Genomic DNA, 72,089 nt, shown 5'->3' with positions numbered 1-72,089 from the left:
TGCTCAAACACAGCATCGGATCTTTATACAGTCCTCCTTGCAGGGCTTACTTAAGGCTTACCCAAGTCTACATTTTTACCTGTTCAGGGGGGCTGTTTGTTTCCTGTTTCATGTGGTGGTACAGGTCCAATCTTTTGTTGAAATTGTAAAATAATTTAAAAAGAATGTAAGTCATAAAAAAAAATCTGCACATACAAAAAGTGAATTAAAAGTGTAATATTTTTTTAAAAAATGTATCTTAACCCGTTATGTTATAGGACCTCAATACACCACTAGTATAGGTTTGTGTGTATGTCAGTTTATATGCAGCATTATGTACAGTGCTATGGATTATGTTAGCACTTCATATATGTTATTATAACATATATAACAAAATAAAAAATGTAAACATGAGAATATTAAAGTTTTAAAATGCATCACAAATCCAGCTGCAGAATTCTGAATAAAGAATGGTACCAGCACTCAGACTTTGTAAAATGTGGAATAACCCAGTGGTTTATATAAAAATCTAGCAACATTTTGGGGGCATGTACCTTCGTTGGGTCAGAAGTAAATATTTTTGGATTATAGATATGCAAATGGCTTAGAGTATCTCCCAAAATGTAAGGACACCATGCAGATCAGCTGCACTTGCACAACTGGGATGGCCTGACTCACAGTCCACGCACCCAAGTTTTTTTAGGCTTGATAAGGTGCTAGACTCACTTTTGTTAACAATCTACACTGTATAGCCTCTGTAAAATGTTTTGTAGTATGGATTAAGTCAAATGGTCTGTTTTGTTACTACAGAAAAAAAAGGAAATCATTTTTGAAAAATTGGATTATTTGGATAAAATGGAGTTTATGGGAGATGGCCTTTCTGTAGTTCAGAGCTTTCTGGATAATGGGTTTTCAGATAATGGATCCCATACCTGTATAACGAAGACAAAATCACAAAAAATAAGGATCAAGCAGCTCTTGCCATATGCCATGAGATAGTGTTTAGCAAATTTGAAATAAAGTAGTGGGGCATTGTTTTAAGCTACAATTATTCCAAATGCCAGTGATCTATCTATCTTTTAAAATATGCTGCCAATTTAAGGATGATAAAGCCAAGTCATTGGCAACACTAATATAGAAATTAGAGCGGCTGAGCTCCTTACCTGATTAGGTTGTTTTCCATTTTGCAAGATTTCCATAAGATTTTGTAAATTTGGAGTGTGGGTGCCATGTTTGATTTGTGTTAAACCTGGAATTTTAAGCTGCAGTTGTCTTTGCAAGACTCCGGTGCCTAGAGCATTCAGTATGCCACCCTGTGAAAAATTGATGAATTCAAAAATATCAGTGTTGTACTTAAAACCTAAATAGTGTGTTTGGAGTTGTCCTTAATTGAAAAGGATCTAGGGTTTTTTGTAGATAACAAGCTGTCTAATTCCAGGCATTGTCATTCTGTGGCCGCTAAAGCAAATAAAGTTCTGTCTTACATAAAAATGGCATTAACTCAAGGGGCGAAAACAAAAATTTGCCTCTTTAAAGGTGCCTGGTAAGGCCTCGTCTGGAGTAAGCAGCGCAATTTTGGGCGCCAATCCTTAGGAGAGAGATGAATGAGCTGGCGAGGGTGCAGAGAGGTGCAATTAAAGTGGTTATAGGGATTAAAGATTTAAATTATAAGGTTGGGCTTGTTTCCTCTGCAAAAAAGGCACTTGCAAGGGGACATGATTAGCAGCTGCAGGGTCTGTTGTATGGCACCACTTTTCCTGTTTTTCAGTTGCCTATGGAGGTGGGGGTGGGTCAGTGAACTGGGTGGGGAGGGGGTGGGCAGGGGCCCATTGAAGGATTTTAACACTTTATAGTGGCCAATTAAACTAGGACTTCTAAAATAACCTGTGTCCATTATTTATAGATGGGGTGAGGACTTGCAGTACACAAAAGGAAAACTTACCCATTTGTTAATTAGCCAGTATTTTGCAAAATGTGTTACAACAAAAGCTTTGTGATTAAAATGCACTAAAGATCAAGTAAAAGTAAATGTGTTTCTTCCTGTAATACTTTACTAAAAACATACAGTACGTCATTGCTGTTGCTTGCAGAAAGGAGCTGCTGCACACCAAGCTAAAAAGCAAACACAATATTAGGGGAATAAAGCACTAATAAAACTATGTATATAAATGAGGAAATCATTATTCACTTAGTGGACGTGCAAAGGTTGCAGCAACCAGAAAGCTCCAAATAACATAAAGGCCGACTCCCATAGACTCCATTTTATCCAAATAATCCAATTTTTTCCCCCTATTTCTCTGTAATAATAAAACAGTACCTTGTACTTGATCCATACTAAGATATAATTAATCCTTATTGGAAGCAAAACCAGCCGATTTGGTTTAATTAATGTTTAAATAATTTTTTTTTTTTTTTTTTAAAGGTTAATTTTTATTGAATTTTAACAACATAAAATCAGAAAGAAGAAAAGCAAGTAAGAAGAAAAGAAGGGAAAAGTGGGGAGAAGAGGTATGGCTGAAAAAGCAACTATCAATGGTTGGTCAAGGTGGCTGGCGAGTCGAGCCAAGGGTTCCAAATATTCTCAAACTTCTTTGGGCATCCTCGTGCCAAGTACGTAAGCTTGTACAGTTCCAGTTGCGAATTAACCAGTCCAATCCATCTACTCAGAGATGGTGGCGATGGGCCCATCCAGTGCAGGGCAATGACTTTCTTTGCGTAAAAGAAGAGCAACCGCATCAGGCATCTAGTGTTTACTCTGGGTATCACGGAGTCAAGGAGACCCAGAAGACATGTAGCAGGGTTAAGTATCTGGGGAAGGTCCAGTTCGGTAGCCATGAAGCTCAAAATTGCCTTCCAATATCGGAGTATAACTGGGCAATCCCACATTAGATGTATGAAATTAGCTACAGGAGCACCACATCTCGGACAGCTGGGTGAAGCTACTTTTCCCATAGTAAATAGTTTCTGAGGGGTGAGGTACGTTTGATGAACTATCTTAAACTGTATAAGCCTGTCTCTTACACTTACTAAAGGGATATATAGATTGTCTATAATTTCTTCCCAATCATCCGGGTCGACATGAACCCCACTACTCTCCCACTTATACTTCACTCTGGGTCGGGGATCATATCTATTAGAGATTAAGTGCCTATATGCATTGGATAGAAGCTTGACCTTAGCGGGTTGAGATATCAATTTTTCCATCCCTGCGTATTGCAGGAGGAGAGGAGGGGTTGGGAATTGCGTGGAGCAAAGATGACTGATCTGGTTATAACGGAATTCGGACAAATCAGGCAGAGAGAGGACCTGGCGAAATTCAGGCAGGGTGCGAAGAGTTCCATCAGCGTATACTTGTGACAGCCGCTTTAGGCCAAATTTAGACCATGTTCCCACCTCTGTGAATGTGGCTAAGTGTGGATAATTACTATTACCCCACAAAGGTGAATCTGGAGAAAGACTGGTATCTGCTTTAGTGAGTTGCACAATTGCATCCCAGGCTCTCTTAGTGGCATCCATTACAGGTAACAAAGGGCCAAGATCCTTTCGAGTCCTATATAAAGCATTGTGCAGGCTTTCCACAGAAGTGAGATAGAGTGCCTCTATTATGGATGCCGGGTTATCAGCGTCAAACACCTTCCAACCGGCTGCATGTGAGGCCTGGGAGGCAAGATAGTATAGCTCATAATTGGGAGAGGACAGACCCAACTGATCATGAGGAGCATTAAGAATGGCTCTGGACAGAGTGGGTGTTTTATTCCCCCAAATAAATTCAGATTGCGTTCGGTCTAGATCATGTAAGGCTTTCTTGGGTATGTGGCAGGGGGTATTACTCAGTATATAGAGAAATTTAGGAAGATAAATCATTTTGCATATATTTATTCTGCCAATTAGCGTGAGAGGGAGTTTGGTCCAGTGTGCAAGTGTGTCCTTGAATTTACGGAGTAAGGAGTGTAAATTATGCTGCAAAAATAATGTTGGATCTTTGTGCACCATTATCCCTAGGTACTTAAAATTATCCGCTACTTTTAGGTTACAGTTTGCGGCCATCTCTGTTGGAAGCTGTCCGTCAAGGGGAAACAGTATGGACTTGTCCCAATTAATTTGAAGGCCTGAAAATATACCAAATCGTTTGACAATCCCAAGTACAGAGGCGAGTGATTCATGTGGGTCTGCTAAGTATAGGAGCGTATCATCTGCATACAATGAGATCTTCTCCTCTATTGTTTTGTAGATGAATCCCCGTACCCCCCGAGACTGCCGAATTGCTATGGCCATGGGTTCAATTGCCAATGCAAATATGAGCGGAGAGAGAGGGCACCCTTGACGAGTACCTCTGGACAGGCGAAATGGTACGGAAGTAATGCCATTAACCCGGATGGATGCCTTTGGTTCACTGTACATCAGCCGAAGCCACTTTGTAAAGGAAGGGCCAAAACCCATTCTAGTCACTACCTCCCATAAGTAAGGCCACTCCACCGAATCAAATGCCTTAGCCGTGTCCAATGAAACCACCAGCCTGGAACCCATATTTTCGTGTTTCAGTTGTAAATTAAGGAACAGTCTTCTCAGGTTAAAGCTAGTTGATTTAGAAGGCATAAAGCCGGTCTGATCAGGTTCCACCACCGTAGAGACAACTTTGACAAGACGTTTAGCTAAAATTTTTGCAAGAATTTTAATTTCCATATTGAGTAACGAGATTGGCCTATAAGAGGAGCACAGTGAGGGGTCCTTCCCTGGTTTGGGGATGACCACAATTGTCGCATCCGAGAACGTTTTAGGGAGAGAGAAATTTTCAAAGGCATACATCAGGGTTTCATGCAATTTGGGGACTATCTCGTGTAAATGAATACGGTACCATTCTATAACAAAGCCATCCGGGCCCGGGGATTTGCCGGATGGGAAGGATAGTATGGCTTCGGCAATCTCAAGAGGGGAAATCGGGGAATCCATGTACTTTGCTTGCTGAGGTGAGATATTCGGAATGGGAATCCCATTAAGATACTCGTGGAGGTCAGCGTTAGAGTAGTGCGCAGTAGAGGTGTAAAGAGAGGAGTAAAACTTACTGAATTCTAAGGCTATCTCAGACGGAGAGGTCAACACGTCCCCTGTTGAGGAGAGTATCCTGGGGACAGCAGAAGTACCATTAGGAGGATTGGCCAGGAAAGCTAGGGGCTTGCCATTTTTATCACCATATGCAAACGTAGTGCTGGTGGCGTGTAGAAGTTGCTTTTTAGTCAGCTCTATCCTATGCAAACTGAGGTGCCTAAGAGCAGCAGTAAATCCCCCATGCGTCTGTGGCGTGGGATTGGCAATATATTCCGTTTCAGATTGGGTAACTGCCATTTCTAGGTGGTGTAGGGTTTCTTTAGAGGTGTTTCTAGCCCTGGTCACTGCAGCCATTAGGGTACCTCGGGAGACCGCCTTAAAAGCCTCCCAAGTAGTCGAGGGATCCGCAGAGCCATAATTCACACTCCAATATTGTGCGACAGAATCAGCAGATTCCCCGACCACACTAGGGACCTTCAACCAGTATGGGCTCAGCCGCCAAGTTCTATGTGCGGGGTCGGAGAGGAGGTCTAACGAAAGAAGCAAAGGGGCATGATCTGAAATTCCCCGTGGCAAATATCCAACCTCTCGGACTTTAGGGAGGAGATCTGAAGAAACCAGTGCAAGATCTATTCGAGATAATGACTGATAGGTAGTAGAATAGCAGGAGAATTGTCTGCGCTCAGGATACTTCCAGCGCCACACATCCACCAAATTATAGGCCCGGGCCCAATCAGCAAGTTTAGAGGTAGTCACTGTAGGAGCGGACAGCCTATCCAACAGAGGGTTACAACAATTGTTAAAGTCACCCATGATACACACCGGGGCGGGGGGCAGTTGCAGCAGTGCTTGATACAGGTCATGAAGTATTGTTTCTGCGAAGGGGGGAGGGATGTAAATGTTAACTATGAGGATGGGAAATCCAGCTATAGCACACGCCAAAATTTGATATCTGCCTGATCTGTCCGAACGCACCTCCATAAGGACAAATGGGAAGCCTTTCCTAACCAAGACCGAGGTGCCCCTAGCATATGTGGAATATGTAGTATGATGAATATACGCAACCCACGGTTTCCGGAGAGCCAAGACCCGACTCCCAACTAAGTGGGTCTCCTGAAGCAAGAGAATGTGGGGGGTATAAGACTTAAGATAATTGAAAACTAATGCCCGCTTTACCTTATCGTTAAGGCCCCGAACATTCCAAGATATCAACTTAACAGCTGCCATTTGGTGTTGTGTAAAAGAGATGGGTACTCACACTAAGATGAATATAATTCAGGTTTCCGGACACCCTGCGACACATCAGCCCGCCATATACATACATTGTTATCCAGCCAGGGAGGGAAAGAGAAGAAGGAAAGAAAGACTGAAAAGAGGCAGAAAAGACATAGTTAAAACAACATACATAAAAATAAAACCCCCACCCAACTGCCCCCCACCCTGCCCAACCCTCACAGTCTGGTGGGCTTAGTATCCCAAACATAATAACAACTGGGGAGTTTGGTTGCCCTCAACAAGCTCGTTCCAAATCTTGTTGTGGCCAAAGAGCATCCGTGGTGATAGGTCAACGGTTCACAGGAGAATGAAGTAACCAATCTTCAGAACTAAAAGCGAACATGCAGTCCCAAGAAAAATATAACACGTTGTGTATACGAAGCATAAGACGCCCAGTGCACAGTAAAGTTTAAGGCAGGCGTTAGTGACTAAGGAGAATTGATGGTAACACCTACACAAGTCCAGGAGTTCCAGAGAAGGCACCGTGTCTGCCACTGAAATAGTCTCAGGACTGTAATGCACCCGTCCACATGGCACTGCCGAGACATACAGAGGTATTAAAACTAACAAGCAACATGAGATGGATACTTGCACTGAGAGGTACATCTCGCAATAGTGAGTACAACGAAAATTCTGAGTATCCGCTTTCCCTCTTCTACTAGCAGTGGAAGGATATTGAAACCATTAATAACAGGTCAACAAACTGTCAAATAAGAGGCACAGTAAAGAACAATCATGGCCTGGGACCTCGGCTGGACCGTGCTTCAATCCAGCTCAATGCCTCTTCAGGAGTGGTGAAAAAGTGAGATTTATTTGCGTCAACGACCTTGAGTTTAGCCGGGTATAACATGGCATAAACCAACTTCAAGTCACGTAGCTGCCGTTTTACGCCGGTAAAGGTGCTGCGCTGCTTCTGCAGAGAAGTAGAGTAATCAGGATACAATGATATATTGGCTCCTTCATGGACAAGCTGGCCCTTTGCTCTTGCTTCGGAGAGAGCCGCATCCCTATCCCGAAAGTGAAGCAATCTTATAAGAAAGGAGCGCGGGGGAGCACCCGGGGGTCTAGGACGACCTGGGACGCGATGTGCCCGTTCCACCGTATAGTGTGTGGTAAAGGGTGCATTAGGCAGAAGTTGCTTAAGCCAGCTTTCAGCAAAATCAGTAGGTGAGTTGCCCTCTGCGCCCTCCGGAAGCCCCACCACCCGCACATTGTTGCGGCGTTGACGATTTTCGTAGTCATCTAAGAGAGAGGCCTGCTGCTTTAGCTGCTGCTGCAATTCAGTGAGTTGTGCTGGAACTGGTGTACACATATCTTCCAGATCACTAACCCTAGCTTCCACAGCTGCCGTTCGCTCTCTCACAGCCTGCAAATCCACTTTAATCAGAGAAAGGTCAATTTTCACCTCCTCAATGTGTGTGGTGAGCGTGGTTTGGCAAGTCGCTATCGCAGCAAGAATAGGTGCAAATGCCGTCTCCGAGGTATCCTCGGTTGGTACTGAAGAAGGGGAGGAGGGCGCAGTGCCATCTTGGCCAGACCGCCTCACAAACTGGTCCATCTTCTGTGACGTGTCACCAGGCTTCTTTGGCGCTCTGCTACTACGCATAATAAGCGTGAAGAGGAAAGTTCAGCACGAGGGGAAGTACAGATCGTTAGTAGAGTAGTACAATATCAGGATCAATAACACCACGGAGCTCACAAAAGCATATCCTGTTAATTCAGCATGGAGACAGTAAAGCCAACAGTTCTGTCACATCAGCGCCATGTAAAAGTGGTACATTTAACTTGCAGCAGTAGAAATCCACTACTTTGTAGTATAGAGAGAGCAATAGGGATGACAGAAACGGCCTGTAGCTATGGCACACTTTATTCCCCAGCCACACCACTCAGGCACCAAGGGTAGCAATACAATGTCCCAGAGGAGCATATGGGGTACCTCAGCTGTGGGGTCTAGATGGTACTGCCAGCACTCGAGAGCAGTACAGGATCCAGCAATATGCAGCACCAATTCACTATGGCGACCTGCGCTCTCAGTAATGGCTGCGCAGCTCCTCGTGGCACATGCGTTCCAGCTTGGAACGCTTCAACAGCGCGACTGTGAGAGGCACTATCGGCTCCAGGGAACAGGCAATGGAACCGCACGGCTCATCGGATTAGCCGCAGCTCAGTCAGCCTACCGTCGGCGCCTTGTGCACGTTACAGCGCCTTGGATGGACGGCGCGATGTGAAGGGAGCAGAGGCGCACCTCCAGACTGTGCGCAACTACAGGCCGCAAGGAACACTGGCCCTGATCAGCAAGGCGGCTCCGTTGGTGGCTGAGAACCGGATTCAACCTCCTGTTGCAGCGGGTAGCTTCCCAAGGCGTGAGTACAGAGGCAGATGTTAGCAGGAGCTTTTTAGCTATAGAAACGGGGCAAAATCGTGTGTGGAAGCCACAGAGCTCTAATGGAACACGTCTGCTCCGCTGGATAGCTAGCCACGCCCCCGTTTAAATAATTTTTTAGTAGACTTTAGGAATGAAGTTCCAAATTACAGAAAGATACATTATCTGGAAAACTCCAGGTCCCGAGCATTCTGGATAACAGGTCCCATACCTGTATTATCAACTGCATGTATTTTTAAAATTAAAAACACAACTGTCCTGTCAGCATATTAACTTGTGCAGTGTTATGTGTAGACAAGAAGCATTTTGCTTTATATCGTGTTAGAGCTCAGTGCTGCTGCTGTGTTCTAGCACCACTCTGAACTGTTGATCTTGATACAAATAGGATGTTGTTGCATGTTTAAGGAATGGTATTTTTTTGCCAAGCAAACTCTTTCTGCTGCTCAGTAAAAGTAACACAGAAGTGAGAAATGTACTTTATATACCTTTGATTTAATTTTATTTACTGCATCACAACCTGCCCCTTTCAGGTTTCTAACATCACAATATAAAGGAAATATTTCACTTATGCTTTGCATATAGAGATGAAACAATAGAGATGGCAGTGACAGAAACAGCTGTATGAACAATGGAGTATAAAGGGCCTAGTGAGGTTCACAATTTCAGCGTATTTTCAGTGTTTTTTTTAATAATAAATAAGGGTCATCCAATCATGGATTCTAGTTTGGGCAGACTTTTTTTAAAACATGGGAAAATTCGGATTGTGATAAATAACCTCCATAGTCATATATTGGCTATGACTCACTGTAAAATACTTATATTGAAAGCTCTCCCCAATCTCGCCAGAGCAGAGGAAGCAGCTGCCCATAGCCTAGACAATGTACGGTAATAGAGTTAGCTGTCTTTCAGTTAGCGGTCAATCAAAAACTGAATCTAATGCCTGCTTGAAGAGAGACAGATTGTTGAGAGGGGAATAATAAAGATTATCTTCATTATTTCAGAAATGACACTGAATTTATAATAGATTATATTTTGAAAATTACTTATCTCCGTCAATTTATATTTTCATAGTCCCCTTCAAAACATATTATAGTCTTCGGGGCAGTAACTTTAGCCATCAAATGAATTAATGGTTAACTATCAAATTCTATTGCAGGCGTAACTGAATCTAAGCAATTAAGCTTGTAACATTGTGAGAGAAGCTGCTATCCAATAAATGACAAACATATCATGTGTGCCTTCAAATTTTATAATATTTATGAAACCATATCACACTATTATGCCTGGTGAATCCAGGACATTACAAGTAACTGATATACTACAAAAGCAAGAATGAAAGCTCTCTTTCAAAATTAGTAATCCCTAAAATGAGGAGAAGGGAGTATGCTGATGTTAAACACTCCTTCATTATTGCTGATCTGATAACCTCATATTTAGCTTGCTGGAATTCCCCATCCCCAGTGATTTAGGCAAATATATGCTACCGTGTGTGACTAATTAATCCCAGAGCTAATTTGGCTCAATGTTTCTTTAGCGTCAGAAACAAACTTTTGCTATGTTTGTCTTCTGTCCGGAAAATGTCTCCGAACATTTCTCGGAAATTTGGTATAGTTACTGTTAATGATTTTCCCTGGTTGGCAACAAGACCACAGAGATTGCCCTACAGTGAGTCTGTCACCACAATGGGCAGAGGGACATTTTTAGGAACTGATTAACCATTTCAAATGTTATACCATTGTTTCTTTAACAAATGAGATTAAAGGGGCATATTTTTTTAAACAATATGTTGCATGGCTCTTCCTTCTGAACACTTTGATGTACAAAAAATTGCTTGAGTAGCAAGTTACATAGTAGATGAGGATCAGTGGAGTAAGTAAATTTTTTCCCAGTCCCGCCCCCCCAGCAGAATGTGTGAGCCACAGTTTTGCATGTATTGTGGGTCACCTGTGGTCCCCCCTACAGAGGAAGCAGACTCCGCACCCCCATGGCTGTGGAGTCTGCTTCTTCTGTAGTTACTACTGCCATTGATGAGGATGAAAAAGACACCTATCCATTATTTAACATTTTCGCCTGACTAAACTTGAGTTGATTTACGGTTCTTGCAAATGGGTATCTTCTTTTTATGCAATATCAATAGAATAAAGGGTTGCATTTAGAACTGACAAACATGCCCTTGACTGAACTACTGTATGTTATGCCTTGCCTGCTCTTCCAAGTTTTACCCAATTGTGCCTACTGCACATGGGAACCCTGGAGCTATTGCAACCTCTGAATCAGGTGGTAATTCCAGGGTTCCTACCACTTTCAGAAAAAACCCGGTGGGCCCTACCGGCCCAAATCTGCTTCCCATGGCCACTCCCTTACCTCCATCCTACTGTACTTCAATTGCGAAAAGCAGTGAAAAAAGGTATAGCTGGCAAGAGTGGAGGGTTGGGGCTGGGGCAGGGGCAGGGGCCATGAATGTGGTGGAGGGGGGTCCAGGGGAATGTGGGCCCTGATTCCCCCCAGTCCAATGCATGTTCCCACAACAACCTGCATCAATAGCCCCAGCACAGCTGTGCCAAAAAAACAACAGTGAGGAAGAGAAGGGGGTATGCACAGTAATAGCATCAGGGTTCAGCCAAAACTTAAGGAACAGATTTCTTCAGTTAAGTAAGGGTTTGAATCCATATGGATGTGCATGTAAGTGTTTGTTTGAATCATCGAGTGACTATTCTTAGGATTCCACATGACCCTCTATAGTCACAAGTTACCAGAAAATACACACTGAAAAACTAGAACACAACCGCGGAGTACCTGACTACATGGGATGGAGCTATATATAAATTCTAGACTGAGGGTGGCCTTCCAGCCTATATTTATATCTGTGCTAGACAGACTCTGCCTCTGTATTTTTGGGTTTTGGTTTGGCCTTCTCCCGGGGTACACACATAAAGTCATTCATCCAGCTGTATTCTGTATATTATAAATATTTTTATTTAGAGTGGCAAAGTAGGCAGCAATTTTAACTCTTACATCAAATTAAATGCCACCTGCATGCTGTATCTGTAATAAATACAGGTACAAATATTGCATCTGTAATCCAGAATGCTCAGGACATGCTCATACCTGCACATGATTATGTTATGCTGCTAAATAGTCTGTATGGGTGTTAAAATCTGCATAAATACAAGTAATGAACCTGCTATCCAGAATGTGTTTCTGTATAAGGGATCATTCTGTATTATGGACCACCATTTTTAGTCTACTGAAAAATCATTTAAACATTATATAAACACAATAGGATTGTTTTTCCTTTGGTAAAGATTAATTATATCTTATCTGGGATCACGCAAAAGGTACTGTTTTATTATTACTGAGAAAAAGGAAATCATTTTTAAAAATGGGAAGTTTTTGATTAAAACTGAGTCTATTAAGGCAGATGCCTTCCCTTAATTCTGAAATTTCTGAACGGGCTTTTTGAATAACGGATCCTGTCAGTGTGTGTGTCTAGTGGCATAACTATAGAAGAAGCAGCCCCAAGGTCGTGAGAGACCCAGGGAACAGGGGGGACCCAGAACAAGGGGTCTGCTTCCTCCATAGCATAAAATCCCCCCTCTCCACCACTATTTTTATTTAAATTTCAGAATGATCACCCATTCGAGCATACGACGTGGAAGGAGGATTGCGGTGAGGGAGCAGCTCCAGGTGTGCCAGAACCCTCTTAAGGTCGGCTGGGCATGCTCGCATTAGGCTGATATGTGCGTGTGTCTGTGCATACACTTATTAATTAAGTACAATTTTATCTGTCAAGTTATACAACAATATATAAAGTGAAAGTTAGCAGTTAAAAAACACACACAATATCCAAATGCAAATTGCTTTACAATCACACAGTTTACAACATACTAACATTTCATTTTAAGGTAATCTTCCCATTTTTATTTACAGTAAGTACTTTTATTAGTAAATAGCCCTACACGTTTTGCATAAACTGAGAATGTTTTAGAGCATTGTATACTTTTGAAAACTTTTATACTATAGTTACAAATTGAAACGGCACATAGTTCTCATTATATTTCCTTGAGCAAGTCCAAATAAGGGGAAGTCTTATAATTAAAAAAGCAAATGCATTCTAGGGCCAAATCAATAATTCAGGTGATAGACATACATATAGGGTTGTCAACTTTGGTGTTTGAAGTGCGGGTCAGTGATGGGTAATCTGTAATTTCCTAATTTGGAAATCAGGATAGGCAATTTTCACCTATTCACCTGCAATTTACAACATGCTTTTTCTCTTGATGATATGAGAGAGTGTGCTGGGAATTATAGTCCAGCAATATTTTGGTGGAGCAAAACTCATATGGAAGGTCTTTTTTTTTTTTGCCGAGGGCAACATAAACACACATTCATAACATAACATTCATGGACAATTGGAGTACATTTATACATGTTTTGTCTACTTCTTTACATTTTTTCTATTACTTATTTAGTTTATGGTTCAGCAGAATTGTAGCAACTTATTCAGGATTCATATCTGACCTTATCCAGTCCATAAATACAGTTGTACGAGGGTCATATTTTCTATATAGGCCCAAGGATATGTGCCTAGAGGTGCAGACTTTGGGTGCATTTATATAGAAAAAAAATCTGCAACTTTTTAAAAAGAAAAATCACTTTCTGTCCACCACTGCACAGTTACAGCTAATGCAGAGCTAGAGAGGGGGGAGACCCCTGTCCTAGGCAAGTGGCACATGTTCAGACATTCCTTTCCATGCACCAGTATGGTATGGGAGCCATGGTAGTCCCCGAGTGGTTCACAAACAGTGGAAATCATTTGCTCAGTTTCTTTGCAGGAAAGTCCTTTAATTTATTCTTCCCTTCTTTACCTTATGCAACAGGCATTATGGCTGTGACTGTTTGTAAAAAAAACGCACATGCTGGGGCCCATTTACTTAGCTCGAGTGAAGGAATAGAGAAAAAAAAATTCGAATTTCGAATGTTTTTTTTGGCTACTTTGACCATCGAATGCACTACTTTGACCTTCGACTACGACTTTGTATCGAAAAATTCGAACTAAAAATCGTTCGACTATTCGACCATTCGATAGTCAGTTACTGTCTCTTTAGGAAAAAACTTCGACCCCCTAGTTCACCACCTAAAAGCTACCAAAGTCAATGTTAGCCTATGGGGAAGGTCCCCATAGGCTTTCTAAGTATTTTTTGGTCGAACAAAAATCGTTCGATCGATGGATTAAAATCCTTAGAATCGAGCGATTCGAAGGATTTAATCGTTCGATCGAACGATTTTACGTTTGATCTTTCCATCGAACGAATAGTGCTAAATCCTTCGACTTCGATATTCGAAGGATTTAACTTCGACAGTCGAATATCGAGGGTTAATTAACCCTCGATATTCGACCTTAAGTAAATTTGCCCCACTGTGTCATGTAATTAGTTATTTACTTATTTATTTTAGTTTGACCCTGCTTGATCACTTTATTATAAAGAATCAACATACAGGTCAGAGCTAATGGTCCAGTTGGGAATAATAAAACTAATAATAAGATTCTCATGGATGCCAGAATGAGGACAATCAGATTGAACATGGACTGATGGGCTGTGTGGTCTCAGCCTTTGTATTTACACATATATTGCAAATTTTTATTTTTATAAGCTTTGTTGTTAGTCTCATGAGAAGTAAACATTCAGTTCTGTTTTTGGCACTGGAAATGGTACCATGAGTGCATCTGTAATGAACCGCCAGCACATACATGCATTGCTGTCCCTCCATTGTGCTACTTTAAATACAATCTAACTATACATCACATAGCACAAGACCATTCATCTGGAGCTTCTATAAGCCTGCACTATCATCTGAATGTCCTCTTGCATCGTATAGGTAATAGCTATATACAAACTCCTGTCTGCACTTAAACCAACTATAATTATACGATCCGTCCTGTGGTTGCTGTAGTTAGGGAACATGCAGAAATAACAGCTGTGGTGTAGAGACAAACAGCTAATGCACCAAATAAGGACATCCTTCCACCCAGCTGGGCACAACTGTATTGTTTCTAGCTATCTAGGAGCATTGGTTAAAAAAGTGCAGTATTTTATACAGGTAGTCTAATTAATAAAATTGACTAAGCCGTAAGCTATATTAAAATAAATGAACTATCTCACCCTTCCATCTCTTTGTATAAATATTATGGCACTTTATAGTGCCATAATATTCTAGGGTCAAATCTAGAAAATCCAGCTGAAGGGCCACAGGCTTGCAATTTTACTTAAATGCAGCCAGTTCAGCCCTGCACCTTTCACTTTTTACACGTCCATAACTATTCAAATGACGTTGTAACACTGCTTTATAAATTCATGTTAATAGCTTCTGTGTATTAATGAGTGCAGCAAAAAAACATATTTAACTGTATTTGTATGGTACAATAAATGGAGAAGACCTAAATGGTAGGGAACCTGTTATCCAGAATGCTTCAGACTTGGGGTATTCCAGATAAGGGGTCTTTCTGTAAATTTGGATCTTCATATCTTATGCCTACTAAAAATCATTTAAACATCAATTTAGCTCAACAGGGTTGTTCTGCCACCAAACAAAACTTAATTTATGTATATATTAGATGGGATCAAGTACAAGATATTGTTTTAATAATACACAGAAATAAATAAATATTTTCTAAAAAAAATGTGAATTATTTATTACAATGGAGTCTATGTAAGATAGCCCTCCTGTAATTCAGAGCTTTCTGGATAATGGGTTTATGGATAATTGGTCCAATTCCAAGTCACAAACTTAGAGTGAATGTTTCTTTGTTGTTACAGATGCATTATTAAACTCTGCTCCATTTATACAGAAAACAACTTTATTTTACAACAACCCTACATAACTTCTAGTACAGGAATGGGATCCCTTATCAGGAAAGTCATTTCCCAGAAAGTTTAGAATTACGGGAATTCTAATTCCTATTTTATTTTTTAAAAGTGATTTCTCTGTAATAATAGTGTAAGACGTAGCCGCAAGAGCTTACACTTAAAATGCAGGAATCAGTGGAAAATTAGATTTATTAGCAGGGCAAACTTGTACTCTCATACCGACAAGCTTTAAGTCACAGTTTCCATACAACTTTTCAGGCAGACTCACTGACAGGCTTGCAGAACTTTGTCTAACTGAAGACCCTAATACTTCTTACTAGGAGACCCTCACTCTACCTGATCCTGTCCAGCCAATGTCCAGAAGAAGAAGAAACCCACCCTGGATGTGTCCTCCCCTTAAATATCCTGTGCACTCTATCCCCCTCTAGTAGATGGGGTGTGCATTACAACTAAATTTACATTACCGTAAGACTATTTTTAACACATTACAGTTACACCTATTCCCGTTATTTTTTTGTTAACCACATACACTTGCCATTAACAAATTCACTCCACATCACTCTCACACAAACAATTTACAATGACATTTTCAGCTATTACTAGGTTTACCCCCTTACAACAGTACCTTGTACCTGATCTTACCTAAGCTTTCTAAATCCATATTTGTGGCAAAGCATGCTATTGGGGTTATTTAAAGTTTAAATGATATTTAGCAAAATTTGATTTCAAATTGATTTCAAATTATAGAAAGATCCCTTATCCAGAAAATTTCAGGTTCCAAGCATTCCGGATAATGGATCTTATAGCACTGTACTTTTTAGGTTGGTTAACAAATTTTTAAATGTGTCGCCTTTAATGTGCATCTGTTATAAAGAAGGGTAGACAATAGGGGTCATTTACCAAGACCAAGGGGAGAAGTGCAAGGCATTAGTTTTAGTGAAGCAACTTTTAATGGCTGGTTAACTCAGGTGGAAGCTACAAAGGGACTAGAATATGTGAATGTAGAGATCCAAAACTGGATGGAGTTGAATGAACTGCGAAAAAAGACATGTTTTCCGCAGTGAAGCATTCATTCCAAGTTGGAGGGCGCTGTATAGTCCAGTGCCTAGGTTGGTGCCTAAATACATCACTGCTTCTACCGCAACTGTCTGATTTACCAAAATGTATATAACTGCAAGTGTGCATCATCACAAATTGGGGCGTAATTGCACTAAATATTTTGAAACACTGTCTAGCCTTATTTATGGTGTTCACTCACACCGGTTCTAGTGTTGGTGTGTGAGTGACATCTGCTCCCAGTTCTTTAGGCTCAGGTGTGCTGTGTCTATTGACGCAGTTCACTGAGGGAACCATGGAGATACTGCCTGGTCAGGAGGTGGTGGTAGTTCAATACAGCACCCTATTCATGACGGAAGGCAGGAAGAATTGAGCGGTATAGAGTGCAATTATACAGAAGAGTAATAAGTGCCCTTTAAAGTAGTCATTATACAACTGCCCAACTAAGCCAGTGTAGGTGGGTCATAATGACTGATGGTTTAGACAAGTTTTATTTTAAATGCAAACTGTAAAAATGTATTCTAGTGCCAGCATGGGCGTAACTGCAGAGGAAGCAGACCCTGCAGGGGGGCCCAGGAGGTATAGGGGCCCCATGAGGCCCAAATAATGCTCAATTTCAATTAGTAAAACAGGATAACCTCTGGATATGTTGGGGGCCCTAAAATTAATTTGCTGTGGGGCCCAATAACATCTAGTTACGCCAGTTCAATTTTCACATCAATCTTAAATTAGGCCAACAGGGTAAATAGATAACAAAATGTTTGTCCTTCTACTTCGCTCAAGCACAACAGGCAACATAAAATAAATTTAGCTACTGTATGTGATATGTTATCTGGAATGCCTGGAATAGTCTTTATGAAACACTTGATTACCATACCTTGAGGCTATAAGCAACCAAATGTTCCATAAACTCAAAATGATTATTTTGCACCAATATGCAGCATACTTACCATCACGTACAAGGTACTGGTTTATTATTACAGAAAAAAGTGAAGCATTAAAAAGTTAGGCGTTTAACTTTAATACACCCCATATGTGTAATGTTATATTAGAGTTGCCATCTGGAATTTTTTTGTCTTTCTCCCTAATAATAACATTGGCATCAATGATTATTTATTGGTCAGGCCAGTAAAACACTGGCCGGGTGGCAACCATTTGATGGCACATAAGCTTCATGCAGGAGAGAATTTTTTATCACAAAATTGACCTGCGTGGAGGGAAATCGCTCAGTGAAATCTAGCACAGTCTTAAAATAAAGCCCAGGCTGGGTATCTAATTAAATGAAAGCTGGTATAGTTATTTAGAAACCACAAGCACTTTATAGCGGAAATTCACCCCTTAGTCCAGAGGAAATGTGGGTGTATTATAATAACTGAGGCACCTTGTGATGTCATAGCTGCTGTATAGCAGATGATTGGACAAAAGCTATCTGTTACACTGTTTATATTCCAAATTTACAAGGAAAGCTCTAAATTATGATCACAGGAAAATAAATTACTCCATGTCTAGTATTGTCTAGATGAAGGTTACCTGGAGCAAGCATTACTGGAATTTAAGCCATATTTACAGGTAATATTTAATTTCATAAATATATGATGTAAAACACTTTTTGAGAAACTGTATCACTGCATTATTGTACTGCAACCAAATTATAAATGCGGTAAAAAGTAATTTATAATAACTCCAAGCACCTCCAAAAAGATTTTAAAATAAGACCCTAGTTATTTTCCATTGTGCAATACAGTAACTGAGTTTTATTGTTAACTGTGATTGTTCTTAAAAACATAATACTTCATATGATGAGGAAAGGCTGAGAATTGTTGTTCCAATGATTTTAATTCTAATTGCCTGACCCACGTGTACACTGGCAGGATCCACGGGATTAGCATTAAAGTTAATGGAGGTAAAATGTATAATGAAAACTGTATTCTAATGTTACTTGTGATATCACTGTGCTAAACACTAGAGTTCCAGTCCAGTTCCAGCCGGTTTCTTATGCTAGACAGGGAATAAAAATGTTGAAAAATAGAACTTTTTTTCCTATTTTTAACCATGTTATTCACAGTGTACCATTGAAGATCACCAGCTGTTTTACAGTTAGCCAGGCCACACTGCCTTCTTCACTACTTCAGGAAACTTTGCATACACAGTTGTCTCTCTCACAGGCCCCTTGGCACTCTAACAATTTTTCTCATAAAGTCAGGCTTCACAGGCCCCTTAATTGTCAGTCAGCATACCTCCCAACTGTCCCGTTTTGAGCAGGACAGTCCCGATTTTGACACCTCAACCCACAGTCCCTAATTATTGCTGAAATGTCCCTCTTTGTTCTCCTGCACTGAACAGCACAAAAATATATGTTTTTAACTTAAAGGGATTCTGTCATGATTTTTATGATGTCGTTTTTAATTCTACACTGTTTATACTGCAAATAATTCACTCTACAATATAAAATGTAATTCCTGAATTAGCAAATGTATTTTTTTTAGTTGTACTATTGGTGTCTAGGCAGCAGTAGTAAAGAGTGACTGAAGTTTATAGTAAAGAGTAACTGAAGTTTATCAGAGCACTAGTCACATGACTGGGAGCAGCTGGGAAACTGACAATATGTCTAGCCCTATTTCAGATTTCAAAATTAAATATCAAAAAATCTGTTTGTTCTTTTGAGAAATAAATGCAGAATTCTGCTGGAGCAGCACAATTATTCTGATGTGTTTTGAAAAAAAAATTTTCCCATGGCAATATGCCTTTAATTAGTGTTTGTCAGAATGCCCAGAATACTCAGGTGCACGTTGATATTTTTGTAACAATTTAAGATAAGCAACGAATCAATTGTAACAATTTAAGATAAGCAGATCGCTTGGGGAAACTGTGACTTGCAGCTTAAAGGGTTAAACGGCAATAAATCTTCATTAGAAAAAGTATAATAACACATAAAAACCACAGATATGAGTTCAAACTTTTATAACCTGTCAAATTTTGTAAAACGAACATGGTAATTAGAAGGGTTTCACCACAAAAATGCGTGTGGTCAAAAAATGTTGCCACGCTATGCACCCAAAACTTTTTTGTCCTTCTTTCTATTTCCAAAATGTTGGGAGGTATGAGTCAGGCTCCCTCAGAGTACAACGCATTCCAGCTAGGCCTGTATGTACAGGATGTGGATAAACATGTGACAGAGTTTACAGTAAGGAGTTTCACAGTTTTTGAATAAATCTACAGTAGTAAAGCATCCATATTAATAAGCAGCCCTAACTTAAGGCAAGGTCAATAGTAAAAGCTACGCCATTCATCACCATGGGTGTAATATTTCATGCACCCGAATATACAGTTATATTTATTTATTTTTAAAGGATAAAGCTGACATTCACTGCAAGTCTGCCTAGTCCAGGGTTATTAAAGGGCACTTGTTGCCCAAAAATATTTTCCCCCACCAAAGTTGCAGGCTAATAGAGCCTGCACTCCGGAATGGGGTAACAGTGTTTTTTTTTTATATATATATGTTTATTGTATAGTCATTCCTTTAAACCAATTAATTTAATTTTCTGGTGTTACTGTTCCTTTAAAAAAAACAAAAAAAAACAAACTATGGTTACCCCCAACTGGAGTGCAGGCTCTATTAGCCCCACACCTTTGGTGGGGGAAAATATTTTAGATCAACACGTACCCTTTAAATTATTGGATTTTCAAATAGAGTTTAATGAAGCCACTCTTCCTATGTCCAGCATATTTTTAAGAGGCACATTTGGAGAAACACACACATTAACCAACCAACATGAGACCTGTGGGCAGGATGCTTCCCTCCAAGTTATTTTTATGACCATAGACTGCAAAGACTTACTTTATGACATCACAATGGAAGAAAGTGGACATTGTTTTTTTGGGCATATAAGGCATCATGTACCTAGGGAAAAATCCCATGGTTGTACTTTTTTTTTGTGTTTGGACTGGATCATTTGCTACAGTTTGTGGATTAAGTTAGGAATATGTTGGATACAATTATGATGTATATTAGAAGCTTATAGTCAAGTATAATGAATGGGGTAGAGATTCCAGTTTAAAATAATGTATTTCTATTAACCCCCTAATATTTTTCAGGCATACATTCATTATCAGTAATCAACATTTGTACAGGGCTAACTTAAAAGGGTTGTTCACCTTTGAATTGACTTTTAGTATGATGTAGAGAGTAATATTCTGAGACAATTTGCAATTGGTTTTCATTTTATATTATTTGTGGTTTTTGAATAATTTAGCTTTTTTATCAGCAGCAATCCAGTTTGCAGTTGCAGTAATCTGGTTGCTAGGGTTCAAATTACCCTAGCAACCGTGCATTGATTTGAACGAAAGATTGGAATACGAATATGAGAGACCTGGATAGAAAGATGAGCAATAAAAAGTAGCAATAACAATACATTTATAGCCTTACAGAACATTTGTTTTTAGATGGAGTCAGTGACCCCCATTTTAAAGCTTGAAAGAGTCAGAAGAAAAAGGCAAATAATTAAAAAACTATAAAAAATAAATAATGAAGACCATTTGAAAAGTTGCTTAGAATTGGCCATCTTAGAATTGGCCATTCTATAACAAACTAAAATGTATCTTCAAGGTGAACCACCCCTTTAAAGAAGTGGTTCCTTTTTAAGTAAATTTTTAGCAATTTGTAAGCAGTTTTTTTTGTAATTTATTTTTATAGTTTTTTTTAAATGATTTGACTTCTTCTTCTTGACCCTTTCCAGCTTTCAAAAGGGGGTCAATGATCCCATCTAAAATACAAATGCTCTGTAAGGTTACACATGTATTGCTAGGGCTACATTTTATTACTCATCTTTCTATTCTGGCCCTCTCCTATTTATATTCCCATCTCCTATTCAAATCAATGCATAGTTGCTAGGGTAATTCAGACCCTGGCAGATTAGATCAGATTACTCGAATTGCAAACTGGAGAACTGCTGAATAAAAATGATGTACAGTACAGCTTTCCAATTGATTTATGCCATTACAGTAACCCTAAATAAAGGTAATAAGCAAAATATATTCCATATACTTTTTCATGAAGGGGAGTTATTTTTGTATTTAACATATGATAAAACAAACAGCTTTAGAAGAGAATACCATTTTAACCACAAATTGCAGTATAAATACAAATTAACAGGCTTCAGCAAAGAGTCTAAAATACAGTAAAAGACAATTTCCCTGAAATCATAACAACTAGGTTCTACTTTTAAATGTCCTTTAGGTTTAAAATGGTGATCATAGACTGCTCTCTCAAATAAACCCTGTAATTTTTATGGAATTACTGAGAACAAAGGACTATTATTCTGTAACTGAATAGCATATATATATATGTAAGATTAGTAGGTTTATATAGTTACACTATATTGGTGATAGTAAGTACAGTATTTTAGGTTTGGGTTTGAGTTCTAACCATCCAAGTGTGCCTGGCAATAAAACACTTAAATCAGCTTCAGAATGCTATCTCTTTATTATGGACGTTTATATAAAAAGTAAGGTGATAGTGCCTGTTAGTGACTGTATCATTGGCTGCGCAGGGAGCCCCTTAGGAGCAGAGAATTCGATCTTCCACTACAGTAACTAAATAAACAGGTATAGGATATATTATATGGAGTGCTTGGGGCCTGGGGCTTTGCAGATAAGGGATCTTTCTGTACTATTTTGCATAAGCATATCTTAAGTCTGCTAAATATAATTTAAACATTAAATAAACCAAATAGGGTCGTTTTACCTCCAATATGGATTCATGCAACTTAGTTACCATCAAGTACAAGGTACAGGTATGAGATCCATTATCTGGAAATCCCTTATCCAGAATGATCCAAATTAAAGAAAGGTCATGCCCCATAGACTCTATTATAATCAAATAATCCAAATGTTTAAAATGATTTCCTATTTCTCTGTAACAGTACCTTGTCAACAGTATCAACTTAAGATATAATTAATCCTTAAAAATGTAGATTTGATTATAATTAAGTCTATGGGAGATGGCCTTTCTGTAATTCAGAGCTTTCTGGATAATAGGTTTCCAGATAACGAATTCTATTCTGTACCTTGTACTTGATGGTAACTAAGCTGCATATTGGAATCAAAAGCAGCCTATTGGGTTTATCTAATGTTTACATTAATTTCGAGTAGACTTAAAGTAGACTTAAAATATAAAGATCCAAATTACGGAAAGATCCCTTATCCAGAAAACCCCTGGTCCCAAGTATTCTGGATAACTGGTCCCACACCTGTGCCGTATTATTATTACTACAGAGAAAATGTAATTATTTTACAAAATGACACTTGTTTGTTTTCAATGGACAGTAGGAGATGCCTTCCTGTAATTTTGAGCTTTCTGGACAAGTTTTTGGACAATGGATCCTTTATATGTAGTATGAAGAGGCCTGTGCACCCTCTTAGTGTGAGGAATATGTCTAGATGTAGAGGTTGTATTAACAAACTGGTGGTGACTTAAATACATAAGAATACAGAAAGGGTTTTAGGGTTTCAGTGTAGTTCATGAAACACGATTTACAATAGTGATCTTAGATGCCTTTTCAATTTATTTTGCCTTTAAACTGCAATCTCTTATTATCTTTCATTTTGCACAGTGTAAACTATATTTTACATTATTATTAATAATAATACAATTTTCTTACATTTCTTAAGCCAAGAGCATGCAAATGTTATCCATCCATAGGCTCCATAGGATACCTGGGAGTTCAATACAATTATAATAAAAAGGTGATGCCCAACGCTGTGAACATTTTTCAAAACACTTGTAATGTTATTTCTTCTTTCATACTGATTCTGATTTTGAAACTTGCTGCGAATATGGTGGGTAACTGTAGTTTTATTTTGCCATTACAGATACTGAAAGAGACCATGAAGACTGTATTTATTTGCATCTGCCTCTCAAGCCTTGTCTGGGCTTTTCCTGTAAGTTTTCTAGTTGGGCATTAATTCTATTGAGGACTGTTAACATATATCTATGATTTGCATAATCTTACAGATAAAACAGCATATGCGTTAGTTGCTAATATGTGAAACATTGCAAATAGCAGGCACTGACTAGTGACTTTGTTTAAGGGACAATCATGAATAAATCTTAGTTTCTAGGTAATTATATTTGAAACAATCCATCTCTTGCTAAAGACCTGTAGAACACTGCAAAGATTATGTGCAATTGGTCATAATAATTGAACCCCAACAGAAAATATAATTCTAAGCAACTTTCCAATATGCATTTATTAAAATTGTCAGTGCTTTTAAAGATATTTGTAAAAACATTTGCTATTGAAAGCAGCATTCCCAGGGCAGGGCTGTCCAGGAGCCCTAGGCAACCGAGGAGGCCACTGCACTCACCCGACAGCACATGTGCCTTAGCAAAAGGAGGGAGGGGAGAGTGACAGAGGGGAGAGCAAAAGAGGGCTTCGAACATGAACTAGGGGTAGGCAGAAGACATTTTAACAGGTACCTGCCCAGCACCCCCTTATTGTTGTGCCTTAGGCAGGTGCTTCTTCTGCCTACCCCTATTTCCGGTCCTGCTTCTTCCTTCTAGTATTTTATCTAGATCCCTCTGCACAATGAGTCAGTGAAGAAAAAAGAGCTGCAAAAAAAAAATTGGCTATTGTGATATCATTGGCATATTATTAACTATAAATGTTATATTTTTTTTAAACAGATTCACAAGTCTCAGTCAGAAAGCTCAGAAACTGTTGAGGTAAATCCAGACTGTGCTAATGTTGCTGAATTGTATAATGAAGCCCTTTTGTGTTCCTGCTATACCCAAACAATGCAAAATGCTTTAAGCTCAGAGTATAATATAAATTGTGAAATTCTGTTATTTTTTGCTTCTTAATTAAATACCATATGATTATCATATTTTTACATGGTGCATACATTATGCTCCGTTATAGCAGCTACTGACGGTGAAAAATATGCTGTCTTAAAAGGGTTGTCCACCTTTAAATTAACTTATAGTATTGTAAAAGTTGTACTGGGTGATATTCCGAGTGGTTTTAACACAGTAGTATCCCAACTGTAATTATTAGCCTTTGTATTAAGGGGCACTTTCTATGAAAAATTACATTTTGTATATGTCCAAAAACCCTTCATCAACAGAGTTTTATTACATGCGTGCCACCTCCACTAGACTTTGGGAGAGTGAATCATTATACTATAATACAGTAATAAGAATTTATTGTATTGTTACTTCACAACCACTGTTTTGTATTAGAATGAATAGTGCATTATAATACTATAATACTAAAATGTTCAAGCAATAGCAATACATTTAGTATGATATAAAAATAGAGTGATATTTTGAGACAAAGTGCATTTTTTATTATTTGTGGTTTTTGAGTTAATTAGCTTTTTATTTAGCAGCTCATTCCATTTGCAGTTCGCAGTTTTAGCAATCTGGTTAGTAGGGTCCCAATTACCCAGCAAACATGCATTGATTTGAATAAGAGACTGGGATAAGAGTAGAAGAGGGCCTGAAAAGAAAGCTGAATAATACAAAGTAACAATAGCAATACACGTGTACCCTTTCAGAGCATTTGTTTTTAGATTGACCCCATTTGAAAGAGAAGGCAAACAATTAAAAGATGTAAAAAAAAAAAGAAAAAATGAAGGCCAGTCAAAAACTTGCTTAGAATTAACCATTCTATAACATACTAAAAGATAATTAAAAAGGTGAACCACCCCTTTAAGGCTTCCTACCAGAAATTAAGTTTTACTTCCTGTAAGCTTCCATAGAAAATTGTTATTTTGTACTGTATCCACTGAAGAGTTCATTTGGTGTAATAAAATATTTTAATGCATGACTTTTTTTTCTGTCACTTTGTAGACAGACAGTAGATCATCAGAATCCAGCATCCAGAGCTCTGAACACAGGGTAAATTATACATCAGGTCTTCATGTAGCATTTTACATTTGTCCTTCCTTTTAAATATTAATCGGTTTGTTGTTAGGTCCTACTACTTAACTGCAATTTCCTATTTTTAAATAGTATTATTCAAGGAAAGGACTTACCCCCCAATATAAGGAAGAAGATATTAGCGGGACTGATGACGAAGCCACTGTTGACCACGATTCCACCGCTGTTTCAGCTGCAGTTGATAGTGAAGGCCACGTGGACGAGGACTCAGAGGGAGATGAACAGGTAAATGTATCCCAATACAATTACAAGACCAAACAGGTAAACTCATTATTTATATGCTGGACATTTTTATTCAGCAATTTATAAGATTAATACAAAACAAAATGAAGATTTTTATTGGTGTAAGTTACTTAAAACTTGTGCATTAAAAGATTACATAACATTATGGGTCATTTATGTTCTCCAGCGCAGTAAGCAAAGTGCAGTTTTCAGCAGCATTTTTTTTCTTACAATGCAGCTGTTTTCCCAGAATGTTGGTGTTATTGCGGTTGTAATGATATATAGAGTGATATGATGCAATTGCGTAAATTTCGCCAAAATTAACATAACTGCACATGCACTTTGTCATAAAATGGATGCAAATTCTGTTTGGTGCTATTTCCTGTGTTTGGCATATGAGAGCCATCTGCAACTGTTATTTTAGATGCAAGTGAGCTGCACCCATTGCCACAGGGTGTGAAGGGAACCCTGGAGCTACTACCAGTTTCAGAGGTTGTGGTAGCTTCACGGTTCCCCTGCATCAATAGAAGCAGCAGCAGCACTTGATTCTCAATGGGAGGCAGGAAGAACTGAAAAGTGCAGAGCACAACTATAACGAAGTGCAAAAAGTACATTTTGATGCAAGTATCTTTAATAAATGGTACAACTGACTGGGGGACTGCAACTGTGCAATCGGAAATTACCCCTATTATAATTTATTTTAAGAATTATAGATATTTCATGAATTCTACTTTTCATATACATCAGAACTTTACAATTCTTTTACAATACTTTACGACTCTCTTGGTCCAACACCACCTTCAATTATTGCCAGATGAAGTCTACTGACAAATATAAGTTCAGCTGTCACATTCTCTAAAATCTGACCATATTTGCCTATAAAGCCAGCTTCTGTCTGTGTTTCATACAAAAGCTCTGGATAATCAATGTAGTTAGGATTTTGTCATAGCCTGCCCTTCCACCTCTAAGCTGTCAGTCACTTGCTATGTATCACTGTCTTTAAAATGTTCCTGGCAGTTTAGGTTAGTAGAAGGACATTGCTATGATGTGACCTAATGAGATGTTACTCCGCCACACAGAAAAATAATTTTAAGGCCCCCCCTAAACTTTCAGAATGGGACATCTATTATGATAATGCTTATAATCAGTGCCCCACTGAGTGCTCTAAACTACCAAGGGTCATGATCAACCATCGGGTCTACTTTCTCTATAATTATCCCCCCCCCATTTAAGCACTAAAGAATCACTATTCTTATTTTGTTCATATTGCAATAGGAACATGTCTATAGTATTAGCCCTACAATTTCAGTATATTCTGACTATGGAGCTGTTGTTTACATTTTAGGCTTTAACTGATCAGTATAGCATTTGCCTAACCATGATCTGTTGATACTCTACAATAAACTGTAAAGAGAAATAATACAGTACTTTGCTGTGGTAATACTTTAGTTTTGGTTCAAAAGACAAACTATTTGTAATGCATGCAAACGTCCCAAATTGATGAATAAGTACAATAAGCAGTGGATACTTTAATAAGCACTACATTTGCATTGCAGCACTTATAACACTGGTGTTAACTAAAGTAAAATGTGTAATGATAATCGGTTTTCTTAGAAACCATATATTTGTTTTTACATTTTTAAATTAATTCCCAATATTTTTGTTAGATTTTCTTTTGGAGCATAAATACAGCAGTGGATATTTTTATACAATTAACTTAATAGTCTATAAATAAACAGGGTTTTTCATTTTAACTATTTTAATGTTTGCCTTTACACAGGTAACAGAACAGCTTACTCTGGGAACAGATGATACCAGTGATACCACTGAGAGTAAAGACAAAACCCAGACTGAATGGGAAAAAAGTGAAACAGACAGAACACCCTATGTCAGAGAAGATACGTCAGAAAGTGAAGATAAAACTGAGAATGGCAGTGGCTATCATTCAGAAAATGGCGCAAGTCTAGATACCATTGATTTATCTATGAGTTCTGATAACAAAGATAGCGAGGATGATGATGATTATAATGATTATGATGCTCCAAACATATCAAGTGCCCACAACAGTGATGAAATTATTGAAAAACAAAATGAATTCAATGATGACTATGATGATGATGTAAGTGTCAAGAGTGGGGAAAGTAGACCAGGCAAAGACAATTCCAACTGTGGTGATAACAGTAAAGAAAACAGTAAAATTAATGAAGCTCAACAAATTAGCCAAGAGCACAGCTATGAATATGATATTGAAGAGATGCAAAATGATGATTCAAATCCATTGCTGCACAGCACCGGTGATTCTAGCATAAATCATGACCTAACTTTGAGTACGTCAAAAGAAAAGAAGGATGTCAGTTGGAAGAAAAAATCAGGAAAAGGCATAAATAAAAAGCAGTCTAAAGGATTTTCCAAGAATAAAGTCCAACACAATTCAGATAATAAAGATGTGAGAAAGCTTGGTAGAAAATCTGTAGAGGACCAGTTGAATTCTGAAGGCACACCTAGTTTAGAAAACAGAGATTCCACACTACAAGGAAGTATGGTTAAATTCCATAACAAATTTGAAAATACGAGTATTTCAGTTGAAGATACTCACTCAGAGGAAGATATCATCCCACAAAACAAGGATGCAAGTCACTCAAAAGAGGAAATCGACCGCAAGTCAAAAGAGGTGATCAGTCATTCAAAGGTGGATGATACACAATCAAAGGAAGATGTCTCTCAATCTCACGAGGATGCAAGTCACTCAGAAGAACATGTAAGCCTATCAAAAGAGTTAGAAACTCAATCTAAGGAGAGTAGCAGCACATCAAAAGAGATCCAAGAGCCAGACACTAAATCCAAGGAGCGTAAGAGCACATCAAAAGGGTTACTGCAACCACAGAAAGATGTGAACCTATCAAATGAGCATTTAAATCACTCAGATGAGCATAGCTTGTCAAAAGAGCATGTTTCACAATCTAAAGAGATCAGTGAGTCAAAAGAGGACATTACACACTCAGTAGAGGATGTCACTGAGTCTGAAGAAGACACCACTACATCAGAAGAACATATAGTTCATTCAGAGAAAGAGGTTACTCACTCATCAGAAGAGGTTAGCCAGATTAAACATATTCAGAGTAACTCAAAAGAGAGTGAGAGGCTAAAAACAGATGCTAAAACACATGATAACAGTGAATCAATTGAAGATATTAGCACTGAATCAGAAGAAATTCCTGACACTAACTCTAAACAGAGTGCTAGCAACTCAGAGGAAACTGATGCCACACTAGAACAACTTCAAAGCCATGAATCAGCAGAGATGAGGTCCATTGTGCTTGGAAATGGCACAGTACATGACAGTAAATCATCAAGCAAGTCAACAGAACATTTCAGTGTTTCTAGAGAAGACACTACCAGCAATTCAGTTTATGACACCAAAGAGGATGATGACAGCAATTCTAGAGAAAGTGAAGAATCAAGTGAAGAGAGGTCTAATGATTCCAGCGAGTCTGAAGAGAATTCTAGAGAAAGTGAAGAATCAAGAGAAGAGAGGTCTAACAATTCCAGCGAGTCTGATGAGGATGTCAGAGCATCAATAAGCAATGAAATTGATAGCAGAAGATTAATGTTTGATGTGTATAAACGTAGAGCCATAGGAAATGATAATGACTGCCAAGATGGTTACTAGGACATAAAACCCCAGAGTGTAAAGCCATTATTTACTAATCAATCATTAACATCATAGGGCGTGAGACATCATATTGCAGTATTGTTCCCCCTAAATGTATCATTCATATGGCTCTATAATGATTATACATTTTTGCTAGATGTAGTTGAAAATGTAGCCTACTGACCATATGGCATAGTTTATCTATGTTATTTTATTTATTCCTATCACAATATAAAATAAGCTATTTAGTGAATGAAAAAAACAGGGTAATACCTCAAACGAATGATTATTGAAACACTTAACTGGCAATTTGTTATTTTATAACTGCATATTTCCATATAAAAAATAAGACTGTGCCTAAAAATCGATTCAGGGGACCACTTGTTATTGAGCACAAGGAATACATGGTGCTACGTTCCAGTTCATATGCATGAATTTTTAGTACTAGTTGATACCAGTATTCTGCCATTTTTTCTAGGTTCTGTGACTGTAGCAAATAAGCAATGGTTTACATTTCACAAGAGAATTATAGAATAACTTTACAATCACCCTTATTTTCAGTAGCCTGAGTCACTCACGCTAGCAGCCAGAGTATTTTAAAGTTCACCTTTGAGAGAGTAGGGCTTAATTAAAGAGGAAGGAAACCTAGTCGGCACAAAACCCCGCCCACCCTCCCATTTGTTGCCCAAGTTAGGGGCATTTGCCCAGCGGGACGGGTAGGCCAGGGGGGAGGAGGGAGGGTGGGCAACAAACGGGAGGGGGGGGTGGGGGGTTTGCGCCGACTAGGTTTCCTTCCCCTTTAAGTAAGGCTTTAGTAAGGCATATCAATGACAGAAACACAATATATATAGATAACTGAGAGTTAAAATGTGAAGTCTCCTTCATGCATTTAACCCACCTAATCTGCACTGTACATTCCAATGAGCCAGACAATGAAGATACAGTATAGTGGTGCAAAATATGAATATATGATCAAGGAACAAAAATGAAAACTGTTTTCATTTTTTCCTGCAGTTAATGCTGCACTGATGAACTGAGACCTGGAGGGGCACAAAAATTGCTGTTCAAAAACCGTATATAATGCCACAGTACAGTTAAAAATTTGTAATTGTGCTTTTTATGTAAATGTTAAAAAAAAAAGTATTCAATTGGAAAATGTCATAAAACTGAATGCTGCCCCCATTTTATCTAGCAATATACAACATGTTTTATGCCAGAAATTCATTTTTCTATTAACTTTAATAATGGAGCAATTTTTACCATTCATTTATAGAAAAACAAATGACACATCAATAGGCTAATTGTAAAGGTGAATGCCTAAAAATGTTCCCTTTTTTCAAGAATAATATCAGTACATCAGAACTACAACACCATTGTTTTGTTTTGTTTTTTTTTAATTTTATTTTAAAGGGTAATATAATAAAAGTTACAAAGTTTGCTAGAGGTCTCGTCTTCGATAACAACACTTAGGGGCAGATTTACAAAATTCGAGTGAAGAATTCGAATGTAAAAAAATTCGAATTTCGAAGTATTTTTTGGGTACTTCGACCATCGAATTGGTTAAATTCGATCGAATTCGATCGAATTCGAACGATTCGAACGATTCGAAGTAAAAATCGTTCGACTATTCGACCATTCGATAATCGAAGTACTGTCTCTTTAAAAAATACTTCGACCACCTACTTCGGTAGATAAAACCTACCGAAGTCAATGTTAGCCTATGGGGAAGGTCCCCATAGGCTTGCCTGTGATTTTTTGATCGAAGGATTTTCCTTTGATCGTTGGATTAAAATCATTCGAATCGTTCGATTCGAAGGATTTAATCGTTCGATCGAACGAAAAATCCTTCGATCGATCGATCGCAGGATTTGCGCAAAATCGTTCGATATTCGAAGTCGAACGATTTTAGTTCCCAGTCGAATATCGAGGGTTAATTAACCCTCGATATTCGACCCATAGTAAATCTGCCCCATAGAGGTATATTTATCAACGAGTGAAGTTAGAGATCGCCACAGTCCACTAGAGTGAAATTCTGCCACTCTCCATTCATTTCTATGGGATTTTTAAAAAAGTATTTATCAATTGGTGAAAGTGAAAGATCATCCTTTGATAAATACGCCTTTAAAAATCCCATATAAATGAATGGAGAGTGGCAGAGTTTTACTCTAGAGGACTGCGACTCTAACTTCACTTTTTGATAAATATACCCCATAATCACATATATACTGTCACCTGTTTGAAAGCAAATTGATTGGTTTCTGACCTTAGCAAACCATTTGGAAAAGACTGCAAATTCTCCTGTTTGTTTGATTGTTTGTGTAGTTGCCTTCTATAAATTAGGACCTTCGGCATAGCATCTAACATGAGCATCAGCTTATTACAGCAACACTGGAACTTTTTTATATACTTAGATACTTCTCTGACAATATTATTTTATGTATTCATGATGTATTGATAAATACATTTAATACAGTTGTACAATATAATTCATAAGTAGCTGGACTGCTTCAGTACAATTCATATTTATTTCTGTAATGTTACCACTGTTTGCTTTCTTCTCGTATATTATAAGTACAACCAAATGTTTTTTTAGGCAAAATTAATTTTTTAAAAAAAAATTCATATAATCTGATTTGACATGAATACATTTTAGCCTCCGTGCCACCTTGGTACCACACACCAACATGCCTTATACTTTATCACAGGGATGTCAGCCTGTATCCCTTTACCTGTAGTTAAAATACAAGATCTAGAATCCTCTGATATTATTCAGTTGAAATGCAGGTTAGCTGACTTTATTTCAACATATATTGGGCCAGATTCAAATCAATGAGAATATGTTATTTTCTGGTTCACATGTAAACACATGGGCAATATTACATTTTAAGAGAATTTTTTATATCTAATTCAGTTCCAATTTCCTTTCCATATTATTCTGGGAAGTATATGGATTTGAATTAGGAGACAAGCTTTTCTCATCTAATTGAACCTGTCCAATAATACGTGTGATGTTTAAAGTGTTATTTAGAAAGTCAGAGGAGGGTGACAGTCGTATTGCAACAATGGCATAAGAAGAGCAGTGTGAACATCCCATTCCTAAATGTAAAATTTAATATAGGGGCACATTATTCTGTAAAATACATAAATGACCACCCAACTATAATCTGATTATTGTAATTATCACATCTTGTTGGTCAGGACAGCAATATTATCATGAAGTAAAACAAATGCAACTGAACTGTATACTATTTGTAAAAAATATAAGAAACATACATCTTATTTATCAAAATACAAATTTAAATTAAAAATAAAAAACCAAACTAGAATCCACAATTGGACCTTATTTATTATTAAAAAAGCACAATTTAATCGGATAAGGGACAAACTTGATAAAATCAAGCAAAAATCTGAATCGATTTTTTTTTGGGGGCTAATTCCAAAAAAGTCTGAATTTTTCAGATTCTTGCCGGAAACTTCCAAATAGGATAGGGACCTCTCCATTGACTTATATACAACCTCGGCAGGTCTGAGATGGAGGATTTTTGGATTCAGACTTTTAGCATCCTCTGGGTATAATGAGAAATTTGAGTTTTTTAAAGTAAAAAACCTCAAATCTTTCAAGTTCCTTGCTAACTAAAATGCTAGTTCATCTTTAAACATAATATTGGATTAACAGTCTATACATGCTAAGCAAAGTCATCATTAAAGGTTAGGTGCCACTTTGTTTATTATTAATAAAAAAATGAAGGAGAAGCGTAACTAGGTACACTATGAAAAACGAAAACTTAGCTTTTGTGCTTTGTAAGGGCATACATCAATGGTGTGCATTGTAAAAAAGTAATGCAAGATTACTTGGCTTCAACAGTTTAGAACTATAAGGTTAATGCTGTTCAGTCCAACAGCACACAAATACACACCTCTGTTATACTAAATTCTTTTAAATGACAGATTTTTAGTTCAGTTTACTGTATATGCTGGTTAACAATTTTCTGTTAGAAATGCTCTATACAAAAGAAAACTGTGCTTGTATTTTATAATGTTCAGATTTTATAAATAAATAGATTTACAGAAATGTGTCTGTTTCATTCCTAATCAGCATTAGACCAATAATAAAAATCAAGGTAGCCTAAAGCCATGCTACATGCCATATAGTTTGACATGGGGCCGATTCACTAAATTCAAGTGAAAGATTCGAAGTAAAAAAACTTCGAATTTCGAAGTATTTTTTGGGCTACTTTGACCATCGAATGGGCTACTTCGACCTTCGACTACGACTTCGAATCGAAGGATTCGAAGTAAAAATCGTTCGACTATTCAACCATTCGATAGTCGAAGTACTGTCTCTTTAAAAAAAACTTCGACCCCCTAGTTCGCCATCTAAAAGCTACCGAAGTCAATGTTAGCCTATGGGGAAGGTCCCCATAGGCTTGCCTAACTTTTTTTGATCGAAGGATATTCGTTCGATCGTTGGATTTAAATCATTCGAATCGTTCGATTAATTATTAATTAACGATTAATCCTTCGATCGTACGATCGCAGTATTTGCGCTAAATCCTTCGACTTCGATATTCGAAGTCGAAGGATTTCAATTCCTAGTCGAATACCCTCGATATTCGACCCTTAGTGAATCAGCCCCGTAGATATGATTCAAACTGGAAAGATAGTAACGTAATAAATAGGTAATTATTAAGGTGCTGCTAAACTAATAAATTTGGACTTCATGTAACTCCTCTCTCTTTACTACTGATATGCAATTTAAAAAATTACAATAGAAAGCACATTTATAATTTTTATAAAGGGGTTTGAAATTTATATATATTTTTTAATTAAATCAACAAGAAAAACAGTAGGTAAAATTAATATGGGGCAGCTATAGTGAAGATTAGACACTTCCATATAAAAGAAACATGGATCTGTGGTTTGTGGGACCTTCATACATATTTATAACTCTCCCACTTTAAATCCTAGTTTTGAAACCTCTGTGGTCAGTAGTTATAATGACTGACCCCCTCAGCCTTTAAGACAGCTCTAGATCTGTACAGAAGTGTACTTATACTTACTCTGTCACCCTTTGTAATATAAGTGAGTGCTGATGAAGGGAAATGTGAGAAAAATTGTTTTTTATTCAGATTGTGTGACCCTGAAATTTGAATACAGCTTCAGTTTAGTCTCCTTTATTTGAAGTATAACCTTTTGTCAGCCTCCCTTAGTCAGGTGAAATCCTGTCTCAGTTGCTTTGCTGTAGTCCAAATAATATATGGCAATAATGTATTTTCAGCCTGAATTTCCCAATAACTGGCTGTAATAGTAGGACCCTTAGCTCACAAAAAATAGCAAAAAATAACCATAGCACATATTCAGAATTCTGCTTTACCAGATGTCTGTTTTTTAAATAAATGCACCAGTGCAACCTTATGAAAGGAGCACAACTAAGAGGGGTTTTTCCGATTTTAACATTTTACATTTTCCTGCACAATCTCATCAGTCATACTTATTATTATTATACATATTATTTTTCTAATTAACATTTTTTGTCTCTAACTGTCTTTTTCCTTTTCTTCTCACATATCATTTAAGTTCATCCTCCCCAGAAGGTTTATGTGTGTGTGTGTTCTGAAACGAATTGAACTGGATAATACACCAAAATGTAATGTTGAATGCAATACAGAAAGGCAAAGACTTTGTAAAGAATAGTAATTACATACTTGGAATCACAGTTTACAATGATTAAAATCTAAATTGGTATGGTTTAGTAATCCAACAGGATTAAAACAATGAAACTTCATTGGCTGCTATAAACTATTGCCATTACATTTGCTCTGTGAATAAACTATATATAAAAAGAAGGTACAAGGAAATTTTAGCTGTATCACTGGTATTATCTGACAGGTATGTGTGCTTTTGCTTAATTAATATTTTTGTATACATTATGCCTTTTTAGATTTTATTCAGTGGCAAAGACCTACCTAAAATCAATGTGTTATATGTGTTGCAGAAAATATGTGAACAGTGTGTAATAAGATCCATTTAATATTCTTCATTACAGAGATGCATTATGCTATAATTACTTATGCCCTCTCATGTTTGTAAACTGTGTATGCTCACAAATAGTGTAGGACTCGCGTACAAGAGGGGTCTTGATGTGGCACGTGAGCTTACATATTTTGGCCAAAGTGTGGTAATAACACATCATATTTTGTAACAATTAATTTAAAGGCAAACTGTGCAATGGCAATTTTTTCTTTCTCTTTGTGCATAAAAAGATCTTGTTTATGCAGGTGTAGATGTTATAATATATATTTCAAACATTTGTTACCTGTACATTAAAAACCCTTATGTTGCAACCTAAACTTATAAACACCTTTGAAGGGGTTGTTTACCTTTAAGTTTACTTTAAGTATGATGTAGAAAGTGATATTCAAAGAGAGTTTGCAAATGGTTTGGTTTTTGAGTTATTTAGCTTTGTATTCAGCAGCTTTCCTCTTTGCAATTTCAGCAGTCTGGTTGCTAGGGTCCAAATGACCCAAGTAACCATGCAGTGATTTGAATAAGAGATTGGAATATGAGTTCTAGAGGACCTGAATAGAAAGATGAGTAATAAAAAGCAATATGTGATAATTTGTAGCAATAATGATACATTTGTAGCTTTACATAGCATTTGTTTTTAGATGGGGTTAGCTGGAAAGAGTCAGAATAAGAAGACAAATACTGTAATTCAAAAACTCTAAGAAATGAATAATGAAAACCAATTGAAAAGATCATTACACCTGAACATTCTATAACATACTAAAATATAATTTAAAGGTGAACCAACCCTTTAATGTAGTACAGTGAAATCTCAATTTTACATCTTTTGATTTTTTTTCCCACATTTTACATTGTTTTTGGTGGTCCCAGCTATATACAATATAATGCATATAAATACATTTTCCTGATTTAAAATTTCCCTGGATTTTTCACCATTTTTTCCTGGTCCCCTGAAAAACACAAAATATTGGTTCTGCTGTACTTACCCCTTTGTAGCCCTGATGGAGTGTATTGATCTACCTCATTGAGTTAGTTGCCAACTGCCATATCTAACTATGAACACTCTATTATTCTTACAATGCATTATTCTTTTTCAGAGCTAATGGTAAAATGGTAAAATACAAATGGGTCAGGGCAGGGTCGGACTGGGCCGTCGGGTCGCCAGGAAAAAACCCGGTGTGCCCCTTGCTCTTGTGGGCCCCACCCGCCCAGTCCCCGCTTCCTGTACTTCTCTTCCTGCTGCAGGTCGCAGCAAATACACATTGCATGCGTGGCGGCTTGGCAGGGGGACCCAGCAGCAGGGGACCCAGAGGGGGGCCCTGCAAAAGTGGTTTGTCTTCGCCTCAATAGGACAAGACTTTTAGCTGGTGATCAGTAGATCTCAAGACACTATCAACAGACAGCTTGTCTATATCACCCTTCTGTTTCATGCTTTTGATTCAGATGTTTATTATGTTACGGTTACATAAGATATATATATGTTTGTTAAATAAAGTAATATACAGTAAATTTTCTAATAAATCAATATAATATTTAAGTCATATTTTCCATGGAACAGAATGATAACAATGACTTGTTATGGATGTAGATCATAATGGGACAACATCAATAAAAGTAGAGCTCACATTAGTATGGGCACTCCTTGTCTAACCCATCTGTGTGCTGCAGAGGGAGGGGTTTGCAAAATAGTTATTTAACATTTATTACTATGACTACTATGCTAATTTAATGCTCTGTGTTTTGCAGAAGTGCATTCTAAAATGAGACCCGTATTCATTTTGGGATATATATTAGGTACTACTCTTGCCATACCGGTAAGTGCAAGTGTTCAACTTTATTCATTTTATTTATTTTTATCTTACCTATGTACATTTTGTCAACTATAGCTATTTGAATGCAATTGAATGTATTTTGCTTATTTTGTTTTCATGCAAGTTTGCACACACACATACATTCTGGGGTAGATTTTTTTTTTTAAGGGTCGAATTGAAAATTAAAACTCTAAAATTCTTTAAATTCGAATTTTGAGATTTATCAAACCGTGGCCCTTTAGAAATTCTAATTCAACTATTCCCACCTAAAAACTGATAAGTTCAAGTGTAAGTCAATGGGAGAGGTCCAGGGACCAATTTGAACATGTTGCTAGCCTTCCTGACATTACATTTTTTTAGGAGAAAAAAACTCGAATCGAGTTTAGTCAAATTCAAATACAATCGAGTTTTCTGGGCTGTACTATTAGTTCGAGTTTTAGATATTCGATTTTTTTTATTAAATAACCCCCCAATCGAATTTCGAGCATATTCGAATTTATTAGAGTTAAAAATAATTTTTAAAATTTTAAAAACATTTGATAAATGTGCCTCCCGGACTTCACTGACATGTCTGGTTTTTAGTTGGCCCCATTTTTTAGAGGAAATAAGAAAGGACAATGGCAGAAAAATATAGACTAAAGAGGGTCTAAAGGTCACCTATTTTCTACTATAGTGCAAAATAAACTACTTTGTAATATATATATATATAGATAGATAGATAGATAGATAGATAGATATAGATAGATAGATAGATAGATAGATATATACACACTTATTTCCAAAAACAAGACTTGTACTTAAAAAAAATCTCTAAGGGGTTGTTCACCTTTACTTTAACTTTTAGAATGATCTAGAGGTGGTATTAAAATGCAATTTGCAATAAGTTTTCATTATTTATCATTAGTGGTTTCTGAGCTTTTTGTTCAGCAGTGCTCCAGTTTACAGTTTGATCCATGTGGTTGCTAGGGTCCGAATTACAATAGCAACCATGCATGATTTGAATAAGAGACTGGAATATGAATAGGAGCAGGCCAGAATAGAAAGATGAGTAATAAAAAGTAGCCAGAAAAATACACTTGTAGCCTTTGGGGTCAGTGACACCCATTTGTCAAAAGAAAAAAATAATTCAAAAACTATAAAAAAGAAAAACTGAAGGCCAATTGAAAAGTTTCTTAGAATTAGCTATTCTATAATATACAAAAGTTAACTTAAATGTGAACCAGCCTTTTAAAGAAGATATGTCAGATTTTTTTTTTATTCTTATCTTATCTTAAGTTCAAGGCACAGTTATTTGACTATATTTTCTTGTGCATGTTTTTTAACTCTCACTATCCTTTTATTTTTAAGATTACAAGAGATGATAGAAGTGAAAGTAGAGGTGTCAAAACAGGTAACAGGATGGAAGAGTTGAGACATTTACAGGATTCGAATGATGCCCATCTAATAAGAAATGGATCAAATCAAAATCAACAGTTTCACAGGGAAGAAATGAGTCAACATAACTCAAAGGGATTTTATCTAGAGTTCTCAGTAACTAAAGGCAAACAACCAGCGACTAACCCAAGAGCAAACATTCATATATATAGCAACACCACATCACATAATGAGGACAAGTTTGTTGGCAAGCCTCAGTCTCACAAACTTCAGAAAAATAAGACGAATAAAAAAAAAGTGGTCAAAACTTTTGAAAGTGGTTGGTTTAAAAATATATCCTGTGACCAAATGAATGATGGTCACTTAGACAAAGCCTGCAGAAAGATAATATTGCATAAAAGGAGTATTGGCTACCAAACAACTCAAGGCAACACATACCCATCTTCAGATTCAGATGCAAACACTCAGAACACTAGGAATGTAGACAATCCCTTTGATCCAAGTGAATTTAATGATCCAAATAATTTACAAGACTTTCCTTATGACTATTACACAACTGACACAGATACCAAAGCTCTTTCAAGTGAATTTAGTGATTCATCTGACTCTAATGAATCAAACCTTCCCAGTGGTTCAAAACAAGATGGTAAACATGGTGCATTTAACAGATCTGGCATTTCTAGCAGTGTCAGTGCATCAAGTGAGTCTAGTGACTCCAGTGAGTCAAGACAATCTGGAAGCAACAGTGGCTCAAAAGAAGCTAAACTGAGCAAGAACTCTAATGAACTAAGTGCATCAAATGACTCAAGTGAGCAAGACACTCTAGGCAGCATAGCTACTAATTCTACCACTAACATGAATGTATCTGCTAGCGCAAGTGAATCGGATAGCTCTGATGATATTACTGACATGAGAAGTTCAAGTGTCAGTTATTCAAGGGAATCCAGTTCTTTGAGTCAGTCAAATGAATCAGATGCCAGCACTGACTTTACTGATTACAAAAACCCAACAAAAATGAGTGACCACAATGAGGAAGAAACCATACCTAGTGTGAACTGACCAATTATCCAAATAACAAGAAGAATATGATTTATTTAGAGTAAAGTAACACCTTACCTTAACATACGGTATTAGGCTAAATGTTATCAGCATAAGATAATTGTATAAAATACTATACTGTTTTTCTTTTAACTTGCTTTAAACTCACTGGTTTAGTACATAGCTACAAAAAAAGGAGTAAATGATGATTATTCAATAGTTGATCAATGGAAACTATCTGTAAAACTAATAAATGTTTACAGAAATAAATTTACCGAAGCAATCTGGCACTGAACTTTTCAAGCTTTTTTATTACATAGATAATGAATAATCTGAATTTTAACCTTAGACGTAGGATAATCAGCATATTAACCTGAGACCAGTCTAATTGCTATAGAAAATGGACCATTGACCAAGCTCCCTAAATACAAAGGCCATTTGACAGAATATGGCACAATTTGTTAAGCTGTTAGTCTCAGTTCCCCCAAGATACCTACTTAACTTAGTAGTTACAATTGTACGTACGTTCTATTTTTTTACGGTGTGTAGTCCAGGAGAACACGGATAAATGTAGCACGTAAGAATCTGGGACTGCGGGATGAGCTGTGAAAATTGGGACTGTCCTGCGAAAATTGGAACAGTCTGGAGGTATGGAAAAACAACACCAAAGTTCCTCTATCCTGCTGCTCCCACCAGGGGAAGAACTATCGAGGGTGTAGTGGGCGCACCCGAGCCTGCGCCCCCTCAGGGCCCGCCAGATGATCATGCCGTAACGAATCTGGCATGAAAATTTCGACCAAGAAGTAATAGTTATGTTACTGACTCCTATGCTGCCTCTCTCTCTCTCTGCCTGGCTTATGTAAAAAATCTGAGATAAAGGAAGGATAAAAATATATTTTTCCAGAAATGTTGGAAACCCTAGCCCTTACATGTCTTTGTATCCGTATTTGCCCTGTGGTGGTACCTCTACTAAATGTCCTAATTGTTACCTTAATGGTAAACCACCACTTTCAACTTGAAAAAAAGATGGAAAGCAACTGAAAAAGTCTATATTTCTGGTGAAATATATAAATATATACTGCTTTAATTTTATTATAATAACATTCACAGAGGACAAACATCCATTTTTGGAAGCACCAGGGCAGAATTGTGGTGTAAAATCCAGGAAAACATGTAAAATCAGTTAAGAGCTCCTATAGTAGAGTAAAATCTATATATATATAGAGAGAGAGAGAGAGAGAGAGAGAGAGAGAGAGAGAGAGAGAGAGAGAGAGAGAGAAACTCTGCTGCATACAGCGCTGCAAAGAACTTATGGCTATGTGCTCTTTGCGACCACATCCCAAAATGTCACACCCATTTTACCAAAACATACCCCTGACATGCAGGTATAATTACTAAAGAAAATGGGAAACAACAAATATATAAACCCTAGACAGCTGTAATCACTAATTAAAATATATAAGGAATTTTAACTCCAGATGTGCCTTTCTAATTATTCTGAAAAATGGACAATCTGCATATTATCCAAGACATGCCAGTATAATTTGTGCAGAATACAGACAAATAATCAGCATAATAATCTGAGATGTGCCAGTATAATTGCTACTGAAAATAAACCTACACTTGCACAAGCTGAATACCAACACCACTATTCTTCTTTCCTGCTACTCCCACGCTGCTTGTCCAGAAATAAATATATTGAAAGCATTCCCTCACCTACACTTGCACAAGCAGAATACCAACACCAATATTCTTCTTTCCTGCTGCTCCCATGATGCTTGTCTAGAAATAAATATATTGAAAGAATTCCCTCACCTACACTTGCACAAGCACAACACCAATATTCTTCTTTCCTGCTACTCTCACGCTGCTTGTTTCTGTCACTCTGTCACTCATTCTCTGCCTTCCTTTGCCTGGCTCATATAAAAAAATCCAAGATTGCAGTGTGTCCCATAGTGGAATGCACATCCATCTTGCATTTTCTCTCAAGAAGCAGGAAGCTGAAAAGAACTGAGGACAAGTAGGACAAAGTGGGACATTTAAGCCATCACAACATCACCTGACAGATCATTCCATAACCTCACTGTCCTGACTGTGAAGAACCCCCTACTTTGCTTTAAATGAAAGTTCTTTTCTTCTAGTCTGAAGGGGTGGCCTTTGGTACGGTGATCCACTTTATGGGTAAAAAGGTCCCCTGCTATTTATCTATAATGTCCTCTAATGTACTTGTAAAGTGTAATAATGTCCCCTCGCAAGCGCCTTTTTTCCAGAGAAAACAACCCCAAACATGACAGTCTACCCTCATAATTTAAGTCTTCCACACCTCTAACCAGTTTAGTTGCACGTCTCTGCACTCTCTCCAACTCATTTATATCCCTCTTAAGGACTGGAGCCCAAAAGTGCACTGCATACTCCAGATGAGGCCTTACCAAGGACCTATAAAGAGGCATAATTATGTTTTCATCCCTTGAGTTAACGCCTTTTTTATGCTTTATTAGCCACAGAATGACACTGCCCAGAATTAGACAACTTGTTATCTACAAAAACCCCAAGATCCTTCTCTTTTAAGGAAACTCCCAACACACTGCTATGTAGTGTATAACTTGCATTTATATTATTTTTGCCAAAGTGCATAACCTTGCATTTATCAACATTGAACCTCATTTTCCAGTTTGCTGCCCAGTTTTCCAACTTAGACAAATCACTCTGCAAAGTAGCAGCATCCTGAATGGAACCTATAGTTCTGCACAATTTAGTATCATCTGCAAAAATAGAAACAGTACTTTCAATGCCCACCTCCAGGTCATTAATAAATAAGTTGAAAAGCAAGGAACCTAGTACAGAGCCCTGCGGTACTCCACTAATAACACTGGTCCAATTAGAAAATGTTCCATTTACCACCACTCTTTGTAGTCTATCTTTTAGCCAGTTCTCTATCCAGGTACAAATACTATGTTCCATCCAGGCCAACATTCCTTAATTTAACCAGTAACCTTCTGTGTAACCACTGTATCAAATGCTTTAGCAAAGTCTAAGTAAATCACATCCACTACCATCCCAGAATCAAGGTCCCTGCTTACCTTCTCAAAAAAAAGAAATTAAGTTAAGGTGACCATACACGGGCAGATAAAGCTGCCGATATCGGTCGTTTGGACCGATTTGACAGCTTATCTGCCCGTGTATGGGGGCTTCCGACGGGTCATCCCGATCGATATCTGGCCACGATATCGATCGGGAAGGTTGGATTTTTACCCGACCGACCCATACGGCCGAACGCTCGAATTACCCCCGATATAGCCACGCAGTTTAGTGGCATATCGGGGAAAGATCCGCTCGTTTGGCGATGTCGCCAAACGAGCGGATCTTTAAGTCTATGGCCACCTTTAGTCTGGCAAGATCTATTACACATAAAACCATGCTGGCAAAACTTATAGTACCTGTATTATGATTTGCTATGAAGTCCAGTATCTTATCCTTTATTAACCCTTCGAAAAGCTTTCCTATCACTGACGTCAGACTAACTGGCCGGTAATTTTGAGGCTGAGAACGGGATCCCTTTTCGAATAGCAGCACAACATTAGCAATTTGCCAGTCTCTCGGCACCATGCTAGACCTAAATGAATATAAAATAGCCGTAGTATTCTATCATGGTTAAATCTATAAGGCTGAGTCACTGTCAGCAATGATGGATAGAGTGTGCTCAATATACTGAGCTTTATATGTCAAGACAAGTTCTATTTGGTTTATGCAAAACATACGATAGGTGTACACCGCCCCTATTATTATACCTATATTATTATTACTATTATTATACCTATAAGAATACAAGTAAACTGCAAATGGTAGAACTGTCTGTAAGCTTGAGATTCCAAACATCTAAACACTGTAAAATAGAAGAGAGGAGAAAAGCAATGCTTTTTTGAAAATTATAACTTAAAATAGTTTTGGAGTGACTCTGCTATGTCTTATGTCCAGTAGCCTCATTATATGCTGGCACTGGGCACCAAACCCTTTCCAGAAACCTTAGACCTTCAATTATACTGAATTAAACAAACATACTGACATTCTAGGGGATGCCTTTTGTAAACTATGTGGCCATATTCACTGGTGACATTACTGGGTCTTACAGTGAGTACCAGCACAATGACATCACACAAGCAATCTGATTGGCTGTAAATGAACAAAGGGAGTTTATATTGCAACTACTCAAGCCAACAAATCCAAATAAATCTGTGCTTATTCATTCCTGCTTCAGAATACCACTAGGAAAAGGTAGGTGGGAAAACTACATATACTTTTCTTATGTTGTAATCATTCTGTGCTTATATGCAGAATATATTCAGGTTATATGTTATATATGTTCTTTTTCTTTATATAATGTGCAATGGGGTATCTAAATTATGTATCTGGACATTTTTAAAAGAATATTTGCTAAAAATATAAAAGAACACGAAAGTTTGCAAGCTGACAATCCTAATTTTATTTTTAAAACAAAGAAATGTAGCCAAATATCGAAGAATGAATACTGCTATTATTAGCAAGTCTTGCAAACTGATGCAATTTTATTTGCAAGAGATAAATATAATGTTTTGCTACCATTAATAAAAATTGAAAAATACCCCCCAAAAATAATAAATGTGAGAGGATACAAAAAAATTATAATATTTGATATGACTCTTAATAGCTTAAACAATCTTTTAGCTGCACAGTTTTTATACATAATATTATAACTATACATTTTACTAAAAATATACTGTATTACTATACATTCTTTTTGTTACAGTAGGTGGATATTTAAAAATGTATTGCCACTAACACCTAATAAGTATGAAATGGATGTCCTATCGGAACATGGGTAAGCATGGGTGGGACAGGCTCATGTGGTAAAGAAAAATGCTAGGAGGGTTTAATTTTAACTTAAAATATTCAGTGATTCCATTTTTAGCTTGCTCCTGTCTCATGACAAACCTACATGGAAAACTAATCAGAAACTATGTCTGTTTATTAGTTTAGTCTGCTTTGAGTACAGAAATGCTTTGTTAGAGGAGGTTAAACAATTAACAAATTGATCTTTTATACACAAGAATATGAATACATTTTCAGGACTTTCCCATAGCTACCACATTTTTTTGCACTTTGCATCTTGTTACTTCTGGGGGTACAGGCCCTTGCACCCCAGAATGCAGTACAGACTCATTTTAAAGAGACACTTGACTAGTTTTCTTGCAGATGGTCTCACTGCAGAGCCTTTATGCTCATTAAAAATATATACAATATGACAAGTACTTCCTTCCTCTGAGTGTTTGGATGGTGTAGTCAGTTTTTGTGTTCAGGAATTGGCTTGTTATACAAGTGACTGACTTAGCCAAGCTCCTCTTTCTACTTATCCTTTCTGCACTTAATCTACTAGTGACAAGTTATTCAGACTTTTGGGTTCAACCCCACTTTTGGGATCCAATATTATAAACTGGTTATATATGAATACAATGATGTAAGAAAATGAGCATTCACCATCAAATCTTAATCTCATTGGCCTGCATATTGAAAAATGGAGGGATGAATGGTACAACCTGGCTTTAATCTATGTATAGCCTTCTTATGATCTATACACTTATAGATTTAGATGAAAAGCAAATTACATTTTAACCAACCTTTAATTTCACAGTCATTCAATATTTGAATGTAATGTAATTGCTGTTGAAAGCAGTATCTGACTTTGCTATTCCATTAACTATTAAGACCATTAGAGATATAGGAGCTCATTTATTAATGCAAGTGCATAATTTTCCTTTTAATTTCCCAGAATTCAGCATTTTCCTCACAATTCTAGTATCATTGCAGCCATAAGGGAAGCTGCATCTGACCTAATTAGGCTTCATGCATTAATATGCACACAAAATTATGCTTGTAGGTTGACACCAATCTGAAGCAATTGTTCTAAACATTTTTGGAGTCAGAATTGTGTCATTTCTGGCGTTCGGCATCAAAATGAAAACTCTGTGTGATTCTTTAGGCACATGTCGGCTGTACCTATTGATGCAGTTTGCATAGCGAACCCTGGAATTATTGCTAGCTTACAGATGCAGCAGCTCCAATGTTCTCCTGCATCAATAGGTACACTTGTGCATTATTCAAAGCAGGTATTCAGCCAGATGCAACCGCAATGAATGCAACTATAGGGAAATGCAAGGAATATCATTGGATGCAAGTACCTTAAGTGCAGTGACTGCATCCAATTTTGCACGACCACAACTGCAATTAAGGTGATAAATGAGCCCTAAAGTTTTACTAACTGATCTACTCACATCATATCATATGCCAATGTATTAGTGTATATGTATATGAGGAATCTGAATCAATTACAGGATTTACAATGTACTGCACAGAAAGCTGACTATACTTAATTATTCTTAAAATGTTTTTCAGAAAAGTAAAAAAATGAGGACAGCTTTAATTTTCCTCTTTTTGTTGGGTTTGAGCAGCTCATTTTATGTAAGTAATGTTGCTGTTTTTCTTTTGAAAAGAACTAACAGAGCTCTCTTTTGGCACGATGTGTTTTTGTTTATGTATTGACAGACACACAGAAAGTACCTTATGCAATAGGTACTAATCACACTAATATCTAGGTTTATTATAGGATCTACATACCCTTTCAACGTCTGGTATACTGTATATTGCATGAAGCCACAAAGATAATTACCACTTATTATTTCTAAAAGTTAATAGTTTCCCTTCACTAAAATATTTGGTGATGTGTTTCCTTTTTTAATGTGTATAATATGAACATATTGAATTATTAAGTGCATGTTTTTAAATGGAAAACCCTACCCCATAGGGGCAAAGATATGCAAGTTACCAGGTGCCACAGGGCCATCTTACATGTAGCCAGCAAGGGGCTTAGAAGGTGAGGCATTTTCTGTCATTTACCAGAAGTCATGTTCAGCTTTCCTGGATCATGGTCATGCACAATTATGTAAAAGTTATCATTTTAATCTATGGCATATACAGCAGTTTCCTATGTCAGCACTGCTATGTATGCAGAGGATACATGGATCCCCTTGGGCTGCTGTAATTTCCAGTCCAAGGTTAACAAATATATTCTTGGGGTATGTCTGAAAGCGTTTAGTCATATTCTGTATTTGGAAATATCTGATCTTGTGGCTTATTTCAAAAGATGCCACTGAGTTGTCAGTATACAGTAAGGATTTTTCTGTCTCAAATATATACAACTCCACAGCATTATTTACAAAATGTTTTTCAGGTTGAATCCATTGCTGCATTTTCTAAAAAGTTCTGCTTTAAACCTTTCAGATTAATCGATTCCAAAGGAAATGGAAAGATGATGAAGGAAAAGGAGTGAGTATTTACGGTTGTGTCCCTTTTATGAACATGAATGTAAGACCACTTGATAAGAAAATGCATATGCTACACCTCATAAATATCATACACTGCATTAGTAGGTACTATAATACTGTTATTTAAATATGCATAAAGTAATTTTATATAGTTATATGTACTCCATATACAATTCATAAGTGTATGGAATACATTGAACTACAATGATGTTGTTATGCTAGGGAAAACAACATTTACCATTGATATGTTGTAATCTGAAGGAATAGTTCATCATATTTTGTAGTCCCAATACTTTTTTAAAGGTGTTGATCACCTTTAAATTAACTTTTAGAATGATGTAGATATTGATATTCTGGGACAACTTGCATTTGGTCTTGATTTTTTTGTGGTTTTTCAGTTATTTAGGTCTTTGTCCAGCAGTTTGGCATTTCAGCAGCAATCTGGTTGGGGGGGGGGGGGGGTATTTGCCCTAGCAATCAGGCAGTGATTTGAATGAGATACCAAAAAGCAAGGCACAATCTATCTATAAAGAATAATAATGTAGACCTATTGCAAAGTTGCTAGGAATAGTACTTTACCAATAAACTACTAAAGGTTAACTTTAAGGTGAACTACCACTTTAATATTTAAATTTAGCAAAGGTTTCTGGAAGGACAGTTACATACAAAACTTTAATAACTTTCTGGCAGTTACATACCAATATTTATACCCAAATATATACACAATGTTGTACCCTTTCAGTCAAAAGGTTCAATAAAGAGAAAAAACAACAAATTAAGTAAGTAAGTAAGTAATATTTCTTGATAGATATACACATACATATATATATTTATGTGTCACCTACCTCCCTCCCTTTTAAATTATTGTTACAAAATATGTGGGATATGTTGTTCCGCCAAACTGATATTTCACTTGCAAGTATATTGTCAGTAACTTTGTAATTCCATGTCCTCATCCCTGATCTCTTCAATCCCCTCATCCTACAATACTGGCCGGTATATAAGACCACTATATATCTAAGCTTCTGTTCCCCATTTCCATTTAAACCAATGGCAAACTTGTCTCCTCTCCATTATATCCATAAAATAAATAATTTCTAGCAATGTGATCATTTATTATTCAGCCAAGATTAGTATAAATTACTTTCAAATGTATTAGTCATTTAACTTACAATTCTCATTCATTTGAATGCTGCTGCAGTAAAACAAATTACAATCCGTTTGGGGGGGTCTAAATTGTTACCAGGGTCGGACTGGGCCCCCTCCCCAGCCCTCAGGGCAGCCCAGACCTGCTCCCATTAATTGGCAGAGCTATTGCTCCTTCCTGACCTCCTGCCTCATGAAGAAAAAACGCATTTGATTGAGGGGCCTAGTGGGGGAGGAGGGAGAGAGCGCCCCTGATGAGGCAGCCCTAGTTGGCCCAGACCCCTCAATCCAATGCTGATTATTACTGCGTACTTTAAAGGAATTATTCAACAATGAACTCTGAATTCACAGCTACCATTACTAAAATATTTATTTGAAAAGCTAGGGGAAAGACACAGGCTGTCAGGAAGAAAAATGTAGCCTAAACTGTGTGGAAAAATATGCTGTAATCATGCATGTGTGCGTTCACCAGCTAAATATAATTTGGCAGGGGAGTGCTACAATTCCATAATTACAGAGGACGACCTTACACACCTTCTGTAGTTAGAACAGCAAGACGAGAGCAGGCAGCTAGTAAATTGCTACTTGGTTCAGAAATAAAAGCCTCAATCCAAAGTTTCAATCCTTTTTTTATGAAGCAACAAACCAGTTCAACAGTATATGGTTTATTTTGTTAAAGATAGCCCTTTACTTGAACTTTTTTTAATGACTATTTTGAGAAAGAGAGGGACAAATGTGGTGAGATAACCATGCCTTGCTTACCATATGTCTTTAAGATGGTGGCACAAAAGTTATTTTCTTCTTAGGTCTTCTATTGACTGTAATGTGAACTGCCTGAAAGTTCCAGTACTTGCGGGAAAATCCACACTATTTTAGTTTATTTAAGGATTTGTTCCCACTGCAGAATTTACAGTGAAATTAGCATATACTTTTCTACCAGTAAAAATAACTTTTACTAGCAGCAGTGAATGATCTTGGACATTTTCACTATACAGGTATGGGACCTGTTATCCAGAATGCTAGGGACCTGGGGTTTCCTGGAGAATGGATCTTTCCGTAATTTAGATCTTCATACCTTAAGTCTACTAGAAAATCATGTAAACATTAAATAACCCCAATAGGCTGGTTTTGCTTCCAATAATGATTAATTGTATCCTAGTTTGGATCATGCACAAGCTACTGTCCTATTATTACAGAGGAAAAGGAAATAATTTTTTAAAAATTTGGATTATTTTGATGGAGAATTGACACAGCCTTTCTGTAATTCGGAGAGTTTTAGATAATGGGTTTCCAGATAACGGATCTGATACCCGTATTGTGAAAGGGGAGAAATTTCCATTCCAAGTGAGAAAGGCTACTTACTGTACATTTTATAAAAACATGAATGCCTACTTATTTATTTAAAGATCTGAATATAAAATGCATGTCATAAAAACATGTAACAAATCCAATTAAGAATTTCGAAAACATTGAAATCCTCATTTACGCCAAATTTTTTGTGTGTTTACAAGCAAAGTACCTAAATATTTTACAATTTGCAAAGGACAGCTCCCATTGACATCTATATGACCGCCACAGCTTTTCAATGGTATACTTTTACATAACTTTACTAATTTTTAATATTTCAGAGTTTTTCTTCACGCTACCGAAAAGGGGTTTTTGCTGGTACATTAGTAGTCAGTTAGCTAGATATTTATAAAAGAAAGTTTGATGTAGAGTGTTTAAACCCAGACAGTATGAAAATATACTTAATTTATATTAATCTTTTTTAAAATGCACATTTTTTTTCCAGATACCAAGGAATAAATATGGATACCGGGCCTTATACATGGAACCACGATTTAGACCATTCTTCAACTATGCTAAGGTAGGTACATATCTCCAACTACAAATGTATAATGAATTTATTTTTGCTCGATTAAAATAAAGACCCTTATGAATTGGGGAGGGTGTTTATCCCAATTTTGTATTTTTTGTTTTGTCTCTCAAGCTCAACTCAGGAAGGGCTTCTTTTACAAGTGGCAAATTTGCCTTGCAATGCATACTATATATTTAATACAGTATTATATTAGTACAGTGTACAGTATTATATATTGGTGGGACCACACAATTAGGGTATGTAAAACGGAGGTTTCACTGTACTGCATTTAATTTTTAATTTGCTTTCTTCCCTTCATTGTGTGTATATAATATTTATAGAACCAATGAGACCTGAAGTATATTTGAAGGGGTTGAAATAATCACACTTCCAAAAGGCAAAACATGAATTATCCCATTTAGCAGCAACAATTTTGAGAACATACTATACTAGCCATTTTTACTTCTAGGGTCCATATCTTTAAAAGGAATAATGAGTTATTTGAATTTTATTTTGTAGATGCCACAGTAAAGGGTATATTGGGCCTATTTACTGCATTTATGGTCTTAAATCAATTCTATTTAATATCTGTAATGATCTTATATAGAGATTTGAAGTTAGTCATAATATTACTGGGTTAACAATCCCTTTATTATGACTGACTAAATATATATATATATATATATATATATATATATATATATATATATATATATATATATATATATATTTCCACAGCTATTCAGTTTTGTCTTCCTATATAATCACATGATACATTCAATTAATGTTATGATTTCCCCTGAATATTTTGTGTTGAGTGCTTCTTTCTAAATCTGTTTCTGTATAGGGTGGCAGCTCTTCAGAAGAAGATAGCTCAGATGAGGTAAAGAATCTGGATTTCATATTTAATTTTTTAATCTGTTTAGCTACAGGACAACATCTATAAATCGGCCTGTTATAATTGATATATATATATATTAAAATTAGTCAGTATTTACTTGCTGTTTGAGGGAGTGATTAACTGTCACCATGAAAATTTTCCCCAGAGCAGTAACATATAGCAGCCAGCAATCAGACTTGATTAATCAAATTCAGGTTAAATAATAAAAGCAAAACCCTTTTTGTTTGCTGGGGGGTCAATGCATAATGCAAATGTATCTAGTGTTACAAAAAATAAAACACACCTTTATATGAAAAATCCGAAAAATTCGTACAATTTGAATTTTTTCAAGTTTTTTCAAGTTTTATCCCTCTCACAGGAAATTTTGGGAAAAATGTATTGAGAACTAAAGGTAAAAAACCTGCGTGGATTTGGTCGGAGTAGCTTTCAGAAAATAATGAGATGTTTTTGGATCTTGATAAATAACCCCCTAGGTGTTAATTATTAAAAATTCCCTCTAGTTACCACAGGTTGCATTCTAATGACTTCATTGTGAAGCATTGTTTACTGGAGCTGACCAGAGATTATTGTCCAAAATCATCTCCCAATGCATTATCCTTATGATAATAGATACTTGGGGAAAGATTCAGGCACTCATATGTAAATAAAAAACTTTGCTGAATAAAACTGAACTACCATATAACATTAAAATCTAATGAGTGAAAACACTCAAAAAATATAAAAAAAAACACTATTTGCTGCAGTTTATACACATCTTTTATTACTTTGTTGCCTGAATTTGTCCCATTTGCCTGGAAGGGTTACACCAGGTCTGGGGTGGTGTAACATAATAGCTAAAGGATAGCATTAGTCTGCCATAAAATAAATATCACCCCAATACATTCATCATCTCTATTTAGTATAATTAATCTTTTAAAAATATGCCCGTTAGACTTTTTGCCTTTCTTCTGTACCTACTGAATACTAATACAGGTATAGAATCTCTTATCCAGAAACCAGTTATCCAGAAAGCTGCGAATTACGGAAAGGCCATCTCCAATAGACTCCATATTATCCAAATAATCAAATTAATAATAAAATAGTACCTTGTACTTGATCCAAACTAAGATTAATCTGTATTGGTAGCTGGAAACCAGCCTACTGGGTTGATTGAATGTTTAAACGATTTTTAAGTAGAATTGGGTATAAAGATCCAAATAACGGAAATATACGTTATCCAGAAAGCCCCTGGTCCCAAAGCTGTAGATTATATATATATATATATATATATATATATATATATATATATATATTTCAAATTTTGCTGTTTTGCTATTTGCTACTTGATTTCTATTTTCTAGAGTGATTCAGATGAACAAGGCATAAATGGAAAAGCAGATTCTGAAGGAAATTGTGCAAAAACGTCTGAGGGAAAAGGGGCAACAGAAGAGGCCGATTCAGAAAATGAAGAAGAGGAAGAAGAAGAAGCTCCAGAAGTAATTTTGCATTTATGTTCTCTAACCTTAAACTTCATAGCCTATTATGTAGGCTATAGTAATAATAATCATACCGGTAATAATAATCATAATAATCTATGTAGCATATGCAAGGGTGTTTATGCAATTCATGCCCTTGGAGGAAGTAAATACAAGAACTTATCTTTGAGTCTGAGCGATGTAGCTGGAGTTATAATTTGTTTTATTGTGCTTTTTATAGTCTACCTTTATAATGGATTTAGTCAATGAGATTCTAAGTCAAGAGATCACATCAAACAAAACAAAAAGGAATCTTAAAGGGGTTATTCACATTTAAATTAACTTTTAGGATGTTGCAGAGAGTGATATTGATGCGGTCAGTGATCCCATCTGAAAGCTGGAAAGAGTCAGAAGAAGATAAACAATTCAAAAACTGTTAACCACCACCCCCCCCCCCCGAAAAAAAAACAAAGGCCAATTGGAAGGTTGCGTAGAATTAGCCATTCTATAACTTCCTAAAACTTGATCCACCCCTTTTTTTCCCACTTGAATCAACCCAAATACAGTAGGTAGTAATCCAGTTGGAATCTAAGATTAAAAAGAAAAGCATGTTTATTAAATTCCAATAAAGGCTAAAATAAACATAACCTTTAAAACCCTGCTGCAAGACGGATGGGTACCCTGCACATATGCCCTTAGTATATAGATGGGTAAAACCAGTAGTTCACTAGCTAGTACTTCACTGCACTGTATGAAAAACATTCCAGTTAGACAGTTCTATAGATTAAAAGTCCCATAAATCTGGTGTAACCCACACATCTTATGGTCAACACCATATGTCTGCGGGCATTTTTTTGCCAATTCAAGGAGCTCCCCCTAGTTGCTCCCTATAATTTTCTAGGTGGCATGCATTAAGACAGAACCCATTGTATGACTATACAGTATGCATGTTTAACAGAAACCTGTAGCTTTCTTTAGATTAAATCCAGTTCAGTTTACAGGTTGATGCTATTCATTTCCTCTCCATATATTAGTCATACATAAGTGAATAGATAGCTGAAGCAAGTATAAACAGACCAGTGGCACTTAATAAGGCAATAAGGCCCAGTGGTGCAGAGTGACTGGGCACTTGTGGGTCCTCCACCTCCCCTGGTCTTGAAGTGGTCTTACCCCACCACACCCACTGTTCCTATAATTTCCATCAGAAGTGGAAGGAAGCTGAGCTGCTTAAATATTAGTGAGGAGGAGGGCCCTAAAAGTTTCTTTGCTGGGGGCCCCCCAAAAGTTCCTCTGAAGGGGAGACAGTGTGTGTACAGTCACAGAGGCGGGCCAGGCAAGCCAGGCGCCCAAGGCAGCTCGTCCCCTCCCTTCCCCCGTCACATGCACATGTGCAGTAACGATGCTGGTGCTCATGCGCGGTAATGATGTTGGCATGCACATTAACTACGCTCGCACATGCGCAGTAACACTGCTCGCGCGCATGCGCAATAGCGTTTGGGTGCATATTGTATGCCGAATTCCAGGTGAGTCTGGTCTAGTGGTAGGCAGAAGAGATAGCTGCCCAGCGCCCCCTAATTGTTGCGCCCTAGGCAGCTGCCTCTTCTGCCTACCCCTAGTTCCGGCCAGTAAATTTTGTGTGTGTCTATATGAACAATGTACTTCTGTCTTTAATAGGTGGAAGAAAATTCAGCCAGCCAGAATGAAACAGAAACAGAGAATGACGAACTAGACACAACCACAAACAGTACCTCATTGGAGACTACACAAGCAAGCACAACTGCACCTTTCACTACAGACCATGAAATCAATGGTGGTGGGGTAACTGGACCCCCTAGAGTTAGCTATGATGAAAAAGGAGGCAATGAAGATGGAAGCAATGGTGGCATTAGCAGTACTGCAGCATATGAAACGGAAAGCATAAGTGTAGAGTATGAGCAAGGCTATGAGCATACTTACGATCATGAAAATGAAGCTGATTATGGAAGAGTAAAAGGGGATAATTATGCACAGTATGAGGATGAGTACAATTACCGAAGGCGCTACTATGATCATTATGCTCAACAATATAATTATCAGTAGATTCAACTGAAAGTTGTTTAAATGGGGTGCAAGTTGAGATTTGCCAGAGGTTAGAGGGGATTGTGGTATTATATTTCTTTTAGTTATAAAAATATTGTATTGTATATTGTTGTTAGAAACAATATAATATATATTATTTAAAATGACCTTTGAGTCTTATATATTAGGATGCTTATTTAAAAGGGGCATTTAGGCAGAGGCTGGTTATAACCTATGGAAGCAACAATATAAACAACCAGAGTCACTTTTTTGGTGGTCAAAAAATCATTGTTATGTATGAACAGCATTGATGTAGCATTTAAGTTAACCTTTATAGCTGCCTTGCCAAATACCATGCATTAAACATGGGTCAACATATCAAAGCAAATGCATTATATAAAAAGCACAATCACAAAACTGACCATGCTATTTATAAAGATGTGTAGCTGCCTTAGGAGCTTATATGCCCTGTACAGTAGTATTAGAAAGCTAATTTGCAATCAGTCTTTTATTGTTTATTTTTGTAGCTATTCAGATGCAGCTAACAGGCTTGGGATTTTCAATTGCTCTCTGGTTGGTCTGGCTTAACTACCTTAGAAACCAGGTATCATTTTGCATTTCATAATGGAAGACACTTAAGAAATGGCCTTACTTAGTAAATGAATTAGCGTAATGGACAAATAGTTTTTTGACTGATTGGAGTCAATGATCAAAAGGAACAGATACAAATTTGCACTTGCTGTCTGAAAAGAAGCAGTACTGGAAGAGTTATGATTCAAAAACTTTAAGAAATTAAAAAAAAGATAATTTGAACAGTTACATAGAACATTATACATTTGGCAAACTTCATTGCCTAGCTTTATAACTGCACATGATTTTGCATGGCATTAAATTATAAGGTGCATTCTAAGGCTACTTTTTTACACAACTTTATAAATATGCCCTTACTGCTTGCCAAGTACACAGAAAACCAGCAGCATCTTGGTGCTGCATAAATAATAATTCTTTTTTTGGAGCAAGAAAAGGTAATGAAATTATAATATTGCCCTGTAATATTATTAACCATGTAAAGTGGTGCAAGATAAATGCAATGTAACACTAATATGTCTTTCTCTATTACTGGTTATAGAGCTTTTCAAATAAGAAGAACCCTTATTTAGCAAACAGAATCTCTGTCACTAATAAAACAATTATTTGGTTTAAATGTCCAATGCTGATTGTTTCAGGAAATACAATGATATCCTTGGTGCTGGATATAAATATACTGCATATACTCTATGAGTACTGTTTATTTTTTAATCCTATGGGAAATTGTGAGGGTTTCTTTTTTCCCAAGTCTCTCAAGTGCAATGTAAAATGGAGTATTTTGAATGTTTAGCACTGCTCGCAAAAAGTAAAATCATTCGCTGATGAAAATTACATTTTACATTACATACAAGAAAAAGTTAAGGTTAACACCTGCTCTGGAGTTTTGTTAAATATTTTGTTGCAAAATATGCTTTACAATTGCAACATTTTATTACATACACTGCACTAGGTCGCAAACTTTGCAAGGAAGTAGTTGAGGCCTATAATCGTCAAAAAGGATGCAAACATCTTTGCTAACATTCGGAATGGTATTTGCAAACTTTTTTTGCGGTCCCCCAAGAAAGGTTTATACTTCAACATCTTAAGAGGCAAAAATTACTATACCTATTAGTGATGTGTGCTTCGACCACCTGACCGGAACCTGCCCGCACCAGACCCAAGCCCACGCGCCCTCTATTTATAGACCAGCATCGCCTCGTCGATGACATCACAAAAGGGGCATCGCAGAGAGCGCTCGTCTATAAAGGCGGAAGCTGGCAGAGTAAGGTTGCGGGCAGGGAGAGCAGGCAGAAGAACTCAACCTGAATATGCAAGTGGTGTGCCGAGGTTGACCAAAACCCGCCTCATGGATATCAGGCCTTGCCGTACATCACTAATGCCTATATTACTACAAATACTACATATTACTGCATACAGTATAAAATATACATTACACAAATTTATAATTTAAATGTAAAATTTGCAACTGATGATCCTTTACTTGAAGCTACTTGTCACCAACTTGGGGCAGTCACAAAAATTTTCACCTGGGGCTACATGCAAATAATGCTAAAGTACAGACACAAACCTTTCACCTTGTAAATGTGTATGTGTAATAGTATATTGTATACATGCATGAGCATCCACTTACAAGCTCTCCAACTATGTGTGAGTTTGCAGTCCTAAAGAAGAAGCCATATCCATGCCCTGCGCATCGGATCAATGGCAGTTATGGAGTTCTCTTGCACCCCACTCAGTCCTGGATTTGTGGTTAGGTGCGGGCCTAGAGCAGTAGAATTTCAAGGGCGTTATGCTGCACTGCCACATACAAATTAGTTAGGAGCATGGCAGTCTCCAGTGCTGTGTTGGACCTGGACTTTAAAGACATGCACATGCATGCACGCTCACACAGGAAGGGGATGGAGATGCAGATTAGGGATGTCGCGGACTGTTCGCCGGCGAACTTGTTCGCGCGAACATCGACTGTTCGCGCTCGCCGAATGTTCGCGAACGTCGCGCGACGTTCGCCATTTTGGGTTCGCCTTACCTGGCGCTTTTTTTTTACCTCTCATCCCAGACCAGCAGATACATGGCAGCCAATCAGGAAGCTCTCCCTCCTGGACCACCCCCACACCCCCTGGACCACTCCCCTTCCATATATAAACTGAAGCCCTGCAGCGTTTTTTCATTCTGCCTGTGTGTGCTTGGAAGAGCTAGTGTAGGGAGAGAGCTGTTAGTGATTTCACTGATTTGAGGGACAGTTGATAGTAAGTTTGCTGGCTAGTAATCTACTTGATACTGCTCTGTATTGGAGGGACAGAAGTCTGCAGGGATTTGAGGGACATTTTAGGTTAGGTAGCTTTGCTGGCTAGTAATCTACCTTCTACTGCAGTGCTCTGTATGTAGCTGCCTGCTGTGGGCACTGATCTCTTCTGATCTCATCTGCTGACTGCTGTAATAACCCAATAGTCCTTGTAAGGACTGCTTTTATTTTCTTTTTTGTTTTTTTTACTTTGCTAGTTGCTACTATAAGAGCCCAGTGCTATTAGTCTAGCAGTGTTGGGGAGTGGGACTGGTGTGCTACTGTGCTGCTCCTAGTAGTTCAGCAGCACCAACCCGAGAAATTTTTTTTTAATATACATATAATTTTTTTTTATTTTTACTTATCTTACTGTTCTTTAACGTGTACAGTGCTGTTTGCTGTTCTTCATAGTAGTGCCCACAATAGTAGTGCACTTACAGGCATTATTTGCCCAGTGTGTTCTTCAAAACAACTGCCATCTAGCTATGTGAGCTTGTTCACATTCTGTCTAAATATCAAAATAATACCGTCTCCAGAACCACCACCTATGACGTTTTCAAGCAGCAATAAAAATATTCCGTATCCACTGCTGTAGTAGTGTATACGTTGACCTTGTAGGCATTGTTGCCCCAGTGTGTTCTTCAAACAACTGCCATCTAGCTGTGTGAGCTTGTTCACATTCTGTCTAAATATCAATAAAATACCGCTCCAGAACCACCACCTGAGTGACGTTTTTCAAGCAGCAATAATATATTCCGTATCCACTGCTGTAGTAGGGGTATACGTTGACCTTGTAGGCATTGTTGCCCAGTGTATTCTTCAACAACTGCCATCTAGCTGTGTGAGCTTGTTCACATTCTGTCTAAATATCAATAATAATCCCGTCTCCAAAACACCACCTGAGTTACTTTTTTCAAGCAGCATTAATATATTCCGTACCACTGCTGTAGTATTGTATACGTTTGACCTTGTAGGCATTGTTTGCCCGTGTGTTTCAAAAACTGCCATCAGCCCGGTGACTTTTCAAATTCTTCCAAATACAAAAATAAACGTCTCCAGAACCACCCCCTGATGACGTTTTTTAAGCAAAAAATAAATTTAAAACCCCTGCTTAGAGTGGGATCACCACATTTTCCCAAGTGTATTCTTCAAACAACTGCCATCTAGCTGTGTGGCTTGTTCAAATTTTTTGTCTAAATATCAATAATAATACCGCTCCAAAAAAACCCACCTGAGTGACGTTTTTCAAGCAGCAATAATATATTCCGTATCCACTGCTGTATAGTGTATACGTTGACCTTGTAGGCATTGTTTGCCCAGTGTGTTCTTCATTTTCAAACAACTGCCATCTAGCTGTGTGAGCTTGTTCACATTCTGTCTAAATATCAATAATAATACCGTCTCCCGAACCACCACCTGAGTGACGTTTTTCAAGCAGCAATAATATATTCCGTATCCACTGCGTAGTAGTGTATACGTTGACCTTGTAGGCATTGTTTCCCAGTGTGTTCTTCAAACAACTGCCATCTAGCTGTGTGAGCTTGTTCACATTCTGTCTAAATATCAATAAATAATACCGCTCCAGAAAAAACCACCTGAGTGACGTTTTTCAAGCAGCAATAATATATTCCGTATCCACTGCTGTAGTAGTGTAATACGTTGACCTTTGCAGGCATTGTCTCTTCATTTTCAAAACAACTGCCACCTAGCTGTGTGAGCTTGTTCACATACTGTCTAAATATCAATAAACAATACCGTCTCCAGAAACACCACCTGAGTTGTTTGTTTGTTGTTTTAAAAATAATGCCAGGCAAAGGCAGGCCGCCACGCAGAGGCACTAGGGGCCGTGCTGCTATGCTATCCTGTGGCCCTAGAAATTGCCCAGTTTTAAAAAGGCAATGACCCTGAACTCCCAAAATGCTGAAGAGGTAGTTGACTGGCTTACACAGCACACCCCATCCTCTACCGTTTCTAACTTTAACCACAACATCCTCATCCTCCACTGCTATGGCCACCCCACGTAAACACTTCCTCCACCACCGGCGCCCCTTTTTTCACTGGAGTCAGAGGAGTTATTTTCACATGAGTTCTTGAACTGAGTGATGCGCAACCATTATTGGCAGAAGAAAAATGAAGGAGATGAGACATTACACCAGATTTAATTCTGGCAAGAAACACAACAGAGATGGACATAATGAGTGATAAAGGAAGGTCCCCGCTGCTGCTTCTTCTGTGAGCTGTCAGAAGAAATTGATGCATCTGAGGAGAATGATGATGAGGAGAATTGATGTTTTGTGGGTGCCCAGTAGAAGAGAGCAAGAGGAGGATATTTTCAGATGGAGAGACGGAGAGTCAGAGAGCAGGAGGAGAATAAGACTTAGAAGAAGTAGGGAGGACAGCTTGCAGGGAACAGTAGGGCAACAACATGTATCGGCACCTGTGGTCAGCCGGCCAACGCACCCGCCATTGCCACCAACGCCCGCCAACTTCTACTGTTACCCCCAGATTTGCCAGCTTCAAAAAGGTCACCCATTGGGGATTTTTTTAATGTGTGGTGCCTCTGACAAAAGTGTTGTAATTTGCAATGAGTGCAGTCAGAAACTGAGTCTTGGGAAGCCCAACAGCCACATGGGTACAACTTCTATGCGAAGGCACATGAACGGAAAAGCCACAAAGCACTTTGGAGCAACACCTCAAAGGCAACAGGCAAACTAAAAGCCACCCTCCTTCTGGTCCAGCATCTTACTGCTCTACCTCTGCTGTCCTTGACCCGTCTGAACCACCCTCCACTCCGCCTTCCACCTTTGACCACCAGTTCCATTCCCAGTCATCTGCCCCCAGCCAAGTTTCTTGGAGGGCCATGTTTGAGCTAAGAAGCCAATGCTGCGAGTCACCCCCTTGCCCGCGTCTGACAGCTGGCTTGTCTGCACTCTTAGCCCGCCAGCTTTTACCATACCAGCTGGTGGACTCTGAGGGCCTTCCGCAAATTGTAGCAATTGGGACACCGCAGTGGAAGGTACCCAGCCGAAAATTTTTTTTCAAAAAAGGGAATATCACCACCTGTACCACCATGTGCAGACCCAAAGTCACCGCATCTCTGCACTTAGTGTTGGCCAAAGGTCCATATGACTACTGACGCATGGTCCTCCAAGCTTTGGTCAGGGCAGGTTATGTCACCTACACTGCCCACTGGGTGAACTTGGTAATGGCTGGGAAGCAGGGAATGTTTTGGCTCAACAACGACAGTGGAGTTGGTGTCACCGCCACGGATTGCACGCGGTTCTGCCACCACCTCTACTCCTCCTTCCTCTCTACCTCGTCTTCTTCCTCTTCTTCCTCCTCTGCTGCTGGGGTCCTCCTCCTCCACACCTGTGCACCCCCACTCCCCCTAGGCTATTCACGTGCCAGGTACGCCGTTGTCAATGCTGGTCTTGGGATGACGTGCCTGGAAAGCAGAAACCATACCGGATCTGTACTCCTGTCATCTCTGCAGTCACAGGCCGATCGGTGGCTGACCCCACACCAAACTGAAGATCGGAAAAGTGGTGTGTGACAACGGAAGCAATCTGTTGGCAGCACTGAGACTGGGCAATTTTAAACACATGTGCCCTGCATGGCACATGATCTGAATTTAATAGTCCAATGTTTTTGTCTCGAAGTACCAGGATTCCAGGACGTTCTCAGGCAGTCCAGGAAGGTGTCGGCCCATTTCAGACGTTCCTACACAGCCATGGCACACCTTGCTGACATTCAGCAGTGGTACAACATGCCAGTCAGGCGTTTGATTTGCGACAGCCAGACTCGCTGGAATTCAAACGCTCCTCATGTTGGAACGTCTGCTGCAACAACAAAGAGCCGTCAACGAATACCTGTTTGAACTGGTGGTAGGACTGGATCTGCAGAGCTGGGGATTTTTCTCACCCGTTACTGGGTGCTTAATTGCGATGCCTGCAGGCTCAATGCGCCCTTTTGAAGAGGTTACAAATATGGTCAGTCGCACCATCAGCGACCTAATACCCTTTGCTTTCTTCCTGGAGCGTGCCGTGCGACGAGTGACAGATGAGGCTGTAGACCAGCGTGACGAGGAGCAGGAAGCGCACGATTTCTGGTCGGAATCACCAAAACGAACCCAGGCTCCTGCTGCAACGCAGGGAGAGGTGTCAGAAGTGGAGTCAGAGGAGGAAGGTGGCTTTATGGAGGAGGAGACCAACAGGAGCAGGCTTCCCAGGGGCTGGTGGTGACCTTTTGGGACCCCTGGTCTTGTACGTGGCTGGGGGGAGGAGACCGTGGATGATGCAGTCCTTGAATAACGAGGAAGCGGAGATGGATACCTCTGCATCCAACCTTGTGAGAATGGGGTCTTTCATGCTGTCATGCCTGTTGAAGGACCCCCGTATCAAGAGGCTTAAGGAGAAGGACCTGTACTGGGTCGCAACGCTACTAGACCCTCGGTACAAGCATAAAGTGGCAGAAATGTTACCAACGTACCACAAGTCCGAAAGGATGCTGCATTTACAAACCAGCCAGCAAAACATGTTGTACAATGCTTTTAAGGGTGATGTCATACTCCAGGGGCAGAGGTGCCAGTAATCCTGCCACGAGCGCACCTGCAAGGACAAAGCACTTTGGCCACTCTGTAACGTCAGACATGCAAATGTTTTTTCAGTCAAGCAGCGCCAGAAACCCTTCGGGATCCACCTCAAGAACGCCTCGACCGGCAGGTAGCGGAACTACCTGGCATTAACTGCAAGATATCGACACTCTGAGGAGCGATGAACCCCTGGACTACTGGGTGCGCAGGCTTGATCTGTGGCCAGAGCTGTCACAATTTGCCATGAACCTCTTGTCTTGCCCCGCCTCAAGTGTCCTCTCAGAAAAGAACCTTCAGTGCAGCAGGAGGATTGTAACTGAGAAGAGAACTCGCCTAGGTCACAAAAGTGTGGATTACCTGACCTTTATTAAAATGAATGAGGGGTGGATCTCGGAGGGTTACTGCACGCCGGAAGACTTGTTCTGAGTTTCTGACTCCCCATGCAGCTGTCCTTCTCTGCACGCCTCATGACTCCACACACAGCTGTCCTTAGCGTCCTCCTCCCTCCGCCACCGTTACAAACTAGGGTGCAAACCCTACTGGTTTCATTTGAATCCAGGTAAATCCTGAGTTTATCTGGCCTCTGTGCTTCAGTGGCTGCAACCAAAAAATGAATATTTTCAGCATTTTATGGCATTTTTTTCTGGCCTCTGTGCTTCAGTGGCTCGACAAAAAAAAAAAAGAATATTTTCAGCATTTATATGGCATAATTTTTCTGGCCTCTGTGCTTCAGTGGCTGCGACAAAAAAAATGAATATTTTCAGCACTTATATGGCATATTGTTTCTGGCCTCTGTGCTTCTGTGGCTGCGCAAAAAAAAAATGAATATTTTCAGCATTTATATGGCATATTTTTTCTGGCCTCTGTGCTTCAGTGGGCTGTGACAAAAAAAAAAGAATATTTTCAGCATTTATATGGCATATTGTTTCTGGCCTCTGTGCTTCAGTGGCTGCGACCAAAAAAAAATGAATATTTTCAGCATTTATATGGCATATTTTTTCTGGCCTCTGTGCTTCAGTGGCTGTGACAAAAAAAAATGAATATTTTCAGCATTTATATGGCATATTGTTTCTGGCCTCTGTGCTTCAGTGGCTGCGACAAAAAAAAATGAATATTTTCAGCATTTATATGGCATATTTTTTCTGGCCTCTGTGCTGCAGTGGCTGCGACAAAAAAAAAAGAATATTTTCAGCATTTATATGGCATATTTTTTCTGGCCTCTGTGCTTCAGTGGCTGTGACAAAAAAAATGAATATTTTCAGCATTTATATGGCATATTGTTTCTGGCCTCTGTGCTTCAGTGGCTGCGACAAAAAAAAAAGAATATTTTCAGCATTTATATGGCATATTTTTTCTGGCCTCTGTGCTGCAGTGGCTGCGACAAAAAAAAAAGAATATTTTCAGCATTTATATGGCATATTTTTTCTGGCCTCTGTGCTTCAGTGGCTGTGACAAAAAAAAAATGAATATTTTCAGCATTTATATGGCATATTTTTTCTGGCCTCTGTGCTGCAGTGGCTGCGACACAAAAAAAAAGAATATTTTCAGCATTTATATGGCATATTTTTTCTGGCCTCTGTGCTTCAGTGGCTGTGACAAAAAAAATGAATATTTTCAGCATTTATATGGCATATTTTTTCTGGCCTCTGTGCTTCAGTGGCTGCGACAAAATTTTTTTATATTTTCAGCATTTATATGGCATATTTTTTCTGGCCTCTGTGCTTCAGTGGCTGCGACAAAAAAAAATGAATATTTTCAGCATTTATATGGCATATTTTTTCTGGCCTCTGTGCTTCAGTGGCTGCGACAAAAAAAACATAATTTTTCAGGAAAGTACACATGCCTAATTTTTCAGGGTTCTGCAACAGTGGCAAAATCGCATCTTTTATGGTCACCGCAGGTGATCAATAAAGTAGACCAAAACTGGGCCCACACTGCAGAATCAGTGTTTTTTGGTTCACTTCACTGTACATTGAATTACCTCTGCCTGACCGTGCACGTGCGCACAAGCACGGTGACTGCTAAACACACCACTACAGAAATATTGCCACCAACAGGACGAACATCCTGGAGGTGACAAGCTCAACTAGTAATTAACAACTATTATTTGCTCACTTGACGGTATCATTCATTAAAGCTCTTTGCGTTTTTTTTGCGTTGCAGTAAGCGCCGCGTTTCGTCTTTGCGTGTGAACAGGCTGTAACCTTTACATGTAGACGCTGGACGTTTTTAAAGCAGTTTATTACACAGGTTTAGAAATGTAGTGTGATTTCTGCCCTTTACAGCACAAAACGCAGCGCTGTGTCAACAATGTATTTTTCAGATACATTTTTGCCCTTGATCCCCCTCTGGCATGCCACTGTCCAGGTCGTTGCACCCTTTAAACAACTTTAAAATAATTTTTCTGGCCAGAAATGTCTTTTTTAGCTTTTAAAATTCGCCTTCCCATTGAAGTCTATGGGGTTCGCGACGTTCGCGAACCGTTCGCATTTTTGACGCAAGTTCGCGAATATGTTCGCAAACTTTTTTTCCGACGTTCGCTACATCCCTAATGCAGATGGGGAAGAGGATGGGGAGGGAGACAGGGAGGGGGAAGGGTTGTCGATGAGTGGAGTCAGCCTAGGGGGGCCCAGTTTGCAATCTCCCATATGACCCCATATTAAATTGACCTTAATGTGAGTGTGTAAATTTGATGGTATGAAGTATCCTATATTGTATATTCCACTGGTGAGGGACTGATAGGATTTGGTGCAAATCCCTGAATGCCAGGCTTTAACTTGAAAATTTCCCATTTACAGGGTGTATATAGGGACTCAAAAGAAGGCATTGCGGTTCCCTTGAGAGAAAAAAATGATGCCTAAAAACACAAATGTGCAGGTCTGGGCTGGCCCAACATGATACTAGGAAAATACTCTAGTCTGACACTGGGCCTTAGAGATGGGCGAATTTAACCTGTTTAGACAAAAATGAAAGTCTATGGGCGACAATTTTTTTTAATGGGTGGCAAATTTTTTTAGATTTTTTTCTCCCATTGAAGTCTATGGCCATCATTTTTGCTGCAAAACACGGCAAAAAATGTGTTCATCCCTAGGCCCTACCACTGCCTGTCTATTGCCTGCTTACTTCCTTTCACCAGTCCAGTTCACCTGAGGTTGTGCTCTTCTCCTGCCAAGCTGTCATCATCACCATTTGTGTTGTGCAGCACCAGTTGGCTCAACACCTTAAATAGAAGCCACTAGGTTACATTGTGATGAACGGTGTACACAGCCAGCCTACATGTTCTTATTCTTTCTCCTTCCAGTATTTGCATGGAAGGAGATTGCACCTGAAGTCAACCTGCTTTGACAAAACGTAATATTAGAATCCCGATTTTAAATGTGCATCCATTATGCCCAGCACTATTTACACGGGTTCTTGCTTTGCAGTGCCCCAGTTAAATTAGGCAGTTACATTTGTATAAACAGCAATATCATTTGTTCCATTGCAGTATTACTGTTTTGCATGTTAGGTATTGCAGTGGAGAAAGGACACACAAGCACGCATCACTCTCACTAAACAGGGACATTGTCAAAACTAGTAGTATTATTAATATTGATAATGATGAGTGAGGGGTAATATTTGGGTAATTTAACCCCTAAAGTGCCAAACAGTAAAGCCAAAGATGTAGAAGAAAGCATACTGCACACTAGATTGTTTCATAAAATTTATTAAAATGTTTCTAATTTAAAAAAAACTGTGTTCCAATAACAGACACCCAGAACATGTATTCTGAAATTGGCTGAAATTAGAAGGCTTAGCCTAACAACAGATGGAAAAAAGTGATTCCACGTCCGTGTGCTTTGACTCTAATAAGCCACAACTGTTCGTCTTGGAACATAATGTGGTTGGTGTGTTTTGTATCCTTACACTTATATTTGCAAATCTCCCCATCAAAGAAATCCCATTCATAAACACATTATGAAGCTTGAAGTCTAAAAATATTTAAATCAGACGTTTAACTTTGGATGCACCAACATTTGCAAAGTACAATTTTTCTAATTGTTTTCTAGCGCAGATCTATTTCTGATATGATGACTATGATTTCTGGGAGCCGTTGTTATAAATTTTGCTTTAGTAAGAAACAGCTGATTGGCTATAAAAAAACTGAAATGAATTACTTAAATTTAAATTAATTAAATTTCTGAAGACACACAGGCTGCATTTTCTGATTACCATGATTAGGAAAGATCAAATATATCAGGTAACATATTATCCATATACACATTTTTCCGGTGTGTTTTATTTTCTGAATTCTGAATAGTCATTTATACTGTTTTTATGTGCTCAAATCTCTTTGGCAGTCAAAACCTTTATGGATTACATTTTCCACAATCAATGGCTTCTTTTATTGCATGCTGTGTTTGGCTGCATCAGTACCTTCCACAGTTATTTTGCACAGCACTGTTAACTATTTATTGTTTGTGCATGCAGTTCTATAATTATAATTTATGATTAGATGTTAAACGATTGTAACGCTAACTTGGCTAAGCAGACCAAAAGGAGATAATGTGCAGCTAGTGCTTAGAGCATGGGTTACATGTGACTCAAACACCCCAGGCTAGGGCCTTCACTAAGTGGAAGATTCACGGTGTGGTGTAGAGCAACTGCAACACACACAGGCTACTGTGAAATAAAAATAGGAATAAGGGACGCCAGGAGGTTCTTGCAGTCAAACAAAATAACTTTTATTTGTCAGAGACAAATCATGCACAGGTTTACTTACAACAATACAGAGGCATTGGCAGCATATATAGGCACACCGCTCACACAGAGCTTCAACGGTAGATGCTTCCTTCAGAGCAGTGTTGGACTGGCCCACTAGGATACCAGGAAAAGTCCCGATGGGCCAGGTGTCAGTGGGCCCTTGTGCTGCTAAGCATTTGGCCTATTTCATGGTCATTCCTTATTTCTATGAGTAAAAGAGGCTAAATAGATGGAATAATCAAGGTCTAAGGTTTTTGGGTGGGCCCCTGGTGTCCCAGTCCGACACTGCTTCAGAGACAGCACAGTGGAACTCCCTGAGGATAGATAGAGGCACCCTCATGATCTCAGCACCTTGACCTAGATCCTTACACAGGGGATCAGTGAACTCACTAGACCTAATCCCTATTAGGCTGTGTCCCTATCGGGCCCGGTTTTATGGAAAGGCCATCTGGCCTAGGGCGGCAGGATATTAGGGGGTGGCATGCTGCTCAACCACACCCACATTGGTTCAAAAACACTGGGGATGTGCAGGAGATAAAATCATTTTTTACACTTCCTGTGTGCCAATCCCCACTGCTCAGGTACCGATGATGAAAATTTGCATGAATAAAGGGGAGGGGACAAGGTAACGAACGGCAGTGGGCATAGGGGCATCCACTTTGTAAATCCGGCCCCGGTCCCTATACTACAGGCCAGTCTTGCCTGAGTGGAGAGCTACCTCCTTGCTATCCCTCCTAGTTGGAGCCAAGCTGCTCTTACTATCTGTACTCTCTATCTCACTCTCAGAGAGTAATATTACAGGTAGTATCCTATATCTAGCTGGCCTCATTCACGGGGTCCCTGCTCCCTGACTTATCCTTCTAGAGGTACTGGTCCCTCTAGGACACATGGCTTCACTGGGCCTTGCTGTACCCAGCCGCAGGCCCGGACTGGTAATCTGTGGTTACTGGCAAATGCCAGAAGGGCTGCTATAAGGTGCCATAGAAAGTCAGTATTTAGTGGGCTGTTTGGGCCTCTGTGTGGGCTGATTGGGCCTCTGTGTACCTAAAATGCCAGGGCCTGTTTTAATTCTCAGTCCGGACTTTCCCAGCCCCCCCCTGTGTTTACCCAGCTGGACCACCATCCAGCAGCCAAAAGCCAAGACCCACCCCTTCTCTCTCACTATACCAAGTGTGACAGGGTGTGGTCACAGCGCCACCTGGCCAATAGCACAACTATGCAAATCACATCTAGGTACATGGGCATCCGCCCAGCAACTAGGGAAATGAGGAAGTATAGGGAATTAAAGCCATAGGGACATGTTAATCCTATGGGTCCCTACACTATCTTTTGCAAATGTCTCACAAAAAATTCTTCTGATTTCACCCCTGTGCAATACAAAACTACTTTATCACCATTGTGTTATCATCAATAGCAGTTATCTAAAACAATGATTATGGGGGAAAAGCTGTCACCCAATAATCAAGCTTTAAGAGGAAATGTAATGAAAGTCACACCAGGTCTAGTAACCCATAGCTCAATCAGATGTTTGCTTTCAGTAAGGCAGTAAATGATACATGCTGAAAACTTTCATTACATTACCCATTTTGTAGATAAATTTTGTAAAAAATTGCAGCCCTCAGGAACACCATCTACTATTCAATTATCCCTTCCAGTGTTGGTCAGTCACAAAGACCCTCTCACATCACCAGAGAGCCCCAGCTTTGACATTGAATGACAAGCAGAATGCCAGCTCACGCCATCCTTCTGAAGTCTGCAGCTCTGTTACAGCAGGGTGCCCAGCTAAGCAAGTGCAGCACCACTGGGCCCCCTAAGACACAAAAACCCATGGGGCCTAAGCAACTGCCCCCCAACCCCACTGATGGCAGCCCTGCAGTAACCTGTAAAGCCAATCACTTAGGAACTTTTAAATAAGAAAATATTTCTTCATGACTGTATCATGAAGCTACAAAGTAGTTGAAGAAGTGAAAAAAAGAGACACACATAAGTACAATATATCCCAAAATTGAACACTGAAACAAAAGGATGATGAGCAAGCTTCAATAACACACAATACAAATACAGGGACATTAAATAGAATTATTACTGTCTCTTGAAACGAAAGGATCTGGTAACGGTGTCAGTCACCACATTGAAACTGGCATGAGCTCTGAGGATCAAGGTGTCTTCATTTCTACATTGGCAGCAGGACATGGTGATACAGCAAAACAATATGGCACACAAGCAACAAACACAGACAACAAAAAAGGTAGGAGTAAATAATGAAAAAGGTGCATCTGGCTCCACAAGGGAAGATAGTAGCTACACACAGATTCCATATGACCACACTAACTATTCAAATGGGAGAAAAGTAGATTTGTACCCAGTTGATGGGAAACCCCCTATAATTCATAGATTGCATCAACTATAAACATCTTTGCAGGAATATAAAACATACAGAGGGAGCAGAATCTGTAAATTCAGAAGTTGATTGTGTTACTAGCATTTTGGGCTGTAGACAAGAAGAAAAGAGACCCAAGAACAAGAAAGACAGCAATTCAAAAGCAAACGTAGGTCATAAATCTACAGATCCAAAAAAAAGACAATATTGGAAGAAATGATGATAGGAAAACAATTAAGCTAGAATACACAACATTTACAGAACTATAATACTTGCCAGTAGGCAGAGTCAAAGAAACTTGAAGTTATCCGGTTTACCCCAAAATTCATCTGAAACAGTAGTGACAGTAGGCAAATCTAAAGTTGAAATTTAATGGAAATTAAAATCAAATTACATTTATTAACAGTAGGTCAAATTTTGTGCAGTGTATATAAGAGTATAAAGTATAAAAGTATACACAAATTAATTGCCTTTGGCTAAATGGGGTCATAGAGAATTTGTTGTTTCTGGGCTGCTGTCGCCAGAGGCAGCTTCCCCAATGCCACCCACTCTTCTGCTGAACCTTAGTGACAAAAAGTGTTAAAAGGGGGGCGCATCACTAATGAAATATTGCTCTCGTTGCACTAGCAGAGCCTAATTTCCAGTTTAAAAAACAGAAATTTGTCTCTTAAAGTTACAGCTAGTTGCATCAAGACGCTGAGTGCATCTCTTACCAGTGTAATCTGACCATTAGCCTCAGGCAGGGGCACTTCTGCAATGAGAGAAGGTGAGAACTTCAGATGAAATTTACCAGGGGCCTGCAATAAGCTACCAGCAGATTTAAAGGGATACTCATGTTCCTACAAATCATAGGAAAGTGTCATTATTATTAGTAATAAAGGACAGGACTATAAGTTATTATTTTAATGGCTTCTCCCAAGTTACTCCTGTCCAGAATAGTCATCTGTTATGGACTGGGGAAAAGACAATCCTTCTACCTGCTGTATTGTATAACAATGTTTCATCCTACCGAAGGATCACACAGCATCTTTGTTTGTCTCTTCCAGTGTAGCAGAGCTGAATATCAATCTCTACACTACTAATCTCTCCCAGGGGCTGCTGCCACCCCCTTTACCAACCCAGTGTTTATCTTTTTGGTGTCGGAGCATGTCTAGGGGGCCCACATTGCTAGTGCAGAAAACGCAGTTGCACTCCGAACTGGAAGACAAGTTATTGTTTTGAAAAATGAAAATCACCAGAGGCACCTTTTTGCTACCCTTTGCAATCATAGGCATGGTTCTAATCTTAAAGGATACTGGTAAGGGGATAAAGATTCTTACCTTGTCATGGCAAGAGTAGTGCTAATTTCTCTCTCCACCACATAGGTTTAAGAAGAGAAAAGGGGCAGGGGGGCAGGAGTGGGTGACATCATGACCTGAGGCCCCCTTACAATATGGTCAGTCTGCCTGTCTCACTACCTAAATGGTCAAACTTTTTGGAAACTGGACAATAAGTGAATCTTTCGTTGTATCACTGGTGGGTTTTTATTTTGCAGATTATGATACTCAAAAATGGTATAGCAAATGTCTACAGCATTATGGTATACAGATGCAAAGTCCCAGTATATATATATATATATATATATATATATACAGTGTATATATATATATATATATATATATATATATATATATATATATATATATATATATATATTATACAATTTTACCAAAACATACCCTAGACATGCCAGTATAATAACTACACAGCATATTAACCCCAAACCAGCCAGTGGAATCACTTAATAAAACAGATAATGGGCATGTTAACCCAAGTATAATGGAAAATAGAAAATCTGCATAATATCCCAAGAAGCCCCAGTATATTTTGTACAGAACACAGATAATCATCATATTAAACTGACATGTGTCAGTATAATTGCTACACAACGTGGATAATCTGTGTGTTAACCACAGATGTGCCAGTATAATGACTGGAGAAATGGCCCATGGGCATTATATTAACTCCAGACAATCCAGTAAAATGAATGCAGAAATAAATAGATTGAAAGCATTCCCTCGCCTACACTTGCACAAGCAGAATACAAACACCAAAGTTCTTCTTACACTTGCACACATGCAGACACCTCTCTCACGCTTTCTCAATATATATTAGGATATTATAAATTTGTAGAAAGCAAAATTGTTATCAAACATGATAGGTAGTTATAAATAAGCTGAATATTTACTGGTAGCTTTAGGTAACACACAGACCATGGAATTCTAAGCACTCCTAGCATTTTTTTATATTGCATTTGTAAATGCACACTGAGCGCAACAAAAATACATATATTTCATTTATCTGCTTTTTTTTAAATGCAGCTAAATTTTGTGTGTGTCAAATGCACAAACATGCAGTGTGTTGTGTCAAACATGATGAATGTGAATGGAGTACAACCATGCAGAACATGATAGAATCAGTTATCAAATAAGTTTAGGTGCTTTCAAACCTGCATCTGAAATGTGTGTCAAATGCATTTATAATTGCCTGTGTGTATAAATCCTAATCACACTCATCATATTATTGATAAATAACTTCAAATAAGCTGCAGAAACAGATTTTAAGCCAACAGGAAAATATATAAAATAGAAATGTGTAAGATATTGGTGCCATCTAGTGGATTATAGATGAATAATGCTCATTTATTTGCGGGTATTGCTTTGTAATTATACTTTTTCATATGGTAAAGGTGGTCATAACCATTAAGATTTTTAAAGGATCTTTTCCTTATCGGAGGACCAAGCTTATCTTGGAATGATCATTTAAATACATGAATTAAATTAAACACCCATTTCAAGTGATATAGTCTAGTTGATGCTGGGAAAACTGTGGATAGTTGCCTGCTTCTCCCTGCAAACAATTGGACAATGGGTAAATTTCACTGTTAATGTGGAAAATCTTCTAACCTGACTGATTTTCTGACTGATGTAGGCCAAAAAATTGTTAGATGCACAATCTCTTGGTGACCATTAGCCTCACTATAATTTAACAGATTAGTTGGATCTTTCTTAAATTGGTCGTT

At 38.3% G+C, this 72,089-nt stretch overlaps 3 protein-coding genes across 4 annotated transcripts; all 3 read left to right on the top strand.

The window, feature by feature from the left end:
- Positions 1-18,090: 18,090 nt before the first annotated feature.
- On the top strand, positions 18,091-30,123 carry LOC108706126 (dentin matrix acidic phosphoprotein 1). Its single transcript, XM_018242769.2, has 6 exons — positions 18,091-18,177; positions 23,479-23,547; positions 24,293-24,331; positions 25,460-25,507; positions 25,622-25,774; positions 27,552-30,123. Exons 2-6 carry the CDS (start codon positions 23,494-23,496, stop codon positions 29,439-29,441), a joined length of 2,184 nt encoding a protein of 727 aa, XP_018098258.1. The 5' UTR covers positions 18,091-18,177; positions 23,479-23,493; the 3' UTR covers positions 29,442-30,123.
- A 6,966-nt stretch (positions 30,124-37,089) lies between these two features.
- dspp.S (dentin sialophosphoprotein S homeolog) lies at positions 37,090-39,947 on the top strand. The gene is made up of 2 exons (XM_018241036.2): positions 37,090-37,264; positions 38,609-39,947. Exons 1-2 carry the CDS (start codon positions 37,211-37,213, stop codon positions 39,692-39,694), a joined length of 1,140 nt encoding a protein of 379 aa, XP_018096525.1. The 5' UTR covers positions 37,090-37,210; the 3' UTR covers positions 39,695-39,947.
- A 3,917-nt stretch (positions 39,948-43,864) lies between these two features.
- ibsp.S (integrin-binding sialoprotein S homeolog) lies at positions 43,865-55,649 on the top strand. Of its 2 annotated transcripts, none has more exons than XM_018242765.2 (7): positions 43,865-43,945; positions 46,100-46,165; positions 46,985-47,029; positions 49,967-50,041; positions 50,880-50,915; positions 52,274-52,408; positions 54,062-55,649. In XM_018242765.2, the coding sequence occupies exons 2-7, from the start codon at positions 46,112-46,114 to the stop codon at positions 54,464-54,466; spliced, it is 750 nt and encodes a 249-aa protein (XP_018098254.1). In that variant the 5' UTR covers positions 43,865-43,945; positions 46,100-46,111; the 3' UTR covers positions 54,467-55,649. The 2 variants fall into 2 exon arrangements, with proteins under 2 accessions (XP_018098254.1, XP_041435629.1); XM_041579695.1 differs by lacking the exon at positions 43,865-43,945 and adding an exon at positions 44,467-44,528.
- The last annotated feature ends 16,440 nt before the right edge of the window (positions 55,650-72,089 follow it).

This window comes from Xenopus laevis, chromosome 1S, assembly GCF_017654675.1.
Source record: "Xenopus laevis strain J_2021 chromosome 1S, Xenopus_laevis_v10.1, whole genome shotgun sequence".
In the NCBI taxonomy this organism is placed as follows: Eukaryota; Metazoa; Chordata; class Amphibia; order Anura; family Pipidae; genus Xenopus; species Xenopus laevis.
This window is presented reverse-complemented; position numbering and strand designations above follow the sequence as displayed.

Coding starts and splice junctions, on each gene's coding strand:
- ibsp.S (XM_018242765.2), top strand. CDS start 46,112: ATGAGGACAGCTTTAATTTTCCTCTTTTTGTTGGGTTTGAGCAGCTCA. Junction 47,030..49,966: donor AAGATGATGAAGGAAAAGGA/GTGAGTATTTAC, acceptor TTTTTTTTCCAG/ATACCAAGGAATAAATATGG. Junction 50,042..50,879: donor CATTCTTCAACTATGCTAAG/GTAGGTACATAT, acceptor GTTTCTGTATAG/GGTGGCAGCTCTTCAGAAGA.
- dspp.S (XM_018241036.2), top strand. CDS start 37,211: ATGAGACCCGTATTCATTTTGGGATATATATTAGGTACTACTCTTGCC. Junction 37,265..38,608: donor GTACTACTCTTGCCATACCG/GTAAGTGCAAGT, acceptor TTTATTTTTAAG/ATTACAAGAGATGATAGAAG.
- LOC108706126 (XM_018242769.2), top strand. CDS start 23,494: ATGAAGACTGTATTTATTTGCATCTGCCTCTCAAGCCTTGTCTGGGCT. Junction 23,548..24,292: donor GCCTTGTCTGGGCTTTTCCT/GTAAGTTTTCTA, acceptor TTTTTTAAACAG/ATTCACAAGTCTCAGTCAGA. Junction 25,775..27,551: donor ACTCAGAGGGAGATGAACAG/GTAAATGTATCC, acceptor GCCTTTACACAG/GTAACAGAACAGCTTACTCT.